General features: G+C 43.2%; 4 protein-coding genes across 4 annotated transcripts in view; 3 read left to right on the top strand and 1 right to left on the bottom strand.

The window, feature by feature from the left end:
* The window catches only part of LOC127388321 (glioma pathogenesis-related protein 1-like), a 10,475-nt gene extending 8,613 nt beyond the window's left edge, over positions 1-1,862 (top strand). The window contains exons 4-6 of the mRNA XM_051627697.1: positions 58-143; positions 1,555-1,581; positions 1,669-1,862. Of these exons, the coding sequence (XP_051483657.1) occupies positions 58-143; positions 1,555-1,581; positions 1,669-1,823 (268 nt within the window). The 3' untranslated portion in view covers positions 1,824-1,862. The remainder of the gene's footprint in view (positions 1-57; positions 144-1,554; positions 1,582-1,668) is intronic.
* A 6,113-nt stretch (positions 1,863-7,975) lies between these two features.
* Positions 7,976-14,243, top strand: LOC127389802 (glioma pathogenesis-related protein 1-like). The gene is made up of 6 exons (XM_051630662.1): positions 7,976-8,155; positions 10,333-10,578; positions 10,988-11,100; positions 11,844-11,926; positions 13,218-13,244; positions 13,997-14,243. The coding sequence occupies exons 1-6, from the start codon at positions 7,976-7,978 to the stop codon at positions 14,221-14,223; spliced, it is 876 nt and encodes a 291-aa protein (XP_051486622.1). The 3' UTR covers positions 14,224-14,243.
* A 2,710-nt stretch (positions 14,244-16,953) lies between these two features.
* On the top strand, positions 16,954-28,728 carry LOC127386638 (glioma pathogenesis-related protein 1-like). Its single transcript, XM_051624046.1, has 6 exons — positions 16,954-17,192; positions 22,635-22,880; positions 24,665-24,774; positions 26,520-26,602; positions 27,745-27,771; positions 27,855-28,728. Exons 1-6 carry the CDS (start codon positions 17,013-17,015, stop codon positions 28,001-28,003), a joined length of 795 nt encoding a protein of 264 aa, XP_051480006.1. The 5' UTR covers positions 16,954-17,012; the 3' UTR covers positions 28,004-28,728.
* A 3,987-nt stretch (positions 28,729-32,715) lies between these two features.
* Positions 32,716-38,879, bottom strand: KRR1 (KRR1 small subunit processome component homolog). Its single transcript, XM_051642965.1, has 10 exons — positions 38,770-38,879; positions 38,016-38,188; positions 37,255-37,389; positions 36,914-37,039; positions 36,736-36,819; positions 36,045-36,101; positions 35,392-35,562; positions 35,148-35,225; positions 34,930-35,023; positions 32,716-33,362 (listed from the first exon to the last, which is right to left on the bottom strand). Exons 1-10 carry the CDS (start codon positions 38,846-38,848, stop codon positions 33,220-33,222), a joined length of 1,140 nt encoding a protein of 379 aa, XP_051498925.1. The 5' UTR covers positions 38,849-38,879; the 3' UTR covers positions 32,716-33,219.
* Positions 38,880-66,261: the final 27,382 nt, after the last annotated feature.

Here is a 66,261-nt window from a genome sequence, read left to right as displayed (position 1 = left end):
TATTTAATATATTTAACAAATAATTTAAAATTATTTATGAAACTTTCTCCTTTGTAGTGGTAATTACCCAAGAAAACCATATGTAGAAGGAAGATCATGCAGTAATTGTGGAAAAGGGGACACCTGTGAAAATAAATTGTGTAGTAAGTAAAAGCAAATATATAATTCCATATATAAAAGAAAATAATACAGCCACCTACTGTATAAGCCTGCTTTGTTGCAAGCTTTGTTTTATTCCTTGATGATTCACAAGTAATTTAAAACTATTTTAAAGACAATTTACATTCAGGAGACAAATAGATGGTTCTCACTTTACTGAATCTGGGCCTCAGTGATCATTATGGAGTCTTCATTTGATTATAGACAACTGTGATTTGTTACTGTAGTGCAATTTATCATTGTTTCTGTTGTAGTCCAATATTCTAGTGACCTCATTAATTATGCCAAAAAACCCAGCATCTAGCTACATACTTATCAAAGTAACATTTAGCAGCACTTCTTGAGTAGTCTCATAAGCCTTCACTCACACACTCTGTAAGCAGTCACGGTAACTGTAAGAAGGTCGTTCTGGGTCTGTAATTCATGCTAGAGTTATAAAAAGAAGTTATTCACAGAGGCACATCATCTTTCTCATCTGGTTGTGTCTGTGGCAAAAGGGACTGCACACTGATTTAATTCTGTAGCTAAGAAGTATTTTCACCATGGCAAATAGGGTTCCTGCCTTAAACGGAATGATTCTTTTAACTCTGTTCTTGTCAAGGAAATTATTTAGTGTCATCAATTGCTAAGTATGCATCATGTTTTGATGGAGTGAAACATCAAGAGGCAGGATGACACATCTCTTCAGAAAGCTCTAAACCTTACAACTTCCACCTACTGGAAAGTCACAAGCTGGAAGTTTCCTATGGCTAAAGTTAGGACATAAGTTTTTAAGTTTAATTTAATAAACCAAGAGTAAGACTTGTGGTTTCTGCTCAACAGTTAGTTTTTCTGCTCAACAGTTAGTTAGTATGTTTACTCTGCTAGTATAGCTTTAAAAACATTCAGCAATCCTGTATGTGTTAACTTACAGTTTGCAGACAACTCTGAAAAACAGATACAAGGAATACCAGGTTGTACTTGATTCCAAGATTATGCCCTACTTAAAAAACAGTCTGTCTCCCATTTTCATCCATAAAATTGTATTTGATAGTATTTACTAGCTTGTGTATATTCAGAATATTAAACACTATTTATTATTTTGAGAAAGACAAAGGAGAAAGGGTTCAAAATGAAAATAAAGGGGCTGTATAATATGGCCTTCTTCCCCATCCATGTAATTGTTACAAATTATAATAATGTAATGGACACATTAATATTCTGAAGTATTTTTCTTAGTTTTTATCAAAACATTTTAGCATTTGTTTTATTTGCAAGTTTTATCAAAGTGAATTTTCAAGAGTTTTTCAAATTCTATTGACTGTAAGTCTGATGTTTGTTTTAGATGGGTAGTAAAGATTTCAGGAGAGAGAAATAATGGCTGCCTGGTAAAACTCTCTTTTTTCTCTTTTCCAGGAAATCAAGAACGTGATAAAATAATCTGTACGTATTACAATTTTATACTGCTACTTACATTCCTCGATTACTTTAAATGCATGTACTCCAAATAAATCTTACTCTTATTTCTAGATTATTCAAGATGGTACCCACCTTGGGACTTCATGATTGTATGTGATGAGGCTTGTCTTGCTCTTGTAGCTTTGAGAATATTGCTGATGCTTCTTGCTTTTGTAGCTGTTTGTTTTTTCAAGAAACGCTTCACAAGCATGCATATGTCCACCTGACTGGATTTGAAATACATTCAATCTTCTGAAGATTCGTGCTGATGTATTAAGCAAAAAAAGTTGTACTGACAGTACTTTAAAGACAACTTTATTTGACAGTAATTTTGTTGCTATTATTTTATGCTCCTTAGAGAAAGATAACATGCCAAGAATAGTGAAATTGCATGTGAGTAAAACCTATTTTGGGAAAATAATAAGCTTGTATTGGGTAAGGTTTGGAGCCTTTTTTTAAATACCAAATTTTCCAAAACCATGACATACTCTAATCCTGTATTTCAAGGAGAAAAGTATGTGTCAATTAAACAATACTTCTAATTCACACTAAACCAATAGATGAAATCACAATTGCTTAATATAGATGCCTAGAGAAAGCTAGCACCATAGTATGTACTAAATCCTGTTTCCTGGAGACACAGAATGTTCTGAATAAAATGTATAAAGTAAGGTGTTAAAGAAAAATGGTACTTCAGAAGTCTTGATGTTTGTTAAGTTAGTACAACTTGGTATTTATTGCTGCTCATTCAAAATGTGAAACTTTAGATGTATTATTAAGTATTTTGTTCCTCTAAACATTGTGCATAATTTTAATATTTTTTATTCCTTGTTTTAATGTGTACTGTTACTTACACATAGCATATTTCCTGTTTTGTGAGTGTTCTGAAGCTTTAATAATAAATTCTTTGTTTTATCCTGAACCTTCTCAGTTCACACATACTTAACACATATTTTACAGCAAGTCTTTTTAATAATAAGCTTTACAGTGAAGTCTTTCAATAATAAGCTTTGATTTCACTTTCTCCAAACTACAGATGACATTTACACAAGAATCTGAAGGTTTTTTTCTTACCAGTATAGCAAACTAGATTTTTTCCTGATTCTGTTAGTCTTTTCTAGTGAATGCTAATATGACTGTATGAAAGTTCATAATTATTAGGTAATGTTTCACCATTATTGTAAAATAATCAAATAACCCCACAAATTCTGCTATTTATGTTCAGAAATCAAATTAAGCTCCTGTGGGTTCGACTTTAGGAAAAAAAGCATTAATATTGAATTGCTGTAAGGTACTGCTTTTTTACAAACAAAAACACCATTTACATTCAGTTATTAAAACATAAGTTTTTCTACTTGGAGCTGTGAGATAACTAGGAAGAAATTTGTATCTAACACAGTAATTCCTGTCCCTGAGAATAACTGCCCTTCTTGTCGTTTAGTAACTTGATTGCAGTTAGGACAATCAGAGTGTGCCTTGGAGAAAAGGCAAAGCTGAGAAAGATCTCTGCAGTCTCCCAAGGCTTCAGAAAAATCATAGCTCCTACTGGCCATATTTATGCCAAGCTAATAGTAGGCCTTTCATCTGAGACATATTGTTTTTCCTGATCATAGCAGTGTGGAATTTTCAGCACTGAATGATGTGCAGATGGTGATGCCATCAGGTCCTATTTCAATAAATTAAGTATTTTTCCATCCATGAAAATATTTTCGCATTCTGCTTTCCTGAGCTTATCTGTCCTTAGTTCTGGTTTTTGTCATGGCCACACAAAATACTTACAGTTTGTCCCATTTCCCAATTAGTTGTCTTTGGGAGGAAGTCTAGGTATAGCTGAAAAGATGGTTCATTCTAAGATCCCCTTTTTAAAAACAGCATAGCTGTGGGCTGTAATGGCTTGGTGTACCTTCTCTCAAGAGATTCTTAAGTATTATTCCATAATATTCCAGTAGTCTTCTATCAATTCTTGAACTTCCACATTTTCATGCTGCTGCCATGCACCAACCATTTCTGGTGTTACCCTGTGAAAACAGGCTTATGATGCACAGCAGAAAAGCTGCCTCATTTTTCAAAAGCCTTAAATTTAAACAGGAAGTAAAGAATGCGACACATCATAGTAATTTAAGTCCAAGAATTTGAAAGCATGTATGAAGGGCAAGGAAGATAACCAGACATCCTCTATAGGTAGGCAAATCCTTGTACTCTGTAACAAGCTTATGTTGTATCTGTTGTTGAGATCATGCAAAATCCTTTGTCCTGCACAACCCACTGAAACTTTAGCTTCATTGAGGAATCACAGAATGATTGAGGTTGGAAGGAACCTCTGGAGGTCTCTGGTCCAAACCCCCTGCTTAAGCAGAGCCACCTAGACCTGGTTGTACAAGACCATGTCCAGCCAGCTTCTGAATTTCTCCAAGGATGGAGACTCCACAGCCTCCCTGGGCCATCTGTGGTTGGTTACCCTTGTGGTAAATAAGTGTTTCCTGATGTTCAGAGGGAACTTCCCTTGCTCCTGTTTGTGCCCAGTGCTGCTTGTCCTGTCACTGGCCACCACTGGATGAGCCTGGTTCTGCCTTCTGTACACTCTCCTTTCAGGTATATATAAAGTTCAGGAGGCTGCTGTCTTCCACAGCATTATCACTGCATAAACATCTTCCCTTCACAATCTGTCACCAGAGGGAGGAGCCGGCCTTTCACACTTCCCTTATCTTTCAGTTGAGGGGAGGGAGTGAAACAGGCTGTCCTTGAATGTCAAAGTAGATGTGATAAAGGACCATCTTGACTGGCAGGAGGTGAGCACTGCAGGGAAAAGGACACCTACCAACCTCTTGTGCTTCGGTCCCTGTGAGATTCCAGTACCTCATGGAGGGAAAGCAGTGAGCTGTGCAGTGTGATTTTGCTCAGTTAGGCCAAGGCGAATAGTTGAAGTAAGCAGTACTGTACAGATCCCTCTCACCAAAACCACAGTGAAACTACGTTCAGTCCAACCACATACTGATTGCTTCCCCTGTCAATTATGAGGCTGTTTACAGTCTCATTATTACAAAACAATTGCAAGATTTTTTTAGCTTTTAACAAATACAAAATAATTCTTGTGGAAATCCAGTACCACCACCATCCTTTCATTTAATGTTTCCTGCCCTGAGGTGAAATTGTGCAATAGAAGTAGCAACGCATGTCAGAATATTCAGTTTATTCACAGATCTGGAAGGCCAAGTGATGTTGCAGCTGCCTTATCCTATGAACAGAACAGCAGATCCAACCTTGTTTGTACAGCTGAACTCAGTAAGTCAAATGGATTCTTCCCTCAGCACAAATAACAATACTCTATATGGAAGTTGATGATTCAAGAAAAAAATGAAATGTAATTTTACAGATTCCCAGGCCTTTTGGATTTCCCTATTAGTCTGTAATCCACCAGCCCTTAGTCCTCTGACTGAACTGTCCATTAGGGAAAAGCTAAGAATCTGAGGTCTTATTTTTCAAGCTGAAAACAGCAAGGATGTGAGAGTGAGAAAGGGAGATGCAAATATGGGGATTTTTTCAAAATCATTGGGCTGAACAGCTTCCTGTCCGTATCCAGCTCATTGTCCTAAATTGATGTGTGCAGGAACAGACAATGCTTGTATTGTCCAGAAAAATATAATGTGACATCCAAATCCCAAAGTTTAATTTTCATCTGGTTTATGAGTTCCACTGATTAATGCTGGCAAAGGGTTAGAACTCTTTTTGTGAAAACATCAGTTATAGATGCTTAAGGGCAGAACGGACTTCTGCTTTAATCACAGACAGAATCACTAGATGGAGCCAGCGTCATCTCTGCAGGAAAGCATTTTATAACCTGGGCTATCCTGGGTATGTCAACATTTCTGCTTCATAGAGGTCTCAGTTCAGTTTCCAAGCACAGAATTTCAACTGCATTGCTAAATTAATGGTGCAGTTTTAGTGTGGTGATCATTTTTGTGCAAATTGAGTGTAGTTGTAATAGAATAATTGCTTTATGTTAAGTCTAGCTGACTAAAGTCTTTAGAATGCATGAGCATTATTAAAAAAGATAAAGAGAAGACCAAGAAATTGTATTTTCTTTCTAGTTTCAAGGTAATATTCAGCTGGAGGAAGAATAAATGCTAGTAAACTGGATTCAGTCGGCCTGGGTTTAGAAAAGAGGCAAAGTAGTGAACAGGCCTTCTAAGCTCAGTTTAGATGCCATGGAGAGGGCCATTCACCATAATAATCTAAACTACAATAATCTGATCCAAGGATCGTCCCATTGCCTGGTGCTCCTCACACACACCATACTGCCAGTGGCACCTGGATGGTAGCTTGTGGGCTTTAGGAGTGCACATGGTAGATTGGAGCGTCCTTGTAGCCCAGAAGCAAGCAGCTGACAGGAGATACCAACCTCTGTTCTCTGGTTGTACAAAAGGTAGTGGCGCCCACAGGAAGAAACCTCCCTTCCAAGATCCACTCCCAGCCTGACCAGCTGTCCCTAATGCCAGCAAGAGGCCATCCTCCTGTACATTTTAAAAGGTCCCACCACAGCTGTGGGCCACATCACCTTTACCAATGCCCACACACAGTTTCCAGAATAGAGCATGACAGCAGAAGAGAACAGAAACTATGTCTGCTAGACAAGGGACCTTGTCACTGTTAGTGGTATATTAGGAGACAGTCAGCAGATGAATCCAGTCAATGTAGGTGAGATCATGACCATCACATACATGTTCTAGAGGCAGATGGAGTCATAGCCAACCACTGACAGAGGAACATGTGAAGCAATTAGAGCTAAAGGCCAATGACTGGGCTGCAAGTGTGACTACTGCCTTGGACTGGGGTTGCTTCAGGGTGAGTGTTTCACCTCCTACTTCCTTTTACTTGCCAACAGAGGTGAGAGTTTGAGGCGATTGGTAGTGCCTCATGCATCTTTTCATCAAGGACATGACTGGACACAAAGTATCTTGTCCCCAGGGTTGCTGTGCCCATGGAGAAAGAGAAAGTGGCCAGATTCCTCCCACTGAATACTTGAGTCCTGTCTCTTTTAAACAAAAAATTTGTTACAGAAAAAACCTGGTGATCTTACTAGGAGAGTTTCAAAGCACAGGAAACTATTGTAAAAGAAAAGGGGAAGAAAAGATAGTGTTTGTTCATTTCCTTCTCTCTGAGTCTCTTGTGCCTAGCACAGCTGTCCCTACCTTCATTAAAGTGGTCAACAAATCATGGCTAAGAGGAGGGCATGGAGCATTAGAAATGTGTGGACATCCATAAACATGTTGACACAGAGAAATAGTTAATTATATGCCCCCTCTTAATAGTCTAGATAAGTACACCTCTGATGGTGCTGGAGTGCTACAGCTCTTTTAGCCTATCTGAATTAGGTGTATGGATTGTTAGAAGACTTTCTGAAACAAATCAAGGGTGTTATTTCAGAGGGAAATGCCATCAAGCAAACAGAGAAGGCAAGCCCAGAATGATAATTTCCTTATATGTTCAGAATGATAAGGACTGACCTGCAAAATTGAGCAGGGAATCAGACTCATGAATGTTTTCATTTCAACCAGCTTGCAGAACAGTTGGTGAGATGGCACAAATCCCAACACAACCCATCCTACTGCTCCAAGAAGTGATAAGATGTGGAATGTTACACCAGGAGTGCTAACTCTATAGCTGCCCTCCAAGAGCACAGGCAGGTCCTGCAGTGATTTCAGGCTATCAGTAACGGCAAATGGCTAAGGAAGAAGAGAATCTGTGCATACTCAAGCTTGGGATGTCCAAACTGTACTTTTGTTACACACCAAACCAGGTCAGAAGGTCTGTTTTGCAGCAAGCTGCTGTTCAGGACCTTTTTTGTTTTTCTCCTGCTGAGGTGCACTTTTCCTAATTCTGTTTATTCTCTGAGTAATTCTGAAATGGAAGCAAGGTACCTGCAAAATAATTGTAACTGAGCTGGTATGACTAAGCTATCGGGTAGTAAAATTAGCTGAACTGCAGATTTGTATTTTGTCAAAGCTGCAATTTCTATGGTTGAAGCATGTTTTAGGAAAGCTGTTCTGCAGCGTCCTTCAGATGAGACCTACAAGCACAGAACAGCTTGGCAGTCCACCAAAATGGAGCACACTCAAAGAAAAGACAGAAGTATTCCTGGAGTGTTGCTTCTTGCTGATATGCATGACTGATGCCTGTTTCACAGTTTACACTTTGACAGCCAGTTATGATCTCAGATAGAGATGTGCCTTATGAAGCAATTTTACTTCCTGTTACTTTGAAATTTTCAAGTGCTTCCGTATCCAGCGTACAACCTCTGAAGAGCTGCTCGCCAGTGATACCTCCAATTAAGAGATTTTTCTTTTAAAATCTGGAAGAGTACTGAAAGCATTGAAGAATAATGAAAATCACATTTTTCTTTGCTGCATTGGTCTTACTGGATCTCTTGGCTTGCTGTCATGCTTATCCACAATATCCCTTGCCTGACATAGAAGATGCAAAGTTCATTGAAGACTGTGTGAGAGCTCACAACACGTTTCGATCCAAAGTGAATCCACCAGCCAGCAATATGTTGCGCATGGTAAGGAAGCATTGGTGAACTCTTTGAAAATCAATATAGATTGTGCTGCTGATTTAGACCATCTTACTCTTCGTTTACTTTTCTTTCCCTTTCAATTATTTCTGTTCTAGATATGTTCGTTCTGTGTAGGAAATAGGCATTAATTTTCACAGTGTTGTTCAGTTTCAATAATTGGAAGGGAAGTCTTTGGGGTGGGATTGGTAGTAATCTGTTATATGTTAGTCCAGGTTTAATTCAGGGAAGCTGTTTGATATTAAAAAGCTCCTGAATAGGCAATCTGCACAAAAGGATTTGTTGAAAATCTATCATCTCCCCTTGTTTCTTCCAGTTTAGAACATGTGTTGAAGAAAGAGATTTGCCAGGACAACCATTTATATACCTTATCTTCATTTGCTGTAGCAAGGTTTGAAAAGCAGACATACCAATATCTGGGCTGCAAAGCAGAGCTTCCTATAAATACTATGGGTAGCAGAACAGGCCATGAATAGGTCTCATCTGGTTTGGGGGAATACAAAAGGAAAAAGGTAGGTAGATAGCTGAGGGAGGTAACCCCAGTCAGCTCATGTCATAACTCTGAGCTCTCCAGCAGTGCTGCCTCTCTGGACAGGAAGTTAAAACCATAAATCACATGCACAGTATAAATCATTTATATGAGAGGAAATTCATAGTAAAAGGGTAAAATTCTGACTAGCAATTTTAATTTCTTACTGTTTTAAACAATGTTTCATTTTAAATGCTAGCACACGAGAACAGATAAGTGGCTCAGACCAAATATCCAGCAAGTTTGGAATAACAGCAGATGTATAGAAACCTCCTGAATCAAAGATGTTGCCTTGTATTTAAAAGCACTTGATAGACTTTTCTTGTATGATTTTTTTTCAGCCTTGAGCTCATATAAGTTTTTATTGTCCCTTGCATACCTCCTTGCATTTGATTTGGACCTGTTAATTCCTAGCTTGCTTTGGTAGTCTCTGGTTTTTGTATTGGAAGGAGTAAGTAATCATTGCTTATTTACCTACTTCACCCAGGATGTCCAGCTGTCTCTGATCAAAGCTGCAGAGCACTCTCTGTTGCTTTATGAAAGCCCTTCAATACTTGAGGATGGGTGTCCTCCTCCATGTTCTCTCTGCCCTTTCCATTTCTATTGTCCTCTTCTTAAGGTGGGGTGCTGTGCTGCACACAGCATTTAACAGGACTTGCACAGTGGTATAATTATATATCTGGTTTTCTCCATTCCTTCTCAAAGAATTTATAACATTTTATTTGCTTTTTAGACTACTACTAAACATTGGCTTACAAGTGGCAATTGCCATCTCCAATCCCATCATCATGAACACAAAGTCAAAGCTGTGTTTTGTTTTGGTTTTTTTCTCAAATCCTTTAAATTACATTTTTCCTGCCATTTTATTGCCTGGTCATTCAGTGGCATAAAATCTTTCTGCATGTCTTCCAGGTTCAGTCAGGATGGGCATGGTTTCTCCTCAGCCTGACAGAGATGAAAGAGCCTTTTATTTTCTTTGACCACACATTGAGGAGGCAGAAGGGGATGGGGAAGGGAGCAGCTGTGACCCCTCTCCATCCTAGCCAGCAAAACAGAATTCCTATCTGGTCTAGGGATAGCTGCAAAGTGCAAATCCCTGGACAGCAAACAGCTTCTAGGCACAAAGTCCCACAAGCCCCTCTGAATCTGGGAATTTCACCCATTTACCTCCTTTTGGGTACAGCAGCTTAGAGGCTGCAGCCCAGCTCTGCATAAAATCATAGAATTGTAGAATGGCTTGGGTTGGAAGGGACTTTAAAGATCATCTAGTTTGAACCCCCCGGCATGGGCTGGGACACCTCCCACTAGACCAAGTTGGTCAAAAGCCCCATCCAGCCTGGCCTTGAACGCTGCTAGGGAAGGGAACAACCTCCCTGGGCAACCTGTAGACATATTTCAACAAGTCAGATACCACAGGACAGTGGATAGATAGTACATGTCCTGCAATACATAGGGGAGAAAAAAGAAAAAATAAAAATGCTATGGGAGTAGAAATGTCAAGTCAGAGAATGAAACTGAATGCAGGGATGGGAAGCAGAAAAGGGAAAAATAATCCTTTCAAGTTTCTGTTATAAATTGTTTGAATTCAGCTAAATAACTGCAGTGCAGGTTATATTGTTTTCTTCCTTTTCTATAGTCCTGGGATGCTGCCTTAGCTATGACTGCCAAAGCGTGGGCAAAGAAGTGCAAGTTTAAGCACAATATCTACCTTAAAATGCCAGGGAAGGTGCACCCCAACTTTACCCCTGTTGGAGAAAACATTTGGACTGGCACAGCAACCATCTTCTCTGTGGATGCAGCTGTCAGTAGCTGGTTTAATGAGGTCAGCAGCTATGATTTCAACACAAATAGATGTACTGGCATGTGTGGTCACTACACCCAGGTGAGTCTTATGCACCCAGTGGTTCATGGTGTAATGGTTTCATGGAAAATCCAAGCAGAGGCTTGGAAGACACTGCTTTGAAACATGAATTACAGCAGGGGTTTTCACCCACCAGTTTATTGCTTCATGATATTGGAAAGAAATGCTCTGAGCCACAGGGATGTCCAAGTCCTCTTTCCAGTAATGGTAGAAAGGAATTAAGCCTTGACAAATTCATGGGTTTGGGGGAGCCATGTAATAAATGCAAAAACATCTATCAATCAGTCATTTGTACCAGCTGCCCTTTGGGTTGCTCCTGTGACAACTGTTCTGAATTTCCACATGATCCTTCCTTTCTCCTTCCTCCCTTAATGCTTTTGATTTTTCAGTCTTTGAACAGGTGTATTACACATTTCCTTTTGCCCTTCAGGTCGTTTGGGCAGAGAGTTACAAAGTTGGCTGTGCAGTTCACTTCTGCAATACAGTTGAAAATTTTCCAGGACTATTGAGAGCAGCACATTTTGTTTGTGACTATGGGCCAGCGTAAGTTAACTATGGCATTTGTGGGTTTCCTTTATTTTTAAAATATTCTATAACTGACCTGGTATCAGATGCCAACAATGATGGGAGTAGTTGTAACAAATTTCAGAAGAAGCTACGTACACATGTCACCAGACCAAGGAAAATTTCCTCTGGCCATTGAGAGCAGAATCTGCTGGACATGGCTGGAGCTGCAGAAAATCCCCTTCTTGTAAAAGCAGATGAGCACATCACAGCTGAGATCTGTTTTGACTTCATTCACAGCAGGAAAAGTGGGGAATGTGCAAGCTTACTGCTTGAGAAAGATTGTATCTTTCTGTGCTCCCACCCAAACTTCAAACAAGGTATTTTAATTGAACAAAATAAAAGGAAGATAATCCTTTAGTCTATCTTGCACTTTAGAATTTCTGAGCTTACCTTTTACAAATTTGTTTTTAAAATAAATACAGGTGGATAATGAGGGACTAAAGGCAGATTCTTCTACACTTGCACTGTGTAATAGAGTATTGCCTGAGAAGTCTCATTAATTTATAGTGGCAAGAGTCATCAGGGAGTTGCTCACCCGGGGCAGTGAGAGCTTTAATCTAATCTAAAAGGTATTTCAAACAATGGCAATGATCAGTTTTTGGAAAAGGGATTTCCTCTCTCCCCCACACACCTCCCCCCAAGTAGCTTTTCATTCTAACAACCTGATTTAAATTGCTTTTCAAACAACTGAGCTAACAAAATACTCTTCTGCTTTGCAGGGGGAATTACCCAAGAAAACCATATAAAGCAGGTCAACCATGCAGTGGATGCAGTAATGAGAAGTGTGTAGATAAGCTCTGTGGTAAGACCAAACTGATCAACTGAGAAAATTGCATAGAAATAAAAGTGGCATAATTATCAGTGGAAATATAATGATTAGTCAGTTTGCACCAAGTACATAGTAGGTGTGTAGCCCACCACACAGGAACAGTATGAAACCCAGATAAGAACAGTGTAAGAAGGAATTAATTGAAATACTTTGCTGTTGAAGGCTCTGAGGTAGAAGCCAGAGTGTCTAGTGAAGAGAAATACCACTTAGACTGTTTTCCACTTTTAGTTGATCAGGAAGTCAAATCTAAAACTTTAGCCCCCCAAAATATTCCCTGTTTGGTTCTTCTTTTTTAGGAGAAATTGTATATTTAACTTCTGCTTTGTTGCTGGTTTAATATGTCTTATCACATTTTCCAGACAACTATAGCTGAAAAGTACACTTAAAAATAACTTCCACAGCTTTCTGAAATACAGCAGTGAGAGCTTGTTTTTCCACAGCAGTTTGCAGCTGTGGACCTGTATTTCACTACACATAGTCCCAAATTAGTCAGAAATAGTGTTTTACATAAACAGAAATTAAAAGATATGCAACAATGTCTCAAATCAAATATGAATTTTAAACAGAGTTTCAGTGGGGATGGTCTCTACTAGTCAGGCTCTAGATAAGTTTCAGCTGCAGAAATAAGCATTTGGTATTCACATTTCCTTCCATGGTACCATGGCAGACACATCTTGAAGTCTCAGACTGATAAATCACAGGAAAGGTAGAAACATCTCAAAGAGTAGAGGGAGGGAGAGGAAGAAGAGAACTTTTAAAACTTAAGTGCTAGATTATACAATCCATTTTATCATATTCTCCTATAAGGCAAATGCATAATTCCAATAGAATCCACATTGGCTATCCTGCAAATGCATCATAGCTCTTAGGAAAGGTGTGCTTCTGTGATATTTAGTAGTTATGTCTCTGTCTGTAACTAGTTAAATTTGGGTTTTGTATCAATTTTAAATACATCCCATGTTTTGTTTTTATTTGTTATTCCTTCCTCCTTATGACATAAATTCTTCCCAATGCTGCTGCTTCTTTTCTGTTTCTCTTTCAATTCAATTTAAAAAAAAAAAAAGAAAAAAAAAAAAGAAAAAAAAAAGTGAGCCTCAGATGGGTTGGGAAGCTGGCCTGTTTGACCAGCTTCCCCCTTGCAGGATGTTTGAGGCACTGACTGACATTGTCACTGCAGTCAGCAAGGCACCAGCAATGATTACCTCTTTACATTGAGAACCACCACTGAATGATACATTTATTTCCTCTTCTGATCTCTTTACAGAAAATACAGAACGTGAGAAGCTGATAAGTACGTATCAAATTGTTCTTAATTGCTTTCTTATAAGTATGGCAAAGTTTGATGGGTGAAAAGTCCTCCACCTGGGAAGGAACAACAAAATGAACCAGTACAGGCTAGGAAGTGATCTGCTAGAGAGCAGCTCCATTGAGAATGACCTTGGAGTCCGGGTAGACAACAAGTTATCCATGGGACAGCAATGTGCCTTTGTGGCCAAGAAGGCCAGTGGTATCTTGGGGTGCATTAAGAGGAGTGTCTTCAGCAGATCAAGGGATGTTCTCCTCCTCCTCTACTTGGACATGGTGAGACCTCCTTGGAGTACTGTGTCCAGTTCTGGGCTCCCCTGTTCAAGAGAGACAGGGATTTACTGTCCAACAGAGGGCTACGAGGATGATTAATGGACTGGAATACCTGCCTAATGAGAAAAGGCTGAGAGACCTGGGACTTTTCAGTCTAGAGAGGAGAAGACTGAGGGGGGATCTAATTAATGTCTATAAATATATGAAGGGAAGTTCCACCTCAACATGAGGAAGAACTTCTTTAGTGTGACGGTTACAGAGCACTGGAACAGGCTCCCCAGAGAGTTTGTGGAGTCTAGTTCTCTAGAGACTTCCAAGACCTGTCTGGATGCCTTTCTGAGTGATCTGCCCTAGTTTCTGGTCCTGTTCTCGCAGGTGGGGTTGGACTTGATGATCTTTGGAAATCCTTAACATTCTGTCATTCTGTGATTCTGTGTAAACACCTGATTCTTCACTCTTTTTTAGATTATGCCTACTGGTATCCAGATTGGGATACACGGCCCCAGCCACCGTGGCCACGTCCCCCTAAACCTCCTGCGCCACCTCACATCCCACCTGCTGAGCATCCACATCCCTCTTGTGACCAATACTGCCTCAGTGTTTCCATTTTAAGGCCACTGTTTTTGGTGCTGAGTATTGCTGCTGTTCTTTTAGTACAACGGCGGTATCCACACAGGTTTTTTTATGAGTAATGATCAATTAAGATACTGGTAGTGATCCTACCACTGTATTACTCTCAGAGAATTGCACACATTTTTTATTTTTTTTTTAAAGCACTTAAGCATCTCTTCATTATCCTTGTGATGTTTATCCAGCATAAAAAAGGCCGCTTCTTCACTCAAGGCAACATTTAAATGGCTGTGCAGAGAATTAATTTATTGGCAGTAGCTGCAACATACTTCTCTGCCTGTATGGGTCTCTTACCTCTGGCTTAAGGATAGATTGCTAGAGGAACCATGAAAACTATACATTACTACATATGCTAAGAAGCCTCCTGGAAACCTGGGGCAGCCCAAAGACATGTCTGAAGCAGCACACTGTATACAAAAGAAGCAATAACTCAAATCCATTAACCTTCAGTTATCCCAGACTTTGTTTTCCCCAGATAATGGAGATTTAACTGTATGTGTTACTTTTTATGAACAGGAGTAAACCTTGGTTTTTACTATATTTAGCCTATGTGTATCTGTCTCCATTGAAGTTACTCTCTTGTCAGTTGTACTATTCTGTTCTCCTCTCAGAGTCAAGCTTTGTCCTCCATAGCTAGAAGAATACCAGGGAAAGGTGAGAGTGCAGGGCTTAAAATGGGTTGTCAGTGGGTAAAGTTTAATTTTAGGATGTGAGACAGTGACAAAATCTGAAATGCAGAGTAGATTACAGCCATCCTGAGCTTGTAGGCAGGGAAAAGGGGGCAGCAGAGAGGAAAAACAGGAGAGGGAAGATGAAATGTGGAGAGGACAGATTCGGGTTCAGAAATGGAAGATCTCAGCCTCATTAAAAGAGCCCAAACTGTGGATGGATTCAGTTTGGTTTTAGAGACATTTAACCCTCCACCCCTATTGTTCCTATATACATTCATTAGCAAGGGAAACAAACCCATCTTTCAAGCTGAGGGTTACTGGCTGATACCAGCAATGCATAACTGTGCCGTCAGTATTTAAAGCTGTTTCTCCTCCTTTGTCATAGACCTCATGTTTTGAGAACACGGTGAGTCAAATTCGGAGCCACGCTGCAGCTCTGAAGGAGCATAGCATCCCACAGAAAAAAAATGAAGCCCAAATGTTTGGGCTTTTGTCATATGCTGCAATATGTCACTGTGTAAGAAGATACATATTTAATGTCACAATTGTCAGTTCTTGTCTGCTGCTGTCTTTTATATGTAGCAACAGCAAGCAGGCTCAGGGTGGGCAAGTGGTTGGGAAGGGACACTGCTGGGACAGCTGACCTGAACTGACCAAAGAGATATTCTATTCCATATAACAATGTATTTAGAAAAACAAACAAACAAACAACAACAACAACCAAACAAACTAGAGGAAGAAGAAAAGTGGGGGCTGGCTTCCAGGGTGTCCACTGCTCAGAGACTGTCTGGGCATCAGCCTGCCATTGGGAGTGGTGAATGATTGTGTTTACAGCACTTGAGGGGTTTGTTTTTTCCCCCATTCTCTTCCCAGACATATTAAGCTGTCATTATTCTGATCCATGAATTTTCTTGCTTTTCCTCTTCCTGTTTTCTCCCCCCATCCCTCTGGGTCAGGTGGAGTGAGTAAGCAACAGCAGCGGCCAACCCACCGCATTATTCTGCTTTAAAAACCTGTCTGTGGGGTAGATGTGAACACAATGTTTCTCATCCATGATTCACTCAGAGGACCTTTTCACCTGTAAGCAGTCTTCCCATGAATACCTTCCCATGAATGTGTGTGACCCACAGGACCTAATGTGTGCTGGTGGGGTTGCTGTTGCTGGCTCACAGCTTGACCCCAGACAACCAACCTGAATGTGGCTTTGCCACCAGCCCCAACATCTACAGGAGTGCATGCCCAGAAGTGATAACTGGGACCTAAGTACGTTCAAAAAGACTCAAGTTCAAAGGACGCAGATTCCTAAACCAAAACCCAGACTGGGAAGAAACCCAAACTCATTCCTGCAGAGATGTCCAGGCTGGGCCTGAGCTTGTTGGACAGGTGATAGTTAAGGGCAGTGTAAGGAAGAGGGGTGTGATGGTGGTGGGTCTGAGCAGGGAACGTTGGGTACCTGAGGCAATGTGCATGGCTCCTAACCCCTGGCTGTGGAGCCCAGTGTGGTTGCAGCACTAAAATTCATAGCACCCAGCCCTGGCTGGGGACTTGGCTTGCAGGAACTGAATTACAAATTCCTAAAGCTTGGGAGAAGAAATTGATAGCAACACAAAGCACACAGGAGAAACCCATCAATAATTGCCACATATTTAAACTGCAGTTCTCAGCCAAAGTTACCCCTTCAATAACTCAATGTACAACCAAAGTGATTGTTCATAGTGTAAAAGTCATCGTTCAAATAAATTATTTCTCACAGCATTTGGATACAGAGTAACAGCCTTAAAAGAGATGCTATTTTCATGAAAAACAGAAAATTCATCCAAGACTTTACTGCAATCCAGAGTGATTGCTATGGATGGAATGGTGGGGAGAAAAGAAACAAAAACTAAGAAGTCCAAAGGACAGAAGAGAAGCATCTTGCCCACCAGAATTAGACAAAGAAAAAAAAGAAGAGACAAAACTGCCACAGTTCTGATGTGTACTTGTAGATTAATTTCCTTATTCTCATAGCAACGCTCTTGAGATATGACTCACTTCCTCTGACCAATGCTGTATTCAATTACCATGGCTAAGAAAGTCCAGCCCACAAGCCTCCCAGACAAAACGCTGCCAGTGGTGCTAAAACCGCCTCACACAGCTGAAGCACTCTGCTCTGAAAGCTGGAAGACCAGGGGCTGAGAATCATGACAAGCAGATTTTCTGCTTGTGTGCTGGCTTTACTGCACTTCTGTCGTTCCTCTGACTCCTATGAAGCATCGACGCTGCCTGATATTGGAGATCCAAAGTTTATTGAGGAATGTGTGCAAACCCATAACAGATTCCGGTCTGGAGTGAATCCACCAGCCAGCAACATGCTCTACATGGTAAGGGGATCTTCACAACTTACATGCAAGCGTGCAGCATTGTGATGGTGTTTACAATTCTCAAATATTGCTTTTGTGATCAAATGGAAAAAAAAAAAAAAAGCTCATAGGAGCTACTTCTTTTTAAAGCAGAAAAAAAGGCTCTGATTATCATATGGTTTTGTAAGATTGAGGACATGTATAGTTTTGTCTGGCTTAATTTTCTCATTTGAAACCCAAGATTTCAACCCTCAGCCTAATGATGTGCTTTTGTGCTGTATAAAGCCTCCTCATTCCAAGGCACCACAGCTCAGCAGCCTGGGGTGTAATTTATGGGCAGACCTCAGCACAACCTTTCATACTTGAGCCAGCAAGTGCAGAGACGGTTGCCAAACAATGTTGGAGAGCTTTCTCCAAGCTTTCTTTGCAAAGCTCTCACAGACTGAGCCAAGAGAACAGCTGTTCCTAGGTGCTGGGGCTTCAGGGGAAGCCAAAGAGCAACAAGTGCAGCTGGAAGCATCAGGTCCCACGTCTCTCTATCCCCTCACTGCTCCCTGGCCACATCAGGGGGCAATACCTGCAGGCATAGCACAAAAGACAGCCTGTCATGAATCAACATACACCCAAAATGGCCAACTCTCATTTCAGATGGCTCGTGACACATGTCTCCCTTCTGGGTGGCACATGGAAAATCCAACGAGGATGAAGCTGTAAATGTGTGCACAAAGCCGGGCTTATGGCTGAGGAGCCCATCTCTGATCTGGGAGAGGGTCAATTCCAGTACCCTGGGAACTGTCCCTTGCAACATCCATCACCTTTGTGGTTTGGTTGGGTAATAGTTGAGATACCTTTTTTCTTCTTGGGACAGTCTCTGCAGATCTCTCAGATCCACCGTAGCAATCATCTTAATTCTGATATTTTGCCTTTGGCTCTGCTTTCTTCACATCTTGCATGGTCACCACCAGAAGAGGACATAACCATGTCTGTAATTAGCAACACACCAACCAAAGCTCAAAAAAAAGCAACCAAAGTTTGGGGGGGAAAAAAAAAAAAAGCAGAAGAAGAAAATAAAAAGCTCAATTTACATTTCTGGTTACCAAACACTATAAAGGAAGTGCACACTAGGAAGGGGTAAGTGAGCAACCAGCAGCCTTGAGTTGAAAGCATGACAGGAAACAATTTAGTTTCTCTTCTATCTGTGTCTTGATACTTCAGCTTTCTTAGCTGGGCATCCTGAACGCCTAGTACATATTGCTCCAGATTCTGTTTTCTGGATTTTTTTACTGGCCTTGCAGCAAGAAAATCTTGGTGTGGTATATTAAAAGAGCAATATTCATCTTTTAAAATTGTGTCTAATTTTTCCTTTTGAAAAATTAAAGAACTGAAATATTAAAAAAAAATGCTTAAGAAACACATTTAGGTTATTAACAATAAAACAGGAACTAAATCATAGAATCATAGAATCATAGGGGTTGGAAGGGACCTCGAAAGATCATCTACTCCAACCCCCCTGCCAGAGCAGGATCACCTAGAGCACATCACACAGGAATGTGTCCAGGCGGGTTTTGAATGTCTTCAGTGAAGGAGACTCCACAACCTCTTTGGGCAGCCTGTTCCAGTGCTCTGTCACTCTCAGAGTAAAAATTTTTTTTCTGATATTCACCTTGAACCTCCTATGCTCCAATTTGCATCCATTACTCCTTGTCCTATCACTGGTCATCACTGAAAAAAGCTTAACTCCATCTTCCTGACACTCATCTTTTACGTATTTGTAAACATTGATGAGGTCACCCCTCAGTCTCCTTTTCTCCAAACTAAAGAGACCCAGCTCCCTCAGCCTTTCCTCATAAGGGAGATGTTCCACTCCCTTAATCATCTTTGTGGCTCTGCGCTGGACTCTTTCAAGCAGTTCCCTGTCCTTCTTGAACTGAGGGGCCCAGAACTGGACACAATACTGCAGATGTGGCCTCACCAAGGCAGAATAGAGGGGGAAGAGAACCTCTCTTGACTGACTAACCACACCCTTTCTAATGCACCCCAGGATGCCATTGGTCTTCTTAGTCACAAGGGCACATTGCTGGCTCATGATCATCCTCCTGTCCACCAGGACCCCCAGGTCCCTCTCACCTACACTGCTCTCCAGCAGGTCAGCCCCCAACCTGTACTGGTACATGGTGTTTTTCTTCCCCAAATGCAAGACTCTACACTTGCCCTTGTTGAACTTCATCAGGTTTTTCCCCGCCCAAGTCTCCAGCCTGTCTAGGTCTCTCTGAATGGCAGCACAGCCTTCTGGTGTGTCAGCCACTCCTCCCAGCTTGGTGTCATCAGCAAACTTGCTGAGGGTACATTCTGTACCCTCATCCAAGTCGTTGATGAAGATGTTGAACAACACCGGTCCCAGTACCGACCCCTGAGGGACTCCACTAGTCACAGGCCTCCAACTAGATTCTGCCCCATGGACTACAACTCTCTGACTTCTTCCTTTCAACCAGTTCTTGATCCACCTCACTGCCTGATCATCAAACCCATACTTGATCAACTTATCTACAAGGATGCTGTGGGAGACGGTGTCCAATGCTTTACTGAAATCAAGATAGACCACATCAACCGCTCTACCATCATCTATCCACCTAGTAATTTCCTCATAGAAGGCTATAAGGTTAGTCTAACATGACTTACCCTTGGTAAAACCATGTTGACTGCTCTTGATGACCCCCATGTCCTTGATATGCCTAGAGATAGTGCCAAGGACAAGTTGTTCCATCACCTTTCCAGGGATGGAGGTGAGGCTGACCGGTCTATAGTTACCCGGGTCCTCCTTCTTGCCCTTCTTGTAGACTGGAGTGACATTTGCTATCCTCCAGTCCTCAGGCACCTCTCCTGTTACCCAAGACTTACCGAAGATGATGGAGAGTGGACTAGTAATGACCTCCGCCAGCTCCCTCAGCACCCTTGGATGCATTTCATCCGGACCCATCGATTTATGGATGTCCAGATTACTCAACTGATCCCTAACCCAATCCTCATCTACCATGGCAAACTCCTTTATCTTGACTTCTTCTGGGGCTATATGAGACTGGGGCTCATGGAGAAAGCCTGCAGGAGTAAAGACAGAGGCAAAGAAGGCATTCAGCACCTCTGCCTTCTTTATATCCTCTGTCACCAGGGCACCCACCTCACTCAACAGTGGGCCTATATTGCCTCTAAATCAGGGTACGTTTCTTTAAAAACACTGTAGAACCTTAAGTAGGACCTCTCCCAGGAAGAATTTTGTGTGGAAAAAGCAGTACAATATATGATAAAATCTATTATGAAAGTAAAAGCATTTGAATTGAAAACAGCATATTTCTTCATTTTCTAATGGCCTTTAGCACTTCAAATATGAGGCAAAGAAGACGATTTCTGTATTTCACAGGGAACTTCTGTTTCCTGTAGATCTCTCCAGCTGGTTATGTAAAAATGAAGACTATGAACTCAGGGCATTTCCGCCCTTTGGAAATACAGTTTTTAAAAGAAAATACAAGACAAAAACTCCTTTAACTGCAAGTAACAAAGCCAAATAGTCTATTTTTGTGATATATGTCACCCCTTTCCCATTCACACAAGCCATCGCTTAGGTCTGTTTCAAGGCTCTTCAAAACCAGCAGAAAGAGTCTCACCACCTTCATCAGGGCTTCACAGCAGCCTCCTTTGACTTCCTGCTGCCTCACATCACTTTTCACTTATCATTCTTTCTGTTTTCCTTGCCTAAATCATGAAGCAACTAATTTAATTTATAAAAGCAAACCTGACAAATAGTTTATGGAGGTGGGGGAGAAACTGCAGTTTACTGTTTTCCCAAATAGCAATGATATCTATAAGCAAACTTCCCTGACCTGTGACTTTTTCCCCACATAGAGTAGTCCAATCTTTTTGCAGAAATGCTCTTTCATAAGCAAATAAGGAGTATAACTACACATAAAATAAACATAATTCTGAATTACCAATTTCTGCACATTAATTTCCAACAGTCAGCCAGTTTAAGCTTTCACACACACATAAAAAGGAAAGTACCTTTAAATTTATTATTAGTTTACCTTTGAATTTATTACTTTTAAACTTATTATTACATATACCTTTATATAACTTAAAATTTATAATTAACATTATTATAGCATGAAGGAGACAAGAGATATGTGGGCTCTTAAAAAGCAGAATTGGAAGACGAATCTGTGAAGCACTAAGGTCCATCCACCACTGTCATACATGTTTGATCATGGTCTTCTTGTGAACTCAGAGCCTAGCCAAGATGTAAACTGCAGCCTCAGCATGACTTGCAATAATGCTGGGACTGGGAGAGATTTTTTGTACAATGCCAGATTTTGCTCATTGCCCTTATCAGTTATCATCTAAGAAAATATGAACTGCTCACTTAAAATAAGATTCTGCGCCCTAAGTTTACCTTTAATCTTCAATAGTCTGATTTTCTAGATAAATGTTATGTGTCCGTTTTGTGGGAAAATACAGCCCACCCCCCCACCCCAGTGTTAGGCATAGGAAGAAACTAAAGATACAAAGTATTTTAAAAACTCTGTAGATGTATTTTGGTATGGTCTTGTAATTTTTCATTTCTTATTGGCAGCATAAACTACACAAATTATTTCAGACTTATATATGGTACAAGAAGTTATAATACGTAAAACATGGCCATAAAAATCTAACAGCCACCTTTTCCTTAGTCACTGGTACTGACCCATTCGAAACAATTTCTCTAGGGATTCTATTATTTGCAGAAACAACGGAGATATTTGAAAACATGTAGACAAGAACAAATGAAAAAGTTTTGTGGTGTTTTTTTTAAAGTTCAATCCAAAATAATTCAGCAGTGCTGAACAACTTCTTTTACATGAAACAAAGTGTAACTACAACTACAGGCACAGACTTGTAGTACTGCCTTTTCCAGGAAGTATACTACTGTATTTGCTCAATCAAGTGTTCACCAGAAAACTCAACAAAACCAGACACCACCTCCAGTGCAAACACAGATATTTCTGTAACTCAGCCGCTTAAATAACCATTTTTTGTAAGATCGAATGGCAAGTTAAATGAGTGATTCCACAAATATGAATTCAGCACTAACATTTGAAAACACCAAACACAAACATGCAAACCAAGGGGTTGAATTTCAACTGTCCCAAAAATCGTTGCATGCTTGTGAACCAACCTGCAAGCCATGGCTTCAGTGCATAAGGCTGCATGAGACTCCAGTCTGATTGGTATGGTAAGCATATTCCCAGATTACCTGTAAACTCACTGTTTAAATTAAATTAACCTTCTCTCATAGCCAGCACATCCTGGAAATGCACATTGCCTCCCAAACACTTAATCTGTTTGGCAAATAGCTCTTTTCTTCTCCTGAAAGTTGCTCTGAATTACTGCATTGCTAAGGTATCAAAGTGATTTTTAGTCACCTTTATTTTGCAGAGTTGGGATCCAGATTTGGCAAAGACTGCCAAAGCTTGGGCAAAGAAATGCCTGTTTAAACATAATACATACCTCAGAGATCCAGGGCAGGCTCACCCCACATTTAGCCCTGTTGGAGAAAACCTCTGGACTGGCTCACTTTCTGTGTTTGCCGTGCAAAGAGCCATCACCTCTTGGTACAACGAGGTCAGCGCCTATGATTACAGCTCCAATAAATGCAGAGGAACATGTGGCCACTATACCCAGGTAGGCACTGCATTTCTCCATCTAAACAATTAACCAGCTTTGCCATTCTGACACAGAAACTCTAGATTTGTGGTCTTTTTTTCTGTCTGTGTGCATAAGATGCTCTCATGTCCCCATTTTAGGGAGGAAAAGACCTGCTGCATTATTTTTTTTAGATATGCCAGTTACATTATGATTCCAGGAGGAAAACAGGACAGCCACCAAGCAGTCAGATTTAGCGAAGTGGTGGCCAAAAACCAGGCAACAGCAATAGCTGTGGGCTGCAGTATGTGGTGGGACGAGATCCCAGCTCTGGCAGACAGGCTCCGTGCAGCACCATGAGCAGTGCCAAGGGCTGAGGAAATACCGGCATGTAAAGAGTTGTCTGCAGCTCTGCAAGCATCATGTGCATATTTTTCCCAACCATGACTCCCATGGCTATGGGAGAGGAGACACCACTTGCAACAGTGGCTCTAGGGTCTGACCTGAAGCTATTTCATATTTTCTGTGGAGATATGCATGTGCATTTAGGACTTGAAGGATGAGCTGAAGCTGGTGGGGTGAAATGCAGCTTACCTGGCCCTAAGGTGCAGTGCTGTTTACCACATTGTTTGTAAAGGAGTAGCCTGGATGTTTGCACAGGGGAGAATGAGAAAATATTCTTACTTGGAGTCAGCAGTGATAGTGACTGCAGCTGGAAGCTGCATGTCAGCCTAGTTTATGGAGGCACCCTTGGGTCTGCACCTTCAGGGAACCCCACTTTCCTCTCTCTCCTTTCCACCTGTATAGAAGAGAAGTTTCCCCGGGGGTACAATTACTGCAGTTACTACAACCACATCCCCAGCATATGCCTCAACTGGTGGCTGCCTAGGATGGGGAGATTTTTGTGATGTTGTCCTTCACTGTCCTCAAGGAAGCAGTTGTCTATGGCTGGTGTCAGGAGCAGCTTCTGCTCTGCTGCTGCACTAAGAGCACCCTCGGGAGCCTGGGGATTGTCCCGTCTTTCCAGGGCTGGCACCAAACAGCCACAAACAGAAAGGGCCAAGCCTCCCCTTTGAGTCGGTGGAGGCACGGGTGTGCTTTTTCATCTCCTGTGCTGCCAGCATCTCTCCATGTCTCTCATGTAGTCAGTCACTGCTGCTGTTGAATCACCCTCAGGTACCACTGTGCCCTTGTCTCCCCTCTGTTTGTGTCCCAGGGTTTATTTTTCCAGGGCTGCAGCGTTTGGCTGCACTGTAATTTTTGAGCTAGGTATAAGATGCTGGATCAAACTGTTAGCTTCTGGTAGACAGAGGACCAATAGAGGATGTAATGCCCTTGCCTTTAGATTATCTTAGTCATGGCCGTGATGCTAAAAGGCAGAGCTGCAGCCCAGACACACTCCTTCTCCCTTCTCCTCCCGTAGCACCAGTGCCTTCTGGCAAATTGCCTAACACATCCCTGCTAGACTTAGCACTGGGGCAATCAGCCCTTGAAGGAGCTGTAGGAAAGCTAATGGGTTGCCATGAAGCAAAGGTGACAAACTTCACCTTCTACTTTGCAGGAGAGGAAAACTACCTGTTACAGCCAGTTATTCTTTCTTTTGGAGTCATTTAAATAAACACCTGCTGAACTGGGCAAAACAATCAGGTGTTTTCCAGAACAAACTGTGATTTTGATATCCATCACTGCTGCCTGCCCTCCGGGAGCCTGAGCTTCAAAGCCAATTTGTCGTGACGAAATAGAGGAGGGCAGGTCTTCTCTTTAACACTTCAGATGGTGAAGCAAAGCCTTTGTCACCAATGTGTACTCGTCTGTCTTTGCAGGTCGTTTGGGCTACAAGCTACAAGGTTGGCTGTGCTGTCCACTTCTGTCCCAGGGTGCAGTACACCTCCATAACCAATGCAGCTCACTTCATCTGCAACTATGGGCCAGCGTAAGGTTTTTCATTACAAATATTTCACAGGTTTTAGGTCCTACCCCTTCCCTCCCACAACATGCAACTTTATCAGATCAGTCCACCTGTTCATGTGTTTTGTGGGAGGAAATTGTCCCCAAAACAGAGAAAGAGGAACACTTCTATCCAACCAGCTATCCAACCAGCTTTTGAATTATTTTTTTTTTGCTAGAAAGGGAAAAATGTAAGATGCTGACAAGAAAATACAGAAATTATAGTTTGAAAATTAATCCCTTGCTCCTGAGTGCCAAGGTGGCCCCATATAGTTGTCAAGGTGCAAGCCCAAAGTCTGGAAATACTTCCATGTGTGCCTGCAGAATTAACCCTCTAGGTGAATGGTTTGGATAAATATTGAAGTGTGAAATGCTTGCAGCAGCAGCCTGCTGGTGAGACTGCTAGATGGTGCAGAAATCCTGTGCACAGGTGAGCAGGCCTCCAGCACTGCCAGGAGGTGCTTGCTGTCCCTCAGACCTCCTGAAGACATGTGTTAAGCCTTCCTCCTTCAGGCCCTTAGCCAAGATCTGTGTCGTGTAGAGAAATGGAATCATGATGGATCACTTGCATTGGCAGGGACCCCACGGGGAGGAGGAGCAGCACCCACACCCCCAATAGCAAACAGCAGAGCAGGCAGGGTGCTCTCTGGGGAGGTGAGGGCCCCTAGAGAGGACATTAAAGCTGTGCCCTTTCCTGCTGGGTGAGGACGTGGCAAACAGGCTGTTAAATATGAAGAAGCAGGGTAATGTCACATCCAGCTGTTTCTTTTGAAAAGTGGGAACTCAAGTTCTTTATTTATCTAATCCTTAACTATTTTCAACTTCGCCAAGGGGCAAAGCAAGATGCGCGCACAATTTCAATTTCTAAAGTGAATATACCCCAAAGGATTTTCTTCAGCTTAGGGCAAGTAATGAAAGCCTCACCTTGCTGAAAGTAATGAGGTTTTGCCATGAAGTTCAGCGCTACCGAGACTGCATGCATATGAAATCCCTGGGTTTATGGGCAGTTTGAGGCCCACTTTAAAACTCACTTTGGCCAGGCTCCAAGCAAAGCAAAGCACTGACCTGTGTTTGGTGCAGTATCAGAGGTGGGCAGATAATATCAAGCCAAGAGCCTGGGCAGAGGTAGCTGATGCCACTCACACCGCTAGCAGAGGGAGGAAACGGGGAGACACACATTGCTCCTAAATAAGGCTTTGAGCAACCTGTTCTACTGGGAGGTGTCCCTGCCCATGCCGGGGGTGGGGGGGGTTGGAAATAGAGGATCTTTAAGGTCCCTTCCAATCCAAACCATTCTATGATTCTATGGTTTACCAACAAATGGATGAAATCAGTACCTATAAGAGATTCTCCAGCACAAGAGATTCCTCTTCAAGGTTGAATATGGATTTACATACACAGTAACTGAGCCTGCTTTTGCCTCCATAGCTAGAACCAGCTTTAAGAGCCCACAGTCTCCACACACAAATTATCCAGCTTTGAGGCTATTTTAATTCCCAGGTTTGCAATACTGCCATCTCCACAGTTCTAAACAACAGGCTGCTCCATTACATTTAACCTCTTCTGCTTCACTGCATGTCTTGAGCACAGGGCACTCAGACAGGGACCATCCAAAGACCATTGCTCTATCAGCACAAGTGAAGCAAAACTCAGGTTAAGAAGCAATTACTGGTAGGTATTAACGTTCTCCTCCCAAGGGCAGTTTGAGAGCAGTACTACTTTTCTTCACAGTGGAAATTACCCAGGGCGCCCATACAAGATGGGAGCAGCGTGCAGTGACTGTCACGGCGAGCAGTGTGCCAGCCAGCTGTGTCGTAAGTAGAGGACAACCAGCCCTCCTCCCCAAGCACACATGGAAAGGGAGAGAGCACACAAAAGATACTGGCAGGAGGCAGGCACAGTGCTCTCCTGGTCCTAAATATAATCTGAAAAACTGCAGTCAGAAGCCAAGTGAGCAGCGATGCACAAAGAAAGGGGAGGAGGGTGGAAAGAGCCTGATTTCTACCCCAGGGAGTGATGGGATGAGGTCTGCTCTTCAGGTACCAGAGGGTATGATATGGGAGATATAGTGGCTGCAGTTTAAGGTGTTAGTACCCCAGGCAGAAGTTACTACTTGCAGAAATGGAAGCACAGAAGGGGATACATGTCCCCTCCCAGGGACTCAGGGTTATTTATTACCTGATGCATGAGCTGTAGCTTGAGCTGGTGCAGATCCAAGCAAGCCTTGCCCCTTGCCATGCTGCTGCGGGAGGGGAGAGCTGTCACAGCACTGCCAAAGCTGCTCGCTCTAGTGAACATCAGGCTGGCCATCTGCTTCCCCCAAAGCACCAGGAGAGAGCCAGGCTGACACACAAGAGCCCTTCACAGGGGTGTGGTGCTCAGCCTGAGCCCCTAGCAGCCCACCTGATTTTCTAAACTTGGCTTTGATATGGCTGGATGGAATCAAGAGGGGAGGAGACCTTCTGCAATTCCTGAAAGAAAGACAAGACACTGTGTTGTGGACATCTGCCCCAAGGGGGCTAAGGGTACAGTCACACTTCTCCCTAGCACTCGACCTTGGATGAACTAATGGAGCAGGAAGGTGGCATTAAATCACCAGCACTGCAGGAGCAAGAGGTAGTCTCTGAAGCATGGGAGTCTTTAATGTGTTACAGGCTGAGGATCTTAAATGCAAGACACTGGGCAAAAGCCAAAGTGATCTTGGGAAGCATGCCTGGGGGAGTGAATCCTCTCTATGCCAGTCACTGGTGGGAGAAGTCAAACACGGTTGAACCCAAGAGTCCCTACAGGGCTCTCCCAAAGTCAGCAGGTCTTTGCTTCTTCCTGGAAAGAAACACAGCTCCCATAGCTGTATTTCTGAGCCCATCCAGAGGCTCACACTTCATTCCCTTTTGCTTTGAGTCAAATAGCTTATAATCTGTAAGTCTGCTTACATTCACTTCTTTTCTCTCTCCAGAAAATGCAGAGCGTGACAAAGTCATTAGTAAGTACCACCAGAATTCCTGCTTCCATTTGTTGCCCTTGGTGCAGCTGTACTTGAAAACAAGTAACTTGTTTTGTTCACAGGTGATTCCAGGTGGTATCCAGACTGGGACAGACCTGCATGTGACAAGTATTGCATCACCGTTATTGCTTTAAGGCCGTTACTCCTTATACTGACAATACTGGCCAGCTGGCTCATACCAAAATACTGGTCTCTAAGCATCCGCCAGTGATCGAGACACATGCAGAAGGCCACGAAGAGCACTTAGGTCCACTCTTCCCTTCCCTGCACATACGTTACTGGCAGCTCAAAGATCAGTAGAGACATTGTTTGCAGCCACAGATGATTTAGAAGTACAGAAATACTGTCTGTTGCAGGCAGCAACTAGGAGAGATGATAAGCAGCTTTCTCATTACTCAGAACCAGTAACTGGTTTTAAACTACTCATGTATTTTCCAAAGGGGAGCAGTGTAAGCAAGATCAACTGAGTAAGGGAGCACGCTGCCCAGGCAGCATAGAGGTGCAGGCAGCTGCACACCAAACTTTGGGTGCCCAGCCCAGGAGCCTGGCCCCACCCCTGGCAGAGGCCCCAGGCAGAGCACGCACCTGCTCTCTCCTTGGACACTCCTCCAGCAAGATGCAGAGGAGACATTTTTAATTTCAACACTTTTTCTAACAATTTTTGGACCCCTATGAGCCCCTATGAGCTCTGACATTTCCATCCTTTGGTAGCCAGCACTGTGCACTGGGGCCACTGGTACTTCTCTTTGCTTAGAATTTGGTTTTAAATACACATCATCCATGCCAAGACATAGTTTCACCTGTGTTTACACATGATCACGTATCACTGTAATCTTTCCTCATTGTTTTTTTTCCCTTTTTTTTTCTTTTTTTTTTTTTCCTTCTGAGCATAGAGATTTTGTCTGCTGTTTCAAACAATAAATCATTAATTCCTGGTTCCCAAGTATGGCGATTGTGTATTTGCAACACAAACTAAAGCTTGACTGCTGGTGCACAAAAAAACACCCTATTCAGCTCCAACAGGCACGATGCTGAGAAACACAATGCTGGAAAAGATGGCATAAAATTCCAAATAAAATCATGCTGTGCCCATAGTTATGCTTTTGGTTCAACAGCTGCTAAAGGATGAATCTCCTGGAACCTGCACATCTGGAGCAAGCAGACACCAGTGGGGACAGCTGCTGTGTTCAGCTGGGCATGTCCTCTACTGACTGCAGTTGCTCAGCTCAAGCAGAGGCTGGAAGCAGCAGAGCTGCACAAACTCATAGCTGGACTGCAATGATCTGTATCTGTTTGGAAGCAGGTTTAGATGCCTCTGCACCATGCCCCACTACAGGGCACAGATCCACTGCTGTACAGGAGACTGGGAAGTTGCCCTCACCACCTCATTTCTGGGCTACTGCCCCTGTAGCACCTGTCCACGTGTCCATATACCCAGTCCTGGCACCACTGCTGGGGTGGATCTTATCTGAAAACACTGGAACTGGGACCCAAAGTTATTACTTATTCTTCCAGGTAGTGAAGTGCTTGCACTTGAATCATCTCAGCATCACAACATTCCCTCAATATATCATTTTTCAAAATGCAGACATGGCTGTGGACAAAATTCTCAATGTTGCCCTTGAGATTTCTTTATATTTAGCTTTTTGGCTACCAGAGCCTCCATAGCCAAGATATCACGCTTGCAGACAGCAGGTAAAATCACAGAATAGTAGTATGATTTGGGTTGGAAGGGACCTTAAAGATCATCTATTTCCAGCCCCCTTGCACGGGCAGGGACATCTCCCACTAGAACAGGTTGCTCAAAGCCCTCTCTAGCCTGGCCTTGAGCATTTCAATCCAGAGTCTCTCTCTCATTCTCTCTCCCCTTCACTACCTGGACGGGAGGGAGAGAGGATCAAGAGCATTGTTGTCTCTGGTTTAATTGCCAATCCTGAGTCAAACCGTGACAACTTCCAGGAATGGGGCATACACAGCTTCCCCGGGAAATATTGTTCCAGTGTCTCACCACCCTCACACTAAAGAATTTCTTCCTAACATCTGATCTAAAGATGAGCAGTTTCTTCCCCACTCCAGTAACTAGCATCCCAGTACCCATGCTGGCCTACCTGTCAGTAAGCCAGGCCGAGTTCAGTCTTCAAAAGTAGGCAGATTAGGGTGTTTAAAAAAGAATAACAATCCCCACTGCAAAAGCAAGGCCATCAGTCTATCCATCTAAAAGGACAGCTACTTTCCTCTCCACTTGTGTCTTTGCCACTCTCTTTTGTGTAAGACCCAAGCCTCAAGCTTCATGTACTGCAAAGCCACACCTAAAAATCCCGTCAGGGAAGCAAGCAGCACTTGGGCAGCAGGGCTCACTCTGTGTCTGCTCTCCTGCACAGGGTTCACACCCTAGCGTGGAGCCTGGCACAGGGTGTGTCCCACTGGTGCCACATGCAGTTTAAACCCTACCACTGCAAAGAAAGAGAAATGAGGAGAGGGAAGAGCGTAAGCTCCAGTGTCCAGGGAGCAAAAATGAGCTCAGCAGGAATTCTCCCCTGCTTAGTTTAATCTATGCTTGGTCTCTAGGAGAGTGTTTACTGAATGAACACAGAGCCCTTAAAAACATGTAACTGTTTACTTCAGCAGCTCTAAGGAAATACCATACAAAAAGCTTCATTTAAAAACCTGTAAATCACTGGAGCTTAGGGGAAAAAAACCCCAAACTTCACCCATGTATCTTCCAAACAAAAAACCTGAAAATCAGGAAGTCAAAGCTAAACTAGTACTGCAGCTCATTTTAAGGACGTCCAAACATCCAGACAGATGTTTAACTCCTGATGATCAAACCCGTTTTGAGTTGTCCATGTTTATGGCACAGGCCCATGAATTCTGTATGAAAAACACAAAACACTGATATATAAATGCAGCCTTCGGGTACATTTTTGCAAGTCTGTAAACTCTAAAATCAGTTTAAGGGGGCAAATTGCAATAACTCAAACTGTTATGAAAATACAAGAAACATTTTTTCACTCTTCCAGATCCACATTGTTTTCCATTCCTTAATTTTTATACAAGTGTTAGATCTGTATGGCCATATTCTCTGAGAAAACAGGTGCGAAAAGCACCAACAATGAGCTCACACAGCCAGTTGCCATTCAGATATGGGGTCTTAAGCAGACAAGTCCTTTGGTTTAGCTTCCCTACAGGAATCTGAGTAGGCTTTCTTGATTTTCCAGTTTAAGTAAATAAAAGTCCAACCAACGATCCTTGAGACCTGTCAACCATAACAACTGAAAAAGATGAAATGCAACACAGTCTTTTCATCCCATAACAAGAAAAGGACAAGACTCCCTGAAGTCTGTTAAGAGTTTTAGTATGGAGAGGGATTTTGATGCAAAAGCCACACAGAAGTCTCAGCTGGGGGTCCTAAATTAAAAAAGCACAATGGAAATATAAAGGATTTAATGCCAAGCAGCCATCAAGCTGAGCTCTTTTCTTACACTGCAACTCAGGCAACCAGGCAGTTGGATGATGCAGCTGGAAAACTTTTTTGTAGGGTGCTTTGCTTTCAGCTTGATCAGGTTCCTGACATGAAATGGCAGCCTATCAAGACCAGTGTAGAGCAACGAGCCCTAAAGCTGTTTTTGAACTTTTTGAACAACAAAAGGAACACCTGTATCAGTCCTCTGCAGTGAAAGTGGACTTGTCCAGTCCAGATCAGAATGAAGACTCTTCCTCCCCAAATACATTTATTCCTTCTCTGGCTAGTCAGACTCCTCCTTACTGGCTACTTGTTCTTTTGTTGGAGCACTCGTCTGTGGCATCCCACTGTAAGAACAGGCATTTCAACTCAAGTACTGTACTGCCTCCTGTTGAAATTGGTCCCTTCACTACATGAGAAGTCTGAACCTGACTGGTAGTGAATTTGGGTTACCACTGTGCACTGTCAACTGCTAAACATCAGTTAGTGCTTCTGAAAAGCTTTTCATAGTCCTGGTACCACTAAAGACATCAGCTCAAGACAGCTTCTGAGATGGGTGTTTGTGACTCATTGATCACATTCTCAGTGAAATATCTGCTGAAGCAGTATTTTCCTGACTGATTCCACAAGTAATCATTTATGAACAACAAAGTCCCTAAAAGGACTGTTTTTCCTCAACATTCAAGCACCAAAAAGTGATCACATAACTGAGAGGCACACTAAGGCTAATGCTGTCCCCTACCCTCAAGGGCAAACATCTCAGCTATTTCTCCACACACACACATACTGGCTCTTTAGCAAGAAATATTCTGAACTCTTATTTGTATATGTAAAAAAGGCAATGGCTCTATTTCCACTTGCTAGTTTCCAATAAAAGGTCACTACCCCAAACGCAGAGTTGCAATGTTCTAGCATAATCATTCACTGCATGTGCAAGTGATCAAAATTCCAAAACCTTGCCAAAGTATGCCAGCACAATAAAGGAACTGGTGTAGCTCTACCACCTCCTAATCATTACATTTGCTTCTTTAATAGCGGGTGTATTAAAAAAAGCAACATCTGCTCTTCTGGTGAACTCTTATTTCATCACAATTAGCATTTTCAGGAAACTAAAAACCTCTAAGCTTCCCTTAAAAAAAGGGGAAGGGCCTCAAAAGGAAAGGAAAAAAAAATACAAGGAAAGCACACTGTTTCTTATAATTTCTTTCAAGCCATAAATAAATAAATAATGTATTAAAAGAAAGGTAACAAGACTTTATGCTTTCCCTGCAGCACATTATATGCGGAAAGAACTTTGCTTTGTACCACATTCTATCTAGCAGCCTCCAGGATAATGCTAATAAATGAGTGTATTAATGGCATCCAATTATTATTACATTTATTTAACTCTCACATGAACCTGTGAGCTTGTTTCCTGGAAAACAACATGTAGTTTGTGCAGATGACGACTAATTCAAGCGTTTAAGAACAATATATTAAAATAGTTTATTAACACCAAGACAAGACACGCAAAAATTACCAGCTTTTACAGAAAAAAAAGCTAATACAGTCGTAAGTCTTGCTTGTTTTGCAGAAGCTATCACCATAACTGAGGCTACACACATGCTGGTAGTCCTTTCCACGAGAATTACCTTAAACTCCCACAAAGTTCTCTGACTCTGATGTTTAACATCCTATGTCAAACTCCTAAATGTTTCTATTAGAAACCTTGCCTTAAGGCAGATGGATATTATCCAGATACACGCTCATGCTTTCTCAAACACAGCAGTGCAGATTTTCTTCACCAACCTAGGCAATTCTGCTCAGGTACTTCAGATCCACTAGCTAAAGTGTACTTATGAAAACAGACTGTCTTTCTACCTAGGTTTTTTTGTTCAGATTATACGACAGCAAGAAATCTCAAATCTTCCAAATGTGAAAATGTTCACTAACATGGGAGAAAACTGAGCATCTCAGGTGATGAATTACTTCTTTTTCTTTTTCTTCTTTTCATCTGCTGCCATTTTTAACTTGACTTCTTCCACATGAAGTGCTCCTAATTTCTTCTTCTTTGCATTCTTTACTTTTTCCTTGATGGCTTCAACATCAATTTTTTTCTCTGTGGAGGCTATATAATAAAAACCATGAAGATAACAGACATGAGTTTTACTAAATGTCAACAGTCTACAAGATAACTTCATATATACACACAGTACACTGCATCCTGTGGCACTGGTTAGGACTCAAATGTTCACTAATGATTTTATAAACAATTCTAATAATCATTTATATTGAAACTAGTTATTGCCCATGGAACCCTTACAGCAGAATTCAAATAACATTCATGTATGAAATCCTATACAACTGTATTTGAACAGATGCCACATTCTGCACAAACTACAATCACCCACTGATCAGACCACAGACGTACTCCTGTGAAATTAATGCTTACATTCTGTCTTGGACATAGGCCTACTGGCTCGGTTGGTCTCACATAAGCAGAGAAACAATTGGTTATTGAGTTAATATACCTGGAGAAGCTTTCATGGTATTCTGCCTTTCTGTATGTAACTAAGGTGGTAAAATCCCAAACATGCCTGTCCCATCCTTACCCTAACTCCATGGCCATCCATTAATGGCCACTGTCGGAAACAGCAGAGATGGGTGGGCTGGGGGAACACAGATCTTTGACCCCTGATGAAGACCTTTGTAAGAGACTTTTAAAGGGAGTGCCTGCAGTTAAGTTAAACACTTAATGCTGAGCAACATGAATAACCTACTCTTAAATTAATCTAAGTGATGGTATTTTCTCTTTTGGGCATGAGTCACGAGTTTGGATCTAACACTCCTGTCTCACACAATTAATTCCTACACCTACACGTGGGCACCAGTTGTCTTCCCTGGATCTCAGCTCTCTACATACAAGCTACTGCTCTAATTTTTTCTTGGCAGACTGAAAGATTTCAGGCCAAAACACAGCAGCTAGAAAAGCTCAGTACTTGAGATCCAGCACAGCCAATAAAAAGATCGTTGACATTTTACTGCCATCACAAAGTGCTGTATCAATGCTGCAGAAGAGATGATTTTCAAGAAACATCAACTTTTCAGTTCGTAAGAAACTGTGTCATATAGTGTCATAATACGCAGGCAGAATAGCTCATACAAAACATACATAGTCTACCTAATACAATTAATTTTAACTTTAATACAGTATCATCAATGAACCCAGAAAACTGAAGTTTTTTCTCTAGCGCTCAAAAAAACAAACAATGTGAGAACACAAGTTCTTACCCTGCATGTAGTGTGGTTTTTACTTCAACTTGGGGCATAAGTTTACTTTTGGCTTTTGCTTTTGGCTTTCTTGAGAGAAAAGCCAAAATTTTGAATGCAGAAGTTACAGCATCTCTGCTACAAAACTGAAAGCCAAAAATTGATGTAGGCCAAACAACCAATTGAGATGGCTGTCCCAGGATCTCCTTCAGGAAAATGTTTTACAGAGAAGTGTCATTATATAGGTACGTAGTTATGGGCTGCCATGGTATTTCTACTGTCTCCGACAACTCCAGGCATGGATCTAACCAGTATGGCTTTTTGTATGACCGTTCTTATTTCCTACAGCTGTATCTCTGCAAAATCACTTAGCCTAGGAATCAACAGCAGAGGGGTTTAGAACAGGAAAAAAACCAAATGGTTACCTTTCTTTGTTTTCTCAACTGGTTTTTCCTTTGGTGGGATAAAAGCTTTATTTCTTTCTTCTTGTCTTTTCTTGACTGCATCTGCTTGCTTTGCCTAAAGTTAAAAAAAAAAGTCAAGTATAGTAGAGCTGGGCTAATGGGACAAAAAAAAAAAAAAAAATCATTCCAAGGCAGGAGTCAAACACTTTCTAAATTAGCAAGGGTTGGAACAACTTTACCTTTATCTCTTGCATTCGCTTTTGCTTCTTCTGTCTTTCCTTCAAGAAATATTCACCACTTGCCAATTCTTTATCAATCTGAACAAAAAGTACCGAGAGCCTTTAAATAATTATGCATTTCAAGCCAGACATATAGCATCAGCAAATCAGAACTTGACAGAAAGGTCTCCCAACCTCTTGTTAGGAAGAACACGATTTCAAATCATGCTATAGTCCTGCATAATCAAATAAAGTTTGAGCTGACCTGGCTTTCTGGCTGTGGAGGTGGGAATGGTGTGTACTCCTTCTTAATATTTTTCTTCTTTGGCTCCTTGCGTTTTTTCAAGTTCTTCCGCTTGAACTTAGGCAGAAACCTTTCCCAACTCTGTGACCTCAGTTCAGGATCTTTTGACAATTCCCTTTTGATCATCAAAGTCTTCAGTATTTTTAGAGCATCACACAGAATTAAAAATAGTATTACAGTAGTAGCCAAGAGCTCCAAACTCCAAGTTTTATTAAACATTCTTACTGTGAATATGCTACATCTGAACCTCCCATGTCTCACTTCAGCAAGAGTAGAGGGGTTTACATACAAACAGCAGAACCAGAAAGATAGATATGCCTCAAAACAAGGGCAGAATGCACCACAGAAGGTGCCTCAGTTTAAATAAGCAAGTAATGGAGGAAAGTTTATACACACTTTTCCTTTGATGTTTTGTCAGATAATTTTAATGATACTGTGGCACTAAATCCTGGTAAAATGGAGGATATGAAAATCAGGGTTATTTTAAAGAAATACGTTACAAAAATTCTCAAAAGCAGATTACCACACAGAAACATGTCAATTATTAACATACAACTCTCTGAGAATAAATAGTACTTTCTTGTAAATAAAGATGCACAGTGGACCATGCTAACCTTAATGTTATATATGGGATGTATATTCTTCATTGTGTCCAGAACAACTTTTCTGACCTGTTGTCAGTTAAAAAAAACATATATATAAAACTCAGCAAGTATTTAATATCCTAATAAATTAAAACACCAGCTATACTATCACTCTTCCTCTCTCCCCAGCCCCAAAACTAGGTAGATTTAAAACACTTAACAAACATGGCTAACTAGAAGGCACTTCAGAAGCATTAATAACTTTATCTAATTTAGAAATACCAATCAGGTTTCTAATACAGCCCATCATGCCCTATAAACATTACTTTCATGTAACTGTGGATTTTATGGTGTCATGAGAAACTCGTTTCTGACAAGCACTCTTCTTCTAAGCAGTTACTAAAAACATTAAATGTTCCTTAAGGTTATATATCATTACCTCTGCAGTACTTTCACCACTACACCTCTCATGTAAAACTACAAAAATTCTTGCTAAAAAAAAGGGAGTATTTCACAAATACTTTTTTACTTCCAAGACAGAAACACCTGAGAATCTAAACAAAATTCAGCAACTGAAACTATGGACATTTGTGTAAATGTAGCTTACTAACATACAGCTGAAAAGTCAGTGAGATACTCCTGAGGTTGCCAGATTTTGCCTCTCATCTGCCCTTGAGCTGGCATAGATGTCTACGTGAACTGCTCATCTGCCTTCACTTACCTCTTTTAGGCCACTAAAAGGTCCAAGAGCTGAAACAGTGTTGCCTTGCACCATAATGTAACAGTTTGTTAACAGTTCCAGAGCCTACACCAAAAAAAGAAATGAACTAAGTGTAAACTGAACACCGGACACAAACTGCGTCTAAGAAGTTTCTGGTTACTACACCTATCAGAAATACCTTCAGAGTGGATCCTTTTGGTCCCAGAAGTCGTCCTCTTCTTTTTATAAAAGTATCTCTCTTTCTCACCAGAGAGCCTATTTTAATGATGTCACATGCAACATCGTCCTGCAGGATACGAACAGCCTAAAAAGACAAGCAGGCAGTATCACCTGAATGCAAACATATTACTCGAAAGTGTCAAGAGAATCGTGCAGTTGATTCTTCTCACTTCACTTTCAGATATATTAATATCTACTTTATTTTACTTGACTCGATTGAAAATCCCACATTTTCAAAATGTTCTATTTCTTAAGCATTGTGACAGAATTTGATACAAACTTGTAGGATGTAATACAGACCTGTTCAAATGGAACACTTCTTGCCAGAAGCTTTATTAGATCTCTAGCCCTGATGATCACATATGGATCAAAAGTCTTCTTAGTGGTAGTGACAGTCATGCTTCCTTCAATTAGATCCAGCGTTGCGTTCACGTACTGCAATATTGGAAAAGGTAAATCAATCTCTAAATTAGAAGTAATCTTTGGCAGTCAGGAGATATCAAACAGAACACTACGTTCTGAATGCGTACCCAGTTTCCAAATTTCCTGAAGTGACTTTCAGCTTAAGGGAATTCATACGGAGACACACAAATAAAAAGGCTGGACACGTGTCAGGAGGCCTGAAATACCAGCTCCCTCCTCTCCTTGAGTTAAGGAGCAATAAATCATAGCATGATGTGGGCTGGGAGGGACCTTATCGATCATCTAGATCCAACCCTCCTTCTTGGGCAGGGACACCTCCCACTGGGTTGTTCAGAACCCCATCCAACCTGGCCTTCAGCCAGGGATGGAGCTTCCACAACTTCCCTGGACAACATGTTGACAGAGTCTGGATGAGGAGATACTTGCTGACAACACGTGTAAAGAAATGCAAGTCTGGCTACACAGACCTTCACCAATTTCAATAACAATTAAAAAAAATCACACTACCAATTCTAAACACAAGCACAGTAGAAACACACAGCATCAAAAAAGCAACCTGCACTATTTTTATAGGCTTAAGTAACACATGTGTCTCCCAAAAGATAAAACATAGTGTTCACAATCAAGAAGTAGCATACATGCTCACTCAAGGCTTTCTGGACAAGTGGCCAGCACTCTTTCAGGTATGCTTCTCTATACTTAGGGAACAGCGTCGCAAAACTGCTTTCTTCAAGCAGCCCTTTGGGATTATCTTCTCTTGTAAATGCTGGCTCTTTCCATCCATCTGGCACAGTGAGAAGTTCAGACTCATCTGTTGCACACATAAGCAAAAAAAAAAAAAAAAAAAGATTTTGTCCTCCTCTTCCATCAGTGACTGTTACTTCTCCACAGTTAACCATGCAGGCTACAGCGACTGAAAGTAGGGACCCCAGGTTTTAATACTCTGCTGAATGTGTTTCGCATCTCTTCTAACCTCAAGAAGCTACTGCTTCGAGCTATTTAACAAAATAAACCCCACAGCTGAGGTGGGCTCTGCGGACAGGCTGCCAGGGAAGCAGAAGCACACAGCAGGCTGAGGAGAGCAGCCAGAGCCTGTGGGGGCGGCAGCGCCACGAGGCCTCGCCCCCGAGAGCCGCCTCTGCCCTACGCCGGGCCGGGAGGCGGCCCTGCCACCCCACGCTGCCGCTCGGCTGCCACCCCACGCTGCCCCTCCGCTGCCACCCCACGCTGCCGCTCGGCTGCCACGACACCGCGGCCACGCTCCGCAGCCCCCGGCTCGCAGCCAACGGGGGGCACCGCCGGGCCGGGGCAGCAGGCCCGCGGCCACGGGGGAGCCCTCCGCTGTTCCCGGCTGCCACCCCGGCACGGACCCCGACCTCGCTCCGCCCCCACCTGTCGCTGCTTTCTTTTTGTTTCTGGTTTTTTGCTTTTCTTCAGGCTTCGCCTCCGCCGCCCCGGCAGGGTCCGCCATGTCTGCCCCGGAAGCTCCCGGCGCCGGCAGAGGGCGGGGCCGGGGCCGCGGTGCAGGCCGGGCGCGGCGGGGGCGGGCGCGGGGCCGGGGGCGGGCCCGGGGGCGGGTCCGGGGGCGGGTCCGGGTCCGGGGGCGGGGGCGGGGGCGGGGGCGGGCCCGGGGGCGGTGGGGCCCGCCCAGGCGGCTGCGCGGGAGCTCGCAGCGCTCCGGGAGGGCCTCTGTCGTTCATCCTGTGCACGACGTGCGGTTCCCTACCTGCCTGCGCTGCCCTGGGAGCAAAAAAAACAAAAGTGAGAAGCAGTTATGGACTCACAGAACCATTGCGGCTGGAAGAGCCCTCTTTAAGATGGTCCAGCCCAACCGCCAGGCCGCGTGCCAGCCGAGCCGCGCGCCCACATCCCTGGCGCCTCGGTGGGTCACAGCGAAGGGGCTCGGGCTGGGTGTGATGGGCCGTGTGTCTGACCAACACCTCTCCTTGCTGCTTTTAACGACAAAATATCCCCACAGGTCTCAGCCAGGGTTGCTGTGTCTCGTGCTGCGTCTGCACCTGAGCAACAGCAGGTCCTGCGAAGGCAGCCCGGTCTGTCCCACGGCAGCACGGGTCCGGAGGGTGGTCGTGCTGGTGGAGGCCTCACACCTCCCCAGGGTGGCTCGGGAGCCCCTTCTCTGCTCTGTGCCCCAGAGTACAGGTACATGCTCTGAGAGATTTAATGCCGCAGTTAAATGAGGTGAGAGGCACATACCAAGCATCTTCTTTCCTTCTTCCTCTTTCATGTGAAACATCTTTTCTAGCCACATTCTTCAGCTTTGAATTTTCTATCACTATTATGCAATGTAAAGGAAAAAAGAACGAACATCATCATCAAAACGTACACTCAAGTACATCGATAAGTACTCAAAGTACTTCAGCACTTGCAACTAAAGAAAACACGTTCCTGATGAGACCTATTTATTCAGTTGAATAACATAATTTAAGGTTCTTTAGGGGATGCTTTGCATCCTCCTCCTTCTCCCTTCCTGCACCTCTAATTGAGCATTTTCTATAGTAAAAAAAAGCAAAAACATGCCTCCTTCACTGTGTTTTATGTGGACCATTAAAAGCCAATGGAGTGAAGAACGGGAAGAGACCTTTAAGAGCAGGAACACCTGCACTTCTGAGGCAGGATGGTGTTGTCCTTGGCAGGTGTTTGTCAGACCTGTTCATAAAAGCCTGCACTCTATGGTGTTTAACTGCTGTCATGATGAGAAAGATACCCCTATCACCTGATCTACAAATACATGAAATACTAGTTTAAAATCCTGGGTTGACCCTAAAGAACCTTTTGTTTGAACCTGACTGCTGTCTTTCCTAGCCTGCTCCATCTCCCAGCCATGTGCCAGACCCACCTCCCACAGTGAACGGAACACCAGGATCCCTTGCACCTGCAAGTTTGCCTTTGAGTTGGCGTGTGGGTTTAGCAATTTATTTTAATTTCCCTTTGTCCATGTATTTCAAACAGGGAGGCGTATGAAGGACAGCGCATCCCCTTGCAGGGCTGTGAGGTGGGCCGTCCTGGTCTCCACTCCAAAACAGTCACTTTCTGGTCCGAGGAGGAGAAGGAAAAAACATAGTACAGGAGGCAGAGGGGTGCTGGGGGTCCCTGCGGGCGTTTGGGGCGGCTGGTTCTCCATCCCCATCTCACTAGATGGCGGTGACACCACGCTCAGCGCGGCATCCCGAAGGGAGCCTCGGTCTGCCCTGTTTTCTGCGGGAGGCAGACGATGGGGAGGGAGGGAAGCGGTGGGGAACACGCTCCCCCCTGCCCGCGCAGCAATGCCCTGCCTGGAGAGGCTGAGGTCCTGCTCCTGCCTCGCCTGGCACCGGCCTCGGGATGCCGTGTGCCGGTGACGGGAAGGTGCGGTGCCCCTGGGCGAGCGCAGGGAGGCAGATCTGCGTATCTCAGCTCTTGGGCACATACATAAGTCTCCTGCTTCCTGGGCTGGTGTCCCTCAGCACTGCGCAGCCCGCGAGCACAGCACGGGGGTCCTGCTCGGGTGTCGTCGGTGCAAAGGCAGGGCTGGGGGGCTCGGGGGGGCCCGGGGGAGCCAGTTCTCCTCAGGGAGGTAGCACATGAGGTGCACGGTGCACGTCTCATCTGAGAATTGCCAAGTGTTGTGGAAACACAGCAAGGCAGATTTGGGAAGAGTTTGAGGGAGAATAATTCGTTTAGTTCAGCACTTGTTTGTAGCATGACTCGGCCTATGCATAGGGTGCAACCCACTAAAAAATCACAGGAGTGGGCTGTGGAAGGGGCATGCTGGCAGTGCTCAACAGTGGGAATCAGTTTCCTGACAGGGATGAGAGGGGAGATACAGAGAGGAGGGCAAGTGTCATGGCCACAGCTGTGGGTGAGGCAGAAAATCTTTGAAGCAGCGCTGTCTGGCCATGAGCAGTTTTGAAGGTCAGAGAAAAGGTCTCTGGTGAGATACACTTTTTTTTTTCCTTCAGCCTGCAGACCTCCTGGGCAGTGTGCCTGCTCTGGGCATAGATTTCACACCTCCGCAGTGGCAGCGACAGCCCACTCGTGTGCCTGCTCTTCCCCTGCATCCCAGCCCCCGTGCCGGCTGCTGCTGCGTGGGGGGCACCAAGTCCCCCCAAGCCTCTGTGCCAGGGAAGGAGAGAGGTGCATGTGGTATAGGGGCAAGGGTCTGGGGCCTCATGGCACCCAACTTCCCTGAGTCAAAGGAGGGACAACCCTCTTTGATGCAGCACTGCACTGTAGTTTGTCTATGCCCAACTGAGACAGCTCCACTAAAAATAATAGAGAACAGAGGAAGTTGTGCTAACAGGCTTGGAAGCTGTGATTCAGAAAGGTCCCCCATGTCTCTTTCCATCTGATTCTTTGAAGGAGATTGTAATTTCCCATCTTTCCTCTTACCTCAGGATCTGTGGCCTGGCTGGATATGGGGAAGCCACTTCCCTAATTCCTGGTGGGGACAGGATGCTCCCACAGACCAACTCCACTTCCCTGGGGCAGTCTTCTCAGGCTCCAGAGAACAGCATGTTTATATCATTTTTATTAGTCACTGCTCAAACGCAATAACCAGCCACCACTTGCCTGGAAGGGTTAGGAGGATGAGGAGAGCTAGCTGGGGGGCTAGTGGCTGCCAGAGGGACGTGGGAGTGCAGGCTGCTGCCCAGGTGACTCCGGCTGGGCTGTGCCATGGCGGGGATGCTGTGGCCCCATGGGAGCAGGGTCCCCCACATGCTGGCTTGGCAGCTGAGCTCCCAGGCAAAAGGGGCAGGTGAGTGCCAGCACGGTGGCAGGGCACAGCTACTGCAGGGCTGTTGGGACACAGCACTGCTGCAGTTCCCTGCCCTCAGCCACCCTGGCCCCTTGTGGTCTGCACATCCTTTCAGCTCTGTCAGCACCAAGGAGAATCGTGTTTTCTCAAAGTGGCTTTCGCTGGCAGAGTGTACTGTGTTCAGTGCTATAACAGTGTGACACAGAGATACCCAGGTGCTAAGGGCTCCTCTGGAGGCATTAGTCTGAATAGTACAGATCCCAGCCTATCAGGACCCCTACACCTGCTGAACCCATCACTTGCGGAAGGACCTGGGTCAGCTCTGTTTGTGTGGATATGTGCAAGTGTTTTTTCCTCTTAAAAACAAGGGCAAGGAATGAAACAGCACAGTCACACAGCATCCCTTGCATGTATTTCAGGCTAGATGATGGGAAGGGCAGAGCACTGCTGTGAGAATGAAGGTGCCTCTTTATTATGCGGCGAAGTAATTATTTCCCAGTCAGTAGATAGGACTCCAGCCACTTGGCACTTTCTTACATGCTATTTTCTGATCCAAAAGAGCAACTTGGGATTTTGTGATAATTCAAGCAATCAGATGAGCTCATGCACATGGCATTCATTCACTAGAAATGCCACACAGATCCCATTCAGCCTCAGCACTCCTAAATCCATGTGACACTTTTATCTATTTATAAACTTTTAACAACAGGTTATGATTGTTATGCAAGCCATTTTCCAGGGATTAATAAGCAGCTTGTTTTGATGGCAGTGAGAAGGGCCATTAACTGCTCTGGGACAGTCATTAATCTGTAGTAAATGGTCAGCATCTGGATAATTCCTACATAATTAAATAATCAATAGTGCCTTTTGATTCAAATAACTAGACAATTGTGTTTCAAATTTATCTTGGCTTAGGGTGTTCTTAATTCTTTTAGTTTACAACAGGACAGGAAACAGGCACATAGGAAAGTGAGAACTTACCTTGGCGTGATACAAAACATCTCAAGTGATCAAAATATAGTTCAAACTGCCCACCAAAAACTAGTCATTGGACTGGTCTCCATTTCCCTCTCTGGGCAGTAGTGTAACTCAGTTCTCTGGTTCTGGTTTGTTCTCATCTTTGCTATTGAATCCAGTGGTCTGTAGAGGTGCTGACAGATGCAGGTAATGGTGCCCATCACAAACCTGGGCAAGAACCACACCACAGTGGTGCTGCTGCCTTCTCTGTGGAACCCTGCAGAAATGCCCAGGCAGGCAGAGTTCATCATAGGTGAGAAGTGGGAGTAAAACATATTAATTTCAAAGGAAAGAAAAAAACTTATTATATTTGTTCAGAACCATATGATAATTCCCACCCTTTTTGAGCTGTCTTTTCACCAGATAACAAAACTGTACCTCACAACAAAGACTTGGTGGACAAATTACAACTCACCTTCACTATTAGTGGGGTTAAAACCTAGAAAAAAAAGCGAGCACCCCCATAGTCAGATATCTATTCATATTTTGAGGCTTGAAGGGCAGAAGGAAGATTTTGCAAGAAATAGAGAGGAATGTCACTAACCTGATAGCAAAGCTTTCGCATGAAGACACTTATGAAGTTAGGCATGAAACCTTAAAGAGAATGGTGGCCATCATAAATTCAGCTGAGCTAAGGGATAGCTGCATTTGTGAGAGCAAGGGCTTCCCTTTGAAGGAGAGCAGAGAGGAAAGCATGTGCTGAAGCTGAGAGGAACAATGAGCTGGAAAATGAGAGGACTACAAAGGATAAAAATATCTGAAAGGGCTGTCTGGAAAAGCAAAGGAAAGATACTTTATGGCAGAAGGAATAACCCAGGATAAGAAGGAAGAACCAATGGATAAAAAAAGACAATATATTTGTCTGGAGGAAGATTTGCTACAATAAAAATTGCTGTCAATTTGGGGACAAGAAAGGGACAAGAGCCAAACTGGGAGACAAATTTAGTATCATCATAAAATTAAAGCAGCAGGTTTAGACCAAAAGGTCTTTGGAGAAGAGGATGTGCCTAGTCATGCATTCATACAGTGACTGACAGAATGAGGCTTTTGTCTTGATTTGAACCCCTGGGATGTCAGAAAACAAATACCATACCATGGCAAGCTGTGCCAGGACCACTAAGATATACATTGGAGAATAAAAATAGGAGGGTGAAGGCATGTGGCTGTCAGGGGTAAGTGTATCAGAAGCTGGGGAGGAGGAAGGCAGGAGGCTAAGGAAACTGGTGGGAGGAAACACCTAAACAAGAATATTGGTCCAAAGCCTCAGAGGGGAAGAGAGTCAAGCGGGGATAAGAAAGCAATCACCCTCCTCTGCTTTCAAAAGTCTCCCGCATAGTGCAGAGAGAAATCACACATTCCCAAAGGCCCAGCAGGGACAGCTAACAGAGATTTGTCCAGCTGTGGCAGTATCCATCCTATTTAGGTAATGCCTAATGTAGGCTGTGCTTGCCAGGACAGAGCTGGCCTAATGGCTGTCGGCTCTCCAGAGAACAAGGTATCCCTCGTCACCCAGAGGCATGAGTCTGCCCTGGGCCTGGGGCAGCACCCAGGGTCCCCTCTGCTGATACAACTCCTGGCACCTCCATAGTGGTGCCTGGGGAGCCAGGGGGAAAGGATAAGGGGCAGATTCTCTTCTGCTGCAGAGCAAAGCAGGAGAAGGAAACCTGCTGTGCTGCTCCCTGTACACTTGCAAAGATTAGACCCTTTCTCAAAGGCATACAATGCCACAGGGCTGTGGACTGAAGCTGGAATTTCCAAAATAATTTTGTTAAAATAATTTTAAAGTCATACCTGAGCAACCAGATTTTGAACTGGCCTTTTCTTTAGAAATTTGTAACAATGCTTTTGTGCATTATTCTGAAACACACAGATGAAACACTTCCTCAATATATTTTTCTCATGTACTAGAATCCATGCATTATTATGCAGATTTCCACTATAGCAAAATTAAGGCAGAATAAATAGCTCTGCTATACACGAAGGGGATTCCTATTACATCTTCAGTAACTCTCAGCAAGCATCATCGCTATTATGCCAATTGAAGAGACAGAAAACAATTTTTAATTAAAAATATTTATAGCAGGCGTAATACCAACTGCCAGTTTCACTATCCAATGAATGCATTTTGCAGCTGGTACTAATTCTCTCTTATTTCCATGAGGTTAGCCAATATCAGCTGTTCATTTAGCAGAGGACATTTCAGGAGTATCCATATTATAAGATGTAACTAACTGAGAAGTTCTTCCTTTGATAGATTTTAGGAAATCAAGATTGCTTTGCTATGTTATTCTGGGACTTTATAATAGAGAGGTCATTTCCCAGTGATCTGAGTGGGCTGCATCATCAGTTTTATTCAAATCAATCCTGCAAACTGCTTTCCAGCAGATAAGAACATTTTAATTAGCAATATATCTTTTGTCTTTTATCTCCAGTGGAGTAGAGGGTGAGAAATTGGTTTCAGCACACTTTTTATTTCATGAGCGTAGCAGCATAATCAGAAGGTGTCAGCAGAACCACGGGCAAATTAATTTTGAGACACAGAGCTCCGTACAGCCAACTGCACATCTGCTCCTTGCACTTGCACCGAGTCCAGCTGGGCTGTGCAGACGAGCTTCCTGCTACCGGTGGCACTGGGCACTTCAGGGACAATGTCTGATAAGGCTCCCTTGGGCAAAGGGCAGGCTCACCCTGAAACACTCCCACACTTGCTGTGCCCAAGAACATGTAAGACTTGAGTTCTTGTCCTGGTTAGATGTATATATCCCTATATGTGCTTATGTGTAGGTGTAGGTGATGGCCAGCTGGCCCTAAGAGGGGTAAGAGCAGCTGCAAGCCTGTAGCTTCTGCTGTAGCTGTAACTCAGGCTCATAGAAAACCAGCAGGCAGAGTATGCAGCACAGAGAAGCTCTGTTCCAGCATATCTCCCTTCCTCCGACCTCTCTGTGCCAGAGGATGCGTGTCTGAAATGCAGAGCTGGAAGGGTGTCTCTGCCAGTTGTGTGCCCACAAGGAGCTCTCTCCCCATAAATGCAGGGAGTCAGCAGAGACCCTTTGTCCTCAGTTCACATTCATGTGGCTCAGAGGGGACTCAGCACGTTGAAGGCTCCAGCCCATAAAACCTAAGACAAAACTTCTTGTTCACTGTTTTCACCCTGGGATATCCAGCAGCCCAGCCAGTGAGGAAATCCCCTATGATTTATCAATGCAGCAGCTGGGAACTGACAAACTAAGTGGCTCATCATAACCTAGTTTGTGACTTGCTAAATTCCATATGGTTGTTGTTTTTCTCTTTAAAATATTGGCAGTGGGTTTCAAAACCCTGAACTTAGCAAGCTGTGTTTCATAATTGGAAAAATCAAACCCCATTTGAATCTGTGAAGTTATTTACAATGTGCATATCCTTCCACCCACAATAGTTTTTACAGCAATTTCCCCTGGCCCAGATCCTCAGAGGCAGCAGAAGAGCCCAGGGGACCCAGCTGAAAGGGCAAGCAATGTGAAATTATGGAGAGAGGCACCCGCGAGGGGAGAAGAGGCTGTCTCAGGAGGGGATTCAGAACACGAGTTTAATGTAGAAAGGTGCTCTGAGTTGGTCCTGCAGGAGCTTGCCTCCACCTCCTGCCTGCAGACCGACCTGTGAAGAGCAGCTGCTGTCGCTTAATGAGCCTTTGTGAATATTCTGCTTTAATCCATCTTTAAAGCTTGTGAAAGCCTAGCATGTGCATGTGCTGATCTTGCTCTAGGCAAGCACTGAACCAGTCATCAACAGCTTCAAGAAGCCAAGCTACACCAGCTCCATATAGTAATGTCCAAGCTGTTAGATCCATTTTCTTTTACCTACAGGGAAATAAGTCTTTTAGTCAACCAAAGAGTGAGCCCTTCTTGCACAGATGACAAGAACAGCTTCGAGAGCACTTTGAATGGAGCATATGGAATACAGTCACCACAGCAGTCCCAAATCCAACTCTGTCAGTAGTCATGATGTCCTGTGCTAGCTCTGATTTTAGCTGTTCCCCTCAGTATTTTGTATAGATGTGCAGTGAGCATTTGAGTGGTGTTCTGTTTATTTCTGAATGGTAAAAAGCAAAGTTTCAGTGAAAAAAAAAGAAGGTGGTCTCTGAACAAGTGGATACACCGAGTGTGAAGCATTCCTTCTTCTGCTACTCATCTTTTTGGTCAGCTGTTGATGAAATGGCATATGGAAGAGCAAACAGCTGTTTCCCCCTAATGTTTTGTCTGAGTTTAAGTAGAGTTCATAGATTGAATAATAGTGGGTTTGCATCAGCCCTGGCAAAGGGGAGTCAGACAGCATAGTCAACTCTAGAGTGAGCTCAAGTATGAGGGTATCCATTACCAGAGCTGCTACTAAGATTGACAAAAAAATCACTTTCCTTGCCTGAAATACGCATTTTCAAGGGCAGAAGCTTTCTCTAAGTATGTGTTTGTACAGGAGGGCAATTTGAGATGCTCTTGTGCAAGGTACAGTGGCAATGCAGGCTTCTGGCTGTTGAACGTTGAATGTCTGAACGCCGTATCCCATGCGGAAGGAAATACAAGGGAGCTTGTGGGTGGCAAAGTAGCTTTTAAAACAACCATTTCAGATAAAATGTCACAGACTGAAGTTTGATGGATAAAATTTTATTTTTGCATACCACTGGGAGGAAGAAAAGAGCCCATCTGCTCTCCAAGCATTGCACATTGTTAAGCAAACCACTCACAGCTTGGCAGATCTGAACATTAGAAGAAGGGGGGGGTGGGGGAAAGCCAACCATAGATGAGCATGAATACAAGATGAGTCATTGAAGTTTACCCAAAAGCAACATAAAAATTATGGTTCTTGCCAGGAAGTTATGCCAGGGTATTCTCATGGGCTTGGCTTGCAGGATGGGCAGGGAGAGAGAAAGTAGTGGGGAATAGGGGTGCATTCTTCAGCCGCCACGGCTGGCGAGGGCCACTTGGCTGCTCGCTGTGGGGAGAATGTGTGTGTTTGTCCTAGCAGACAAGGGGCACTATTATCACATACCTCAGCAGGGTTGTAGATGTCAACCAAATAATTGGTTTTATTTAGAATACGATGTCCAAATGGTGAATGAAGCATTTTGGGTGTCCTGGAAAGATTTTATATACAAACCAGCTGGAATCCCATTGACAGGAACAGCCTCTTCCTTTCCCTCACCCCCTTCCCCATTGTTTTCAGTCAGACAGAGCTGGAAGTGGCTGAGAGGAGCTCCAAGAAGCCTGTGCCATTGAGCAGTAAAGTCCACTTGTGCTAAACATCTGACACTTGTTCATTAAGAGAGACCTGGGCAAGCATTTAATCATGGAGATGAGTATTTAATACATGAATGGGTAGTGAAAAAGCATATTTTTGGCCATTTCAAAAGGCTGTCATGCAAGGAGACTCCAAGTCTGAGCAGGTTGGAAAAGCTACAGGGTGCTTTGGAAATCTCTCAAATGAACTCACACTTGTAAAGCACAAAGTTGCTGTTGAAGCTTCCAAAGAAAAGTGAGGAGTAAGTGGGCAGGCACAGGACAGGCAGCGAGTGCTAGGCTCCAGCTTTCCGTTAGCACAACTGCTAGGTTATAGAGAAGGGGGAGACCTTACAGAGCTTCCCATGCATCACAGCTGCACCCACTCCAAAACAATACAACTTTAGTCCCCTCACTCCATAGGTGCATGAGAGTTGTGCTAGGATTTTCCAGAAACTCAGAGGACAGTGCATCCTGGTATCTATAGTACATCTCATGGTCAATGCAGGGTAGTTACATCATCTTACTGTAGGAATCTACCATTTGTTCAAGGAAAAATATTAAATGTAAACTTATTCAAATCCAGAACTGAAAATGAGTGAGGACCTCCAATAGCTGGAAATAGAAGAATGTTTCCAATGAGACAAAAAAGGGCAGAAACATTTGGTGAAGTGCTTTTTCTCGCCTTTTGGAAGATGCAGGATGCTGGCTCCTTTAGCAAGGGCAGAATGCATCTTGTGCAACCCAAGTGTCACAAAGAACGGACTGAGAAAGGAATGATTTTTCAGTAGCTTCTTAAGTAGAGGAGAATTACAGAAAGTTTAAAGCAAGATGTTGAAGTGCTAATTGAACAGAAGTAGGAGTTCACTGGTTGAAAGGTACAAGCTGGCTGTCTGATTTCCATCCTAGGTGAAACTATGGAGAAGCTTGATGTGCGATTCAATGATCAAGAAGTTGTACATTTAATCACTGAAACCAATGTTTTGTAAGAACAAACTAGCATTATTTAACATATCTTTCACTTTTCTAGTTGACAGGTTTGGCTGATAAAAGGCAATTGTGGACACATGACAGACTTTTAACCCATACTTGTAACAGGCTAGCTGGGTGTTATCTCAAAAACACCCCACCAACCCCAACAAAAAGTCACCACTGCGTAATACAGGACAGTTGTGAAATGAACTGCTCAATTTATTACTCACTCAGTGGAGGACCAAGGCAGTGTTTTTGCTGAGCACCTGGAAGCAATTACAAGAACACTGCAAAGCTAATGAGTGGAAGAAGCCCATGTTGCAAAGGAAATACCCAATGATGCAGCAGTCGTGTGGGGTGAGCTGGGACACTTGCTCAGCTTGAGTCATCCAAACAAAAAGTTATCTTAACACAAGGCAATGCAAAACCACACATCTAGGAACAAGGAGTCCTATCTGAACTGGCATAGCGGGATATAGGGCCCTGGAAAGAAGCAGCTCTGTGCAGTTTTTGGGAATTAAAAGAGAACAAGCAATACAACTGAAGGGCACAGAACAACAACAAAAATTATTAATTATATATTTACACGACAAAAAAAAAAAAAAGGCAAACAAAACAGTGTGACCAAAAATATTTATGTGACATAAAAAAAAAAAAAAGTATGAGTATATGGACAAGAAAATAGTGAGCAGTACAGTGACACAAATGCTTATATACAACATTTGTGAAGTGATCCTGGAAACCTGTGACAAGTTAACAACTACATTTCTTGCAGAATTAAATTAACTTGCAGAAGTGACCCAAAAAATAATTGGAAGACAGGAAAATTGCCAAAAGCTCCAAGAAAATTGTCATTTCCTTTTCAAAATCTGTAGAAGATGCTTCTGTAGGGTTTCAAAATACCTAATATGAAGAAGATATGAATTCAGATAAAGGTTTTGATTGTAATATTCAAATTATCTATATATATTAATTATCAGGTTTAGGTAGCAGTAATAAGAAACAGTTTTTACACAAAAAGTTGTGTTGTTTTTAGGGTTTTTTAAATAATTATTATTAAAGGATTGAGATACAAATAATTTTTCCACTTCTTGATGGCATCAGCTGATTTGGTGCCTCTCTGGATGATATGCTTTAGTCTAACACAAGTTATTTGGTTCAATATGCAGACACTCAAACAAAATGTAATGATCTGTCCCCTGCAGACAACTGTGCTCCATCTGAGGGTCCTTTCTTGCCCTCATTTCTGCAACCCTCACAGTTCTCTCCTTACTTTGCTCTGCACATTAAGGCTTGCACCGTGGAAACCATAAATAGAGTAGAAAATATCCTTGTAAACCACTGTGGTTAAGCAGTATTTCTTATTTAGGATTTAAGACCATTTTCAAATCAGAAGAGTGAAAACAAAGTGAGCAAAAAAAGACAAGACATGCCAGTAGCAATAGTAAGCATGGAATTATTAGAGCTGTGGGCACCCAGCAAGCTCATCAGGACTGAAGGACGCTGCCAATCTCATGGGTCAAATGACCCCATTTCAGTGTGTGCTGGACTGAGACATCCTGCCTAAGTGGTCTTAAAGCCTTTTGCTGTAGGTTTGGGCTGTGTGCTGATCCCGTTATCAGGTTTGAGAGCAGGAACTGTGGTCCTGCCAAACTTAGATAAGGGTTAAAAAAAAAAAAAGAAAAGGGCACCAGCAGGCACTGCTATCAAGCAGAGTGTTTGCTTGTGCTCTTACACTGTTGGAAATCATCAGCAAATTAGGTATAAAAGGAACAGGCAGGCAACGTGTTCCCAGCTAAACTGCTATAAATGTCACAGCATTTGTGGTGACGCCACAGGCTGCTTCATCACAAAAAAAGAAAAAAACAAACTATCAAATAAACAAACAAACAACAATCAGGAAAAAAATTAATATAATATTGCAAAGAGGTTTGTTTTTCAAATGAGAAAAGTCAAACATACTCAACAAAATCTACCCTGCAGGTATTTAATTATCAGACTATATAGTTGGGTGATGGACAAAAGATGGTAGGAGCTGAGTGGCTAAAGATTAACTCAACATCACTGAAAAAAATGCTTAAAACATATGTCTCATAACAAAGAGTAAATAAGAATGTGATAAAGATGTGAAAGAGTTTGAGCTGTTTATTTAGATTAGACAATCCTTAGTACTGAATGAAGGATGGGAAAAAAAAATTAAAAAATGTTGTGCTGGGAAAAGTACTGTCTTGCTTTAGGGTTGATGCTCTTCCATTATCTTAAGAATCTCCTTATTCACTGCTAGCAAACAAGAAACATTTCCATTAAGTCACAAAACCCAGCAGTTTCTCTCTTGCTGCTTCCTCAGTATCTGAAGGAGCAGTTCACCAGGAACTGTAAGTGATGGCTGTTTCAGTTCATCAACTTTAAAAGAAAAATTAAGGTTTAAAAATTATCCTTCACTAGTTTGGCTGAAACATGGCTTTCTACAGACAGCTTTATCCAAAATGTCCACAAGAGCCTGCTGCTTCCCAAACCAAGGCAAAATTCTCCTGTTTTCAGATGTGATTAATTCAACAGTTATCACAGGTTTGCAAAGATGTCAATGCCCCAGGTGAAACTCCAGGAGAGCATTGTGTCTCAGGACAACACTGGGTGAAGCACCAAGACCCAGAAGTCACTGAGGCTGCAGGGTCAGAGGGATAAACACCATGGGAAGTACCAGCAGCTCAAGTGAAATAAAGATTTCGCAAAGTATTCTGAGACAGAATACTTGAGAGTCAGCAGTATTCTGAAATTGCCTGAAAGTCTCCAGAGTACTTTGGCATCTCTTAGTGTTTTGGTGAACAAAGAAGCAGGATGGGGTTGGTTTCTGCATACATCAATGCAAGTCAGAAAAGGGACTCCAAGATGCTAAAGTGATTTTGTAAGATCTCAGCAAGGCAACATTTACCCATTCAACAAAGCTCTTCATGGTTAGAAAGACTCCTATGATGCTTTGAATACTGCAATTTGCCATTTATTCCTCCTTATACAGTAGGAAACTTCTTTCTTTCTAATTTCTGAGGGTACATTTGATAACAAGCAGGCTATGACATCTCTATGGGCGATGAGGAACCTCAGCAGATACCACCTCATGATTAATTCTCATAGCACATGAGGAGAAGCAACAGGACATTTCATGTACCTATTCAACCATTTCTTCCAGTGGGACCACAGCTCAGGGACAATATTTTGGTGCAGGCACATTTTCATACCAGGTCCTTAAGCCAGAAGAAGAGAGAGTGTCTCTCTCTACCTGCTCTCCTACAGCAAGAACATTCATTTCCTCTCCTGAAGCCCAGTTTGGCTGCCCTGCACAGCCAGCGGGTGATGCTCCAAATTTGATCTTCTAATTTATTCTACTTGCACCAGAGGGCTCAAGGGCAGTAGCTCTTTCCTCAGAGTTTTCATCCACTCAGATCTGTGACTTCTAGCTGTGGGAGACAGTGAGAGGCATCTTCAGAGGGCAGGACCTATGAATAGGCTCATTTCAGCCAAAGTGGTTATAATCAGTGGTTGTAATCACAAATAAATTAACAGCAAGACACCTTCCTTTAAATAATTTATTTGAATCTCCTGCATTTCTTCTCTTTGATTCTTTTGCCAGGGAGAGGTAGACCTCACTGACTGCTAGCCACAAAGATGTGTTGATTTGGAGTTGGATATGGTCTTTGCACAGACTTTAGCCTTTGTTTTTGCTGACCAGGAGGACACATGATGAACGTATTTAGAGCCATTACACAACTTACCACAGCTGGCTTAGGTTCTTCATTTTGTGTAATCGAGAACAGCAAATAACAACTGAAAAAGCCAACTCATTTCTGTGTCCTGCTGCCTCTGGATGGAAAGTGGGATTTAATAAAAGGGCTGAAATTTAAAACAATGGTGAATTTGTTTCATATATATCACTTACTGTTCTCAAACTACATTTTGCACTGGAAATGAATGGCTTGGCTTCTGGAAGCCTTATCCGTAATCAACTAAGCAAACAACTAAACCAAAGCAAAGCAGATACTCCTTCTGTACCTGGAGAAGAGGCTGCTGCTGCCAAAGCTGGCACATCTTCTCAGTACAACTCTTGTTCAAGGTGATCAGCTGTGACTCTCCTTCTAGATCTTCGTTTTAAGAAGTTTGAGAGCAAACTCTGATATTTTAATACACTATGATAACCTTACAATAGGTCTTCATGATTATTAATTAAATTGCAAATCTACACTTACTTTAAGAAAAGTGAAGTTAAAAATAATATGTGGATTTTCAAATATGTAAATTGAAAATTGTATTTAGTAATACTTGGTAATCAATATGTCATATTTGTTTAAATCATATTTAATTTTACTTATTATCCCTTCATGGTAGTTGTTACAGTGCTGTGTACCTCTGCTGCCTCTGCCTGAGGCCATGAATGAAATCCATGACCCAGGGTGTTCAGGGAACAGAGGGCAGGGCTTAGCTAACAGACATTCGGATCTGCAGTTACAGCAGACAGCAGGGACCACATGCAGGATGCTGAATGAGTAGGACATGGGTATTTGTCATTCTGTGGGAGGCAGCACCTTTCTCCACTGCCCCACATATGGAGCTGGACACTTTGGAGGGGGAATGGGGAACTTTGAGGCAGCCAACTCCCCTCCCTGCAAGGTGCTGGGGCACTTCAGGGGATCTTACCTGCAGCCAAGGCTGCTGCTACTTACTGGGAAGCCTGATGGCCTTAGGGTTACTCTGAATTAGCATGCCAGAAGATACCAGTTCATATGGTTATGAAATCCAGGGCGGACTCACAGCTGTAGTACAGAGAAATCATACTATACTGCCATATTATATTGTCAAGACCCTTTTGGTCTTGACATTTGCAGTCCCCTTTCACCAGGACTTTAGGTTATAACTGTGCTGTAACTCCATAAGGGTTCATGTAAACAACATGCCATAACAGCATTTTATTCTGACAGTCATTTACTCTCAGCTGCAGCCACAGCTACGAGCAGGAGTTAGACCTACAGAGGAGGATGTTTTTCTTTCAAGCAATCTCTGAGAAAACACTCAAAATGAGCCTGCACACTTTGTACACACAATTAATCTATTATTTAATTTCTGCTTAAAAAGCAATGGCAGCAGAAGCCATTTTTTCCTTGTAAGCTTGAAATCCAAATACAAGAGTAAAATAATAGCAGATGAAGAGATGAAAGCCCCATCCAGGACAGTTTATATGCATTGCTGTTCCAATTGAGGTTTTTAGGGGTGTCTGCTTCTAAGCTGTCAGTTAGCTTTACTGCTGCATGCACTTAACCTTCCCCCAAACACCAGCTTCAAAAGCCTCAGTGCTTGCCGGGTGCCATCGGTCTTTCACACACAAAAAAATATTGCTTCTTGCTAAAAGATGCGCTTTGTTCCTTTTGTTGGGTAAGCAGAAAGCCCTGGCAGCCTCAGCACTTCATCATTAACTGCAGAACATAGTTCACACACAGCTTAGGAGAGAGCTGGAGCAAAAAGAAAAATGGTCTTGCCTCCCTGCCCCTCACCCCGTGCCACCATGTTATTTTTCACAAGATCGCTAAGATGTTCACGAACATAAATCAATATCATTTGAAAACCAAGCGTCACAGGGCAGCAAAGGACACAATGAAAATCCCAGGGTTTATGAATGAAGGGGATTGTCCTGCATTGCCAAGCTTGGATCAATGCAAAGCTGGCAGGGGACACCACCACAATGCAATAAATGCTGCCATCTGTTACGTCTAAGCTCCTGGACCATGTAAAAGGCACCAGTGAAAATCAGCCCTGCCCCGACACAAGGTGCTTGGGTGGCTCCTTCCCCTCCAGGAGGGCAGTGGGCTGCTGGTGGGGCTTCACCTCACTGGAGCCACCCAAGGCAGACACCTGGGGAGACCTGGACTGTTGTGGAGCATCCCCCTGGTGGAAAGCCTGCATGAGCTTTCCAACGTTGTGGTTGTCTGATGTTCACTCGTCCCACAGTACCAGCACAGGCCTGTGAACATTCAGTGCCTTGCTGACATCTGGGCCCTCCTTCTCTGCCTGGGGAGGTCCAATACGCAGCACACTAGGAAGCAATTTGCATATTTTTATATAAATAAAGCCACCACCTCCCATGCAGCAGCTCACCCCAGGCCTGAGGCTGGTTCAGGAGAGCATGCCAGGCAAGAGGACTGCTTCCCTTCTCCCCAGCCTCCCTGCAATTGCTGACCTAGCTCCCAAAGCATGACAGGTGTTTCCTGGGGCACTGGGGAAGCTGGTTGTGTAGGGTCCTGCCACACTTCCATAAGCATCTCACCCCTGTTCCCTCTCCCTGCGTGGGGAGGGGGGGTGGTCCTGCCTGCCAGCAATCACCCCATGGGAAAAAAAGAGATTCCCACATCATCCTAATGCTGACTGCTCAGCTTAGGGGCATTGGCATTGGTTCTGCAGGCTTGGACACAGTGAGTTTGGGATAATTTATACCTAAGAAACCTGCAGCTGAAGTCCTAAACAGGGAGGCACTCTGACAGATAACAGGCTGTTGTTCTCTGCTGTGCAGAAAAATCCATGGAGCCTAATGACAGAAACAGAAAGGAAGAGGAGACACCCACATGTGAATGAAGTCTGCTCAAAAACTATCTTGTTATTTTTAGTGTGGAGTACTACTCATGTTTGCAGGCGTATTTTTTTCCACCCTGGGTCTATGCAGAGTGGGGAATAAATCTCCACAATAGCTCATCATTTCCCTTTTCTTTACATACATATAACGCGTTTCCAGGTTGAACGACTGGGTGAACTGAACTGGCTACACATGCAACACTGTTGGAATCAGGACTTGTATGCTTATCTTTGAAAATCTGTCCCCTGGGGGATGTGATAATTTCTTTCATTATTTCAGCTGATCCTGTCAAATGCCTTTTCCCTCCCTGGCACATGGTGGATTGGAGCTGCAACCACGTCCCTCACAAACATGTCAGGAGCTGCTGACCATACCAACAGTTCACTGGGGAGCTGCAGGAGGGACCAACTGTGCCTAATTATGGACAGCAAAACACCAATCCCACAGCAGGGACAAGCATGCAGATGAACCTCTCAAAAGATTTAATTGCTCAGAAGTCATTTCTCTTTTGAAATCTCATAGGATTTCTATTTCAAAAATTAACTAGAAAGTTACTAGAAAAAGTGCTTTTTCTGCCTACTTGTGTCAAAATATTTGTGTTCCTCTCACCCTCTCCCCCAGTTCACTTTATATTTATGGGAAACAGTGCATGCATCGTGACACTGTATGCATTCTGAGCAGCCTTTTTCCTCTAAACCAGACTCAGTGATTATGATTAAACTGAAATGTGCCTGAGATTCTGCTGAATGTGAATAAAAGGCAGTTAGGTTCTTACCTTTGAGCTCATCAAACAGAAGTGATTACAAATACACAGCTGGCTAGAAAAAGGCAAGATATAAACCTGTGATGCTAAATACATCAGCCTTATAAGCTGATTTTTAGCTTAACTGATTTTCATCTAGCAAGAACTTCACCAGGAGGAAAATAAGCCTAATAAGATAAGCAAAAAAAAGCAGTACACATTAAAACCCCAATTTTTTACACAATTAGGTCTTAAAACACTATTGTCAGTGACTTGCAGGTGCCTGGAAGTCAGCTACCTTTGCTAAGCAACCGCTTATACAGTGCTGTGGCCCAGCAATTATTTACTACATTAGCAGATAAACATGTTTGATCAGAGCTATTAACTAATTTAGATAATTCATGTGCCCTTGTTGCTCTATATGAAAGAATGAACAGATTTACAGTGTCTTTATTTGACTGAGGACACTGCAGTTCAAAACCCCAGTGTGAAATACAGATGTTGTAGACACACCATGCAGGCAAACATTTTTAAATCCCTTTTTTCACCCTGCCAAACTGTGGCTGAGGTGATCACCAAAAGAATATCATTAAAATACAGGTGAAAAACTTCCCATATTGAAAACTAATGGGCTTCAGGATGACATGTCACCTATGGGCACAGGGGAACCAAAACCTGCCAGGCACCCTGCAGGTGATGTTTCGTTTTCCACCATGGTCTCATGAGGAGATAGGCTGGTTTGGGTGAAGAAAGACAAGCCACTGGCCAAAGCCCTCCCCACCCAACACATGCCTGCTGGGCTGCTGTGGGCTGGTAACTGGGAGGAGGGAGGTAGGTGGTGAGCTGCCTACAGCTCATGTTGTTGTTGGGAATGTGTCTGGGCCTGGGAGGCTGAGGAGGAGCAGATGGCCCTGACACCTCCTGGCATGGGTGGTGGTGGCATGGGTGATGGTGGCACAGGCTAGTGCATCCCACTGGGGACTGTGGTTTGTCACGCCCTGTAATGGTCATGGCAAAGCCTTGGCTGTTCAGGGTAAATGTGGCCTTGCCTGGCTTGGGAAAGTCACCATCGATCAGCATGCATGTTGATCATGCAGTAGAGCCAGCCCCTGGGAAATGCCCAAAGCCTGCCACTTGATTGAGGCACAAGACAGGGTTGGACTGCTCCTTCCATTTCCTTTCTTTCCCTTTACTTTCTCATTCCCTCTCCCCTTCCCCTTGCCTGTACCGAAGCACCCAATCATCAGTGTGGGGCTGCTGTCTCCCTGAATCATAGGAAATCCTCCAGAGATTGTCCAAAAAAGGAGCTTGAAAGGTCAGCATCACTGATTCATGCTGTCTAAAAGTCACTAGCAAAGGAAAATAAGATTTTTTGTTCCCTTCCCAACACAGCAGCCATTGGATGTGGATGCTGACTCTTCCTGCAGGAGGACTTCTGTGGACACTATGTCCTGCTACATCAGTGGGGACATCTGGTTCCATGGTGGATGTTCCTGGTGAGCCCCAGCTGCTGCTTCTCCACAGTAAACACCATGCTGGGGACGAAGCACACCAGCAGCCGAGGGGCATGAGGTGACTGTCAGGGGGAACAACTGCACAAGTCCTGAGATAGGCAGTCAGAGTCAGAGCTGGGGGGTTGGACTAGATGACCTTTCAAGGTCCATTCCAACACCTAACATTCTGTGATTCTGTGATTCAGTCTCCTAGCTGCAAAGCTGCTGGCAGATTTTGGGGTTGGGGGAATGGCTCACAGGATGCACCAGCCCATCTGTGCAAAAAGGTCTATCCTCGTACTTCTGGGGCGGGAGTAGAGAAGGGGAACCAGCAGCTGTGAGGAAAGCATGTGTCTGCATGCACCTCCCCAAGCCCCTTTTAGTCCCTTGTTCACTGGAAAAACACTACTGTGTTTTTGAACTGCAACCACTGGAAGCAATACTGAGGTGGAGCTTCTCAGCTTGTTTTACTTGAGCATGGGTGAATGAGTGATGGATTTGAGTTACACCTGAAGTGAGTGTCCTGCTGGGTGCTCCTCTGATCCCAAACCCTGAGAGGGAAGGGGCCAGCCTCTCCCTCACCTCCTCCATCTCCCTCTCCCTCTCCTTCTCCCTCTCCCTGTCTCCCTCTTACCCTCCCCTTCCTCCTTCCTCTTTTTTGTCAGGGCTGAGATCCTGCAACACCATGTGCTTTTCATGTCTCCTTGTTTTGCCTGCCTGGTTTCATGTGTTACTTTTAGCAGGTAAAAAGGAACGAAGACAAGTGAAACGACTGTGCAGGACAGGTGATGAGTGCTTGGATCAGACAGATGGTGGATCCTGCCAGAGCCGGCAGCGCAGCTTCCCAGCCACTACAAAGGGAACAGTGAGATGCCGCTGGACTCCAGGCTGGCTGGGAGCTCCACTGTGATCCCAAGGACCCACATACTCGACTAGTCACAGCGACATTACCACAGCACTATTCTGGTCAGGAGGGGATGGCCCAAAAGGTTTGTGTCTTGGGCAGCAAAGCGTGCCAGGCAGCAGCGGAGAGGACAGATACCCCAGGGACTGCCAGCTCAGCTTCCCTAAACACCACTTGCCGTGGTTCCTGAGGTTTCTTAGGTCAATCCTGTCTCTCAGCTTTGGCAGCACATAGCAAGTCTGGATCTCAAGCTGTAAAAATCCACCAGAAAACACATGCTTGGATAATTTGCCTAACCTAAAATGCTCTTTTTCTTTTTGTGCACATCCAGAAGAGGTATAAGAGGGGGGCACATTTTTAAATCACAGAATGATATAGAGATGCAAATGTGTGGCAAAAAACCAAGGCTGGAAAGAGACTACAGAACCAAATACCCAACTCAAACGAGTGGGTGTGAGGGTTTCTGGTCCTGAGTGGTCCTGGTGCAGGTTAGAAGCTGCCAGGGTAACCCAGGCAGGAAGGGAGCTCAGCAGGTCATTGCTGTAGCCCAGCCTCCTGCTCAGAGCGGGATCAGCCGGTTCACCATCTGCCTTTGCCTCTCCCTCGTTCTGCTCCTTCGCAGCTCACCCTGAGGAGCAGATTGTCTCGCAGCAGACACAGCCGGGTCCCTGCAGCAGCGTATCCCTGTTGGTGCAACTGCTCTCTTCTCCAGTGAGGACCAGCACCAGGCTGCTGGGGCGTGTTGTGCAGGGCGGTGAGGGACGACTTCAGCAACTCCCTTGAGTGCTTTACCACCAGCATGACCTGAAACTGCTTTGCAAAACCCCTACAGTTTTCAGCACCAAGGGTCAAATGGTCTTAAAACCGGAGAATGTTGTTTTGGGGTTTTTTTACTAAATATACTGAATATGACATGATCTAGAATCCTTATTGATTCAGTTTGAATATATAAATACATTTACATACAGCACGCTGCATGTCTGTAGAAATACCGTTTTCCTAAGGCTGCCCGCAGCGGTCAGTAGGGGGACCAAGAGATCAGACAAGCAAGAGGAAAGCCAAAAGCAGTCCTTTATTTGGACGTGGGGCTGACAGAGGGCTTGACTCTGCATTAGTAACGGTGAGCTGCCCCGACAGGAACCTGTTTTGTTACTGAGACACGTTACAAGTCAGCAGACAGCCGCATTTTTTCTAAATCATCAGCTGATACCAATTAATGACTTGGGAGCACACCAAAAATTCCCATTGGGCTTCCTTCCTTGAAAGGCTGTGGTTGTCTTTCTCCCCCTCCCCCCGCTTTAGAAAAAAAAAAAAAAAAAATCACATAGACAGAGCTATACATTTTAAATATGAGAAATGTCCAAAATAGCTCACGTCATATGCCTTGTAGAGCAGTGCACTGCCTGCAGCAGGGACCAGTCCCAGCTCTCCATGAAATAAAAGGCGTAGAAACTCCAGAGCCCAGGATGCAAACCTAATAAGGAACATAAAAGATACAACTGATCATTCTTTTTTCTCTCTTTCTTATGAGAATCAGCTTTGTTTATGACCAAAACTGCCCGTAATAAAACAAATGCCTATCCCTGTTGGCTGCTGCCCCTGCCAACCAGACCAGTAATTCTGAGCAGCAGGATTTAGAGTATTAACATACAAAATGTCTTCGTTTCTCTCAAACAAAAGAATGAGGCAACTCCACTGAACTAGCAACTGTGAAAACCCCAGCATTGTCCTCCTTTAAAGAGTGCAGCCACAGCTCCTTTTCTCCCCGGGATCTGGCTGCTTTGGCTTATGCCACATCTGCATCCTCACCAGGGTCGGCATCTGTTAAAACCCAGTCTCTGAGAGTCAAGTTTCCAGGCTGGCTCCCAAAACCTGTATTTCTCTGTCCTAGCAAACAGAACCACTGGTCTTATGTTTTTCCGGGCTCCTTTGTCCCTTACTGTATTGTCCATCTTCTTATTTACATAATCTGTATTGATATGAAAGCAATTTTTTCCAAATTCCCTGTAAATATTAATCCTCAGAGGACCACAGGCTAAATGTAAATAGTTTCCTTTATATAATTTTGTTTGGTCAGAACAACTGCCACCAAGATGTTGTGCAGTCTCCAGGGTATCATGAATAGTGCTTTCATACTTTTCTGTCACTGGGGTGTAATGAAAAGATTATTTTTTTAAATTTCTCTTGTGTCTTTACTGAATAAAGAAAACCTCCTTGTGAATTATCTCAGCCTCCTTCGACATGAACAGGATCACAGAGCAAGGCCATACTTTTGAGTTCTGTCTGTGTTTAACAGATATAACCCTCTTAGTACCAGCTTAACCATTTCTTTACAGACACAGAGGCTCAACCACATCTTTACTTCGGTTCTCTTACTCCTATACTGATGGGTGAAATATCAAGGAGCATGAAATGCACTTTCCATGATTCACAGAGAACATTTTAGTTAAGTGGTAGTCCTGAGAAAATGATCCCACCTTCATCATGTATACATTTAACTCCAAATGAAATATTAACAAGTCTTAGGAAGATACAGCTGAATAACAGGGGTGAAACACTTAGCTTCCACAGGTACCCTCACAGTAAATGACAGCATCTCCACAGGAAATTTTGATAAGAGCAACTTTAGTGACTTGCATGTGTACAGAACAAAGTATTGTGCAAAGTTGTGCCTCAAAAATAGATTAATTAATATTCTTATTTTTTTATCTGTAGGGGTTTCTCAAAATGTACTATCATGGGATGGCATTTTTATTTGCTCCTGCTATTCTTCCTGCTGTCTAATTTCAGTGGCTGGAGCATATAAAAACCAGTTACAGGCATGGCCTGTCCCACCATTTATTTCTTCCCCTGCAAGAAAGGGGCCAAATGGTGTGTTTGCTGTGGACTAATGACTCGTGGTTGGTGTAAAGCCTCCTGCCCTGACAGGGACACTGAAAGGCCTGCTTACTGCCCAGGACCCCAGGCAGGGGGGCCAGTTGGCAGGCTGGCTGAGAACAAAGTTTCATATTCAGAAATAGGAAAAGCTTCTTGTGCAGAGCTTGCAATTTGAAAATTGATACATTGCAGAACAAACACAGGCAGCTAGTTATCCCTCATCCTTTTTAGTTCTTTGGTGTACCCTTGCTCATTCAGAGCTTAGTGTTAATTTAGTCTCAAAAATTTAAAACCATTTAAATGGTTAGACCTAGAAAAAGTTTACTAGTAAACTGGGACAGAATTGTCTTATTTATTTTATTTAAATTTCCCATTGAGTCAGTCATATGCAAGGAAAGAGCATTTGATGACAAACTCCAAATCATTATCTGCCTTCCTCACAGGATAGCAGTGGCTGTTCCTCTTTCTCACTGCCGACCTGTAGTGGGGAGTGTTGCTTTGAAATACCACTCTGAACACCTTTTATGAAAAGAAGAGGGGGAAAAAAAAAAAAAGAAAAAAGAAAGAAAAAAAAAATAAACAAAAGCAAGGAAACACCAAAACCACATCTACCTTTGTATGACAGGACTAAGGAACCCAAACTGGACTGGCCACTGACCTAATAAAACCAAACTGATTTGTCTTTTTCTGGCAGAAGACTCAATCTCAGCCCCACATGTCTGCAGACCAAATTTGCCTCAAAATCTTATTTTAGATTGTGTGTGTTTTGGACACTCAAAGTTTTAGGCTCCTCAGAGGAACAAATGCAAGTCTGAGCCAAGGCTTTGGGATGATTTCTAAAACAAATATGGAAATTCTGGCTTCTCACTAGAATTTGTCTGTGCTTACTGGTGCCTCAAATTATTGTTATTTAAACACAAACGGTTTGTATTAACTGCATGTTATGTACAGTAAATCTGAAAACAAAATTTGACTTTAATAGTGGAGCCGATTGCACTGAAACATGGAATCTAAAACTCTGTAAATAGAAAATCCTTTTGTGGGTGTCGTCAAAATCCAGGTGGTAATCCATGCAGTTTGCATTGGCTTTTCCACTCTACTTCCTCCATTTGGGTTGGGGAAAAAATAAAAGGTACCTGGTCAAACAGGTGTGCCTGCACCATCCAAATTCATGGAGAAAATATGTTCATTTGAGTTCACTACCCCAATTCATCAGCCTGATCTGGGTTAATAATCTGTGTCTTGGACATACTGTTTAAAAATGGAAACTAAAAGAGCTTCTGACTGCTCTGCATCAGAAATGGGAAAGTGAGTAGTACAAGTCATTCAAATAGATGTCTTAAACCAATCCATCAGCTTGAATTAACCCTAATAAAAATCCTATTTCCTCAAATTTTACATGCAGCATTTGGCAACATTATGTCCTTAAACACAGCTGCTTTTTTGTTATGGTTTTTGCATACGCATATGGTCAGTTCATAAATGAATGGTGATGTAAATGCTATGTGTACTATGTGTCCACATGCCATGGCCTTGTAAATTCTTTGTGTAATACCACAACAATAAGTATTAAAATATCATTGTAAGAAAATGGTGGCAGTGATATACTAAAACCAGCAAAATTATCTAACCCAGATAACCATCAAAAAAGGAAATTTTAGTTATATCTTAAAACACAAGGCATAGACAAGGTGTGACAAGCAGCAGAATGAGCTCAGATACTTGTTCTGCTCTTCCTCCCCCAGAAAACATATGTGAAATATTCATCCTATAGTTCAGTAGCTTTTAACAGCCACCTGGCATGGACTTTGCAGCTAGGGAAAACCAGGTCAGAATGATGCATCTGAGCAAGCATAGCATTTAAACAAGGTGTCGCATCACATAAAAAAAATGCTACTAGGCCTTGAAGCCACGTGAGCAAGAAGAATTCTGCCCTGAGGTAGCTCTGCCATGCGCCATATAGGGCTTGATCCATTGTATTTTTACCACCACCCCATCCCCCCTACATGCACACCCCTCCTCCCCCGCCTTTGCAAGCCCTTGGTAAAAAGCCTGAATGTTCTTCTTTAAAGAAGGTGGGATTTAGGCTGAAATTCCCTCAGGACACAGAAGCGGATTCATAACCTAATCATTTATTTTCATAATTGCCTGCTATGTTACAGAGTCCTCCTATAAAGCTTTGCATATTGCAGCCCGATTGTGAAACAAGTCCTGACCCATTATCTGCCAGCAATGTTTATGCACACAGAGCTAGAGATCAGCCAAAATTTCATTACAGGAAATTGAAAACACTGGAAGATGAATGTAAAAAGCATTTGGTAGAAATTAAAGACACCAAAACAAAACCTATTCCCTATTTTGAATTAGGAACAAATATGTTACAAGATTCAAAGACAGAGCTAGAAGAAATGACCGAGATAATTTCATTTGACATTTTGCAGATCACGGATATCAGACTCCCATGTGAACCCCTGTTGGAACCAGAGTACCCTTTTCAGCAAGAAAAAAAAATGCAATCTACTGTAGTTATTAATGTGGTTAATTGTTAATTACTCTTTATTTTTGGACACTTGGACACTATTTGTAATCTAATGTGTTCCTGTTGTGTCTGACTCTTCTTGACAGTCTGTTAGACTGAAGAATTACCAGTTAATAAATTTTTGTTTCCTCTGTTGATATTCACAGGCTACACTAGCCTTGTTTTTGATAAGATAAACAGACTCCTCTCTTTGGGGCTTCCTCATGTTTTCCTTTTATTTTTTTGTCATCCTGGTAGTTCTTACTTGAATCCCTTCCGATTTTTCAATATCCTCTTTGAATTGCTGACACCAGAAGCAGACTCATTTGGCCAGTGTGCTGCTGCCAAACATGGAGGTAATATATCCTACTTACTCCCACTCAATATTCCCCTGCCTTTAATCACTTGACAGAAGAGCTGGGTTAGCAGCTCATGTTCAGCGTGGCCTCCAGCTCTTTTCCAGTCTGCTGCAGTTTCCTGGGAGGAAGCGCTGTCCTTCCCCAGAAGGATGCCCCACACCCTGTCTCCTTGGGTGTCTGGATTTGAGCTTCACTGCAGTAAATTAATGCTTTTTAACAGCAACCAGATTATCAGGTGATGCACACTGCTGTGTGCCACTGCTCTCTTGGTGCCTCATTTACTATTCTCCTCACTGTACATCACTGGCAACCTTCAGGAAGACGACAAAGCTTTAAAATCTATTTCATGATCCTTCAAAGAAAAGGATCATATTTCTGTCCCAGGCAGAAGCACAGACTCTGTGTTTGGGGACCTCCTCTCCCAGTTTCTCTTCTGTCTAACTGCAGGTCCATTGCCACTGTACTGCATGCTATCACCAAATGGTAACAGGCAAACACAGCATGTTATGCACAGTTTAGGTTTAGTTCTGCAGAGGATCAATTCTAGTTACTAAGGATGCTTAATCACATGGAGTGTCTAGCCCTCACTGGCTGGGAAGTTAAAGCATTGCTTTGCTCCTTACGGGATGTTGACCATTTATTGACACTTCAGAGGAAAGCGCTGTTACAATCTACACACTGTGAATGCAGCAAATGAGACTGTATATGCATATTAATAATTCTTTTCTTCTAGTTACTTCTTATGCTTCTGGCACTCTTCTACAGGCTTTACAATTTTGGCTTTCCAAACTGCAAAGAGTGGCTTAAAACTTGTAATTTGCTTCTAGATGCTGTAATTGCACTTGGGTACTCCTGCGTATGCTCAGCTCACGGCAGACTTGCCAAGCATCTCCATGTTGGCACCAAAATGCAATAACCTGCAAAATCCTTCTGGAAATCCCCACATTAGCCTGGTATTAGCCTGCATCTGATGTACTGCCTGTCATGGTACTATCCAGCAGGCATGGCCAAAACCCAAGTGGGGATTGTCACCTCTTCCAGCTGGGACCCACAGCTGGCCTCACACTGTGCCACCAAGGAGCCCTGCTGCTGTCACAGAATCACAGAATCTTAGGGGTTGGAAGGGACCTCGAAAGATCATCTAGTCCAACCCCCCTGCCAGAGCAGGGTCACCTAGAGCCCATCACACAGGAACGTGTCCAGGCGGGTTTTGAATGTCTCCAGTGAAGGAGACTCCACAACCTCTCTGGGCAGCCTGTTCCAGTGCTCTGTCACTCTCACAGTAAAGAAGGTTTTTCTGCTGTTTAGGTGGAACCTCCCATGTTCCAATTTGTACCCATTGCCCCTTGTCCTATCACTAGACATCACTGAAAAAAGCCTGGCT

The sequence above is a fragment of the Apus apus genome, chromosome 1, assembly GCF_020740795.1.
Source record: "Apus apus isolate bApuApu2 chromosome 1, bApuApu2.pri.cur, whole genome shotgun sequence".
NCBI lineage: Eukaryota > Metazoa > Chordata > Aves > Apodiformes > Apodidae > Apus > Apus apus.
Note: the sequence above shows the minus strand (reverse complement) of the source record. Positions and strands in the feature narration are given on the sequence as shown.

Excerpts from the sequence above, each read along its gene's own strand:
- LOC127389802 (XM_051630662.1), top strand. The coding sequence starts at position 7,976 with ATGAAAATCACATTTTTCTTTGCTGCATTGGTCTTACTGGATCTCTTG. Across the intron at positions 10,579-10,987 it reads TGTGTGGTCACTACACCCAG|GTCGTTTGGGCAGAGAGTTA; the intron begins GTGAGTCTTATG and ends TTTGCCCTTCAG. Across the intron at positions 11,927-13,217 it reads GTGTGTAGATAAGCTCTGTG|AAAATACAGAACGTGAGAAG; the intron begins GTAAGACCAAAC and ends ATCTCTTTACAG.
- LOC127386638 (XM_051624046.1), top strand. The coding sequence starts at position 17,013 with ATGACAAGCAGATTTTCTGCTTGTGTGCTGGCTTTACTGCACTTCTGT. Across the intron at positions 24,775-26,519 it reads ATCTGCAACTATGGGCCAGC|TGGAAATTACCCAGGGCGCC; the intron begins GTAAGGTTTTTC and ends TTTTCTTCACAG. Across the intron at positions 26,603-27,744 it reads GTGTGCCAGCCAGCTGTGTC|AAAATGCAGAGCGTGACAAA; the intron begins GTAAGTAGAGGA and ends TTCTCTCTCCAG.
- KRR1 (XM_051642965.1), bottom strand. The coding sequence starts at position 38,848 with ATGGCGGACCCTGCCGGGGCGGCGGAGGCGAAGCCTGAAGAAAAGCAA. Across the intron at positions 37,390-38,015 it reads AGAAAGCCTTGAGTGAGCAT|TACGTGAACGCAACGCTGGA; the intron begins GTATGCTACTTC and ends CCAATATTGCAG. Across the intron at positions 36,820-36,913 it reads CAAAAGGATCCACTCTGAAG|GCTCTGGAACTGTTAACAAA; the intron begins GTATTTCTGATA and ends TTTTTGGTGTAG.